This window comes from Pipistrellus kuhlii, unplaced genomic scaffold (assembly GCF_014108245.1).
Source record: "Pipistrellus kuhlii isolate mPipKuh1 unplaced genomic scaffold, mPipKuh1.p scaffold_m20_p_7, whole genome shotgun sequence".
Classification (NCBI taxonomy): domain Eukaryota; kingdom Metazoa; phylum Chordata; class Mammalia; order Chiroptera; family Vespertilionidae; genus Pipistrellus; species Pipistrellus kuhlii.
The window spans coordinates 59,148,986-59,221,074 of record NW_023425573.1 but is presented as its reverse complement, the minus strand read 5'-3'; the positions used below and the strand labels follow the sequence as shown (position 1 = coordinate 59,221,074).

Below are 72,089 nucleotides of genomic sequence, written 5' to 3'. Positions count from 1 at the left end.
CTTTTCTGTTCTGCTCAGTTCCTTGAACAAAGATACATTGGAGGAGAGATGTGGACGAATGGGAGAGATGACAGAAAGGGGTCAGGGATGTTAACACTACGTGCAAAGCACATCAGGTATAAATAAGCCTCAGTAACTCCCAGGCCAGTGACATTCCCATGGGGGTCTTAATAAAATTGAAGAGATGCCCTAACTGGTTTGGCTCAGTGGATAGAGTGTCTGCCTGCAGACTGAAAGGTCCAGGTTTGATTCTGGTCAAGGGCATGTACCTTGGTTGTAGGCACATCCCCAATAGGAGGTGTGCAGGAGGCAGCTGATTGATTTTTTCTCTCATCGATGTTTCTAACTCTCTATCCCTCTCTCTTCCTCTCTGTAAAAAAAATCAATAAAATATATACATATATTTTAAATTGAAGAGAAGCTGTCACTTTCCTGGGCACATCCCCAAAATGGGGTAGAGGAGCAGAGTCTTTCAACTGTTCTGAAGCCACAAAAAAAGTTCATTGGAGTTATACCCTCACAATGTGTATTTATTTGGATATTTATTTTTATAACTTTCATAAGTATCTATTCTAATAAAAGCGTAGGTGGCATATTGTCCTCATGTCATCACAAGATGGCCACCACAAGATTGCAGCAAAAGATGGCCAGCAGGGGAGGGAAGTTGGGGGTGACTGGCCCAGCAGGGGAGGGCAGTTGATGGTGACCAGGTCAGCAGGGGATGGCAGTTGGAGGTGATCAGGCCTATAGGGGAGGGCAGTTGGGGTTGATCAGGCCTGCAGATGGTTGGGGTGATTAGACAGGCAGGCAGGCAGATAGGCAGGCAAATGTTTAGGAGCCAGTGGTCCCCGATTGGGATCCCTTTGGAATCAGGCCTAAACTGACAGTCCGACATCCCCCAAGGGTCCAAGGTTGGAGAGGGTGCAGGCTGGGCTAAGGGACATACCCCAGTGCACGAATTTCATGCACCAGGCCTCTAGTACAGTTAATAAAACAGAATAAAAATTAAATAACAAAAGCAGGTGATTTGAACTGCTAATGTTTTCTTCACAGAACCCATTCATTAGTCTGCATCGCTACCCTTACTGTAGACATTAGTAGTTCAGACTGGAAAGTTTTCTTCAAGCGATAGTGTGGCCACCATAGTGTGTAAGAACAAGAATGTCCAAAGAGCAATTTAAACTAGGCTTATTTTGGCTGACACAATAATCCTTTCCCCTGACTCACAATGCCACAATTCTGTAAACAAACAAACAAAAAAAATAGCTATGTGTTTGTAGGTGCTTTGAGATGGTGGGAAGTTAACTGGAAAGAGCTTTGAGAAACCTAAGGCAGGTTTAAAGTATAACTTTAAATATAAATTCAATGAGAATGATTTTAGGCAACACCAAAAATTAGTGGCAGAAATGACTCACAATTATGTGGAGAAATTCTGGGTAGGTTTTAGAATCAATTTTTGTTTCTCTTAAATGTTGTCATTTGTGGGCGTGTGTGCTGCAGGAGCCAGAAATATTGAAGTGATGCTTTTGATGGTGGGAAAACAATAGGAGGAATATTTAACTCAGTTTGGTCTAAAAGAAAGAGCCCAGGCTGAGCTCTTAGGTTCTTTAGACTAGGGACTTTATGTATCATTGAAAGTATAGCACACCAATGTTGTAGCTATCATATTCATAAAACTCCAGTCAGCAAATCAAGAGCTTTCTATAGGTATCTATTTTCAGACTGAATGTCCTATTTGAATAATGTATTGCATAGGTTTACTGCCGGATACATGCATATCTTGAAGTGTGGCCAGGATCAAGACATTCAAATCCTTCTACCCATGTTCTCCCACACAGACCTTGTATGCACTCACCTTCATTTGACAAACTCTGTCATATGTGTTAGGACTCTGTGTATGATACCATTGAGGGATCATTAAATCCTTGAATATAGCCTGAATATTTAGGGCTTCTTCCTTTTAACGGATTCGTTAGCCTTTGACTTGCCTGTCACCACTAAGTTTTATGCTTTTGATATCTTTCTCCATTGCATGATTTCTTGGAGTACATGTATAAAAAAAAGGACATGCTAAATATTGGGTCGGCAGCTAAGTAATTGCGGGTTTCACACATCTATGGCTTCAGTTGAATTTTTAGGTTTGCAGACGTAGTACAAATGTAAAACACATTTTGTTATTTGATAGTTGGCTATTCAGCTGTTAATCAGTAAAAAAAGTTTTTTGATCTGTTTTGTAGTTTTCGTTTGGCGTTCGTTGAAAAATGGAAATCAAAAGGAACATTTTTGTCATATTTTGCTTTTTTATTTCCGCAAAGGGAAAAACGCATCGCAAGCTCATAAAAAGTTATGTGCTGTTTATGGTGACGAAGCCTTAAAAGAACGGCAGTGTCAAAATTGGTTTGCCAAATTTCGTTCTGGTGATTTTTCACTCAAAGATGAAAAACACTCTGATCGTCCAGTTGAAGTTGATGACGCCCTAATCAAAGCAATAATCAATTCGGACTGTCACAGTACAACACATGAGATTGCAGAGAAGCTTCATGTATCACATACATGCATTGAAAAGCACTTAAAACAACTTGGCTATGTTCAAAAACTCGATACATGGGTTCCTCACGAACTGAAAGAATCACAGTTAACGCAACGCATTAGCAGCTGCGATTTGCTAAAGAAACGTAATGAAAATGATCCATTTTTAAAACGACTGATAACTGGCAATGAAAAATGGGTTGTTTACAACAATATCAAGCAGAAAAGATCGTGGAGCAGGCCAGGTGAACCAACTCAAACAACATCAAAAGCTGATATTCATCAAAAGAAGGTTTTGTTATCAGTTTGGTGGGATTACAAAGGAATTGTCTACTTTGAACTCTTACCACCCAACCGAATGATCAATTCTGATGTCTACATTGAACAACTAACGAAATTAAACAATGCAGTTGAAGAAAAGCGGCCCGAATTGACAAATCGAAAAGGTGTTGTATTCCATCATGACAATGCAAGGCCACACACATCTTTGGTCACTCGGCAAAAATTAATGGAGCTTGGTTGGGATGTTTTGCCACATCCACCATATAGTCCTGACCTTGCACCATCTGATTACTTTTTGTTTCGATCTTTACAAAACTCCTTGAATGGTAAAAATTTCAATAATGATGATGATGTCAAATCGTACCTGATTCAGTTTTTTGCTAATAAAAACCAGAAGTTTTTTGAACGTGGGATTATGATGCTGCCTGAAAGATGGCAAAAGGTCATTGATCAAAATGGGCAATACATTACAGAATAAAGTTATTTAGTTCCATGAAAAAATTGTCTTTGATTTTCTTTAAAAATCCGCAATTACTTAGTTGCCGACCCAATAATTGTACCCTACTCATAATTTCATATGAAAACAATGCCCTATCTGATCAATTCATTATGAACCCAGCTTGACTATGTGTGAGCCTCAAAGACTTCTTTTGCCTATCATTAAATTAGAAAAAGGAAGGCCCTAGATTTCATTACTATTATTGGAGGGAAAAAGTGAGATGGTATGTTATTCAATAGACAGGTCAATCTAAAGAAAAATTTTCATTTAGAAGTAACAACTGCAATTCAAGTCTCTCCTCTGATGGCTAAAACCAACTTCTATTAATACAAGTACAGGTTTTGAGGATGGACTATGAGAAGAGGAAAAGGAAGCAAGTGTAGCATATATATTCCTTTTTATAAGTGCACAGGGGGCTGGGAGGGTGTCCCTCAACCCAGCTTGTACCTTCTCCAATCTGGGACCCCTCAGGAAATGTCTGACTGCTGGTTTAGGCCCATTCTTCTCACAATCCGGGACTGCTGGCTTCTAACTGCTCTCCTGCATGCCTGATCACCCCTATCCAATCATTTGCCTGCCTGGTCACCCCTAATCTTGCCTGACTGCCTGATCACCCCTTCTTTGCCCCCCCTGCTGGCCTGATCAATCCTAACTTGCTCCCCTGCCAGCCTCATCACCCCTACCTTGCCCCGCCCCCTGCCCGCCTGATTGACCCTAACTTGCCCCCTGCCAGCCAGATCACTCCTAATTTGCTCCCCTGCTGGCCTGATCGCCCCTAACCACCTGTACCTTGGATCCTGCCCTAAGTCGCAATCTGGCCTCCTTCTGCAGAAGGTGGCCTGGCTGATCAGGGAAAGGCACTGCCCCCATTACCCTACTGCTGCTGCCACTTCTGCCTAAGCCTCAGCCCTTGCAGCCACTGTGGCTTTGTCCATAAATTTGTCCAGAAGACATCCATCCTAATTAGCATATTACCCTTTTATTGATATAGACTAGGGGCCCAGTGCATGAATTCATTTACCTTGAAAGGAACTGTGGGCCACTAGGTTGTAGTGGGCACAGGGGTAGGTCTCAACACATCCCCGCTCCTGCCACTGCTACTTTCGTGCACTGAAGGTGCTGATCTCGTTCGCACTTGCTGATGGTGTGGAGCCATTGAAGCCTGAACCAGCAGTGGTGTAAGGAGGGCTGGCACCTTCGGCAGGTGCAAGTGGAGGCTGCTGCACCAATTGCCCCTTAGAGGCAGGGGGTGGTGGAGAGGAGTTAAAGGGCAATTAGGGTCGGCAGCCACCGTTCACACCCTCTAATGGCACCAAGTGATCGGGACCAGGGCTGGGCAAAGGCAGTGGGTGCAAATGGTGGCTCTAGTGCCAACAGTGTGAGCGGGATAGCACCAGCAGGAAGTGCAGCAGCCAAGCAGGACTGTGGCACATGTTAGCAAAGAATTTCAGTAACCACCAGAGGCTCTCCCCAATGACTGTGACTAGTGCCCCAGCTTGGTCTGGCACCCCCACTCACCTGCTCCACCATCCCACTGCAGCTAATGCCTGCCATGTTCTGCATGGTCAGCACACATCATAGTGACCAGTTGTTTGATTGTTTGATTGTTTGATTGTTCAGTTGTTCCACTGTTTGGTCTATTTGCATATTAGGGTGTTATAGATAGATAGATAGATAGATAGATAGATAGATAATAGAATATAGTTCTCTTTTTTAGTTGTCTGAAAATTATCACTTTCAAAACTCAGTGTGTATCCTCAAGCACTAAATCCTTATATATATGAGGAGAAAAAGTTAAGCCAAATTGAAGATAAAATGTTACTTCTACAATGATCTTAAATTGAGAATCAATCGCGTTAGCATTATTAGACTAAGCATAGAGCTATGTCCTTTACAAAATTCATATCAGAAGAGTATTCAGGAAGCCTTCTAGATTTCTAAAATTTCACATTCAGTGAGGCAAAATATGAAAATGTTTCATCTCGCTTTTCAATTCTGCTCTCTTAGTGATAACTTCCTGGAATACATATTGAAAATGATTCACATATCTTAAGATTTCTGTGATTAATTCACAATGTCTGTCATTGGTATGAAAAAAGCAAGTGGAAGTATGAATTCATGTATTTGACATTCAAGAAGAATAGAAGTAGGAAGTGAAAAGAAAGAAGAATAAGAAAGACTGGTGGATTTTTGTGGCTCATACAGAAAGTAAGATAAGGCTAGATTTCCAAGGAGAGGATAAGGCTTATACTTCAAGATCACATAACAAGAAAGTACCAGATTCTTGACTTTAAAAAAATTTCATATTTGGTATAAAAAGAAATCAAATCTATACACACTTAAAAGGTATTGAAAACAAGCTCAAGCAAGAACAAGCTTGTGGCTCTTTGATGCAGGACAAATTCAGGAAAGAGCTGTTGGAGCCCTATGAGTGAGTTTTCCCAAAGGATTATAAAAGGATGCAGTGCTGAGCCAGTGCACATTCCTTCTCACGGTCTCCTTACCTTTCCCCTGCTTTCTTTCCGATCACTCTTGTTGTTTATGGCTGAACATTTAGGGCTTCTTCCTTTTAACGGATTCTTTAGCCTTTGACTTGCCTGTCACCACTGAGTTTTATGCTTTTGTTATAAGGCAGTGAACTTGCTCCACACACGGTCCAAATTGAAAAAAAAAAAAAAAAAAAAAAAAAAAAAAAAAAAAAAAAAAAAAAAAAAAAAAAAAAAAAAAAAAAAAAACTCTAAAAGCCCCCAAATGATGGCATTGTCCTTTTTAATGTACGCTTAAAGAATAAAACAATCTGTTTCATTCCTCATGTCAGAACAGCTGGAATAAAATTAATAGCGGGGGCTGAGTAGTTCTGAAAAATCTTTGATAGTAGAGAAGTACAAGTGTTCCCCGTCAGCAGTAAGTTGATAATTTCTCTGGTATGAATGATGTAACCAAGTGGATGTATATTGCTGCCCCATTCTTTCTTGTCCCAAGACACCCTTGGAAACATGATGCTACATCTCAATGGGATTTTCTAGTACAAAGATTCTTTTCAAACAACATAATTGTAGATGTACACCAGCCCTACAGAGGTAAGTATACTGAAGATGTGAGAAAAGATTATGGCAGAAATTCAGTCTCCAGGGCACACAAGCAGGAATCTGACAATTTTCACCAATAAGTAAAATTTTTGTAGACTCAAGTTGTCAAAGGAATATATGCTCAATAAAATTCAAGTGCTTGTTTGTTTGGAGTCAAAGAGCCTGACAAAAGAAACAAGAGAATTCTATATAATAAAAAGGTAATTTGCAAATTGTCACCTCAGCCTGGCTTTCAACCAGGGGGCGAAGGTGATCCACTATCTGTCTGGGGCCCCTCCATCTGGCCTGACAGGCCCAAAAGGCCTCCATCAGGCTGGGCCTGCAAGATCCCATCTGTGCACAGATTCATGCACCAGGACTCTAGTATATAATATTTTTGTTTCATAGCTGAAATGGGTATATTTCTATGGTTAATATTGAGAGCCTATAGGTGATGAATGATAATATAAAGAGATAACAATTTTTTACCTAATATCATTTTATCTCCTGAAATTTTGGAGACTATGTAAATAAAACATACAAAAGCAATAGAAACAACAATAATAAAAGAAATTTTCAATCTATGGTTAAACCAAATGAAGTCCAGAAGAAAAAGAGTAGCACACAGTTGGAGATAAAGTAGGCATAAATAGTTAGATATTAAATTTCTGGAAATTAGGTCCTATGCACAGCAATAAAATAAAATAAACCTACCTTTACACATATGAAGATCAACTATGTAGGACACATAATGGACACAGTTTGGATGGCTCTAAGAGGAAAAATAGAACCAATGAGTAGATCACAGAAGGGGTGATACCAGGTCAAGATAAGAAAATTTAAAATACACATATTCAATAGTAATACTAATATCCATCACTAGGAGTTCTCAAATACAGATTGTGATAAGGAAGACCAAAGGACTTCCTGCATTATTTCCAAATTTCTCAGGCTATGATACAGAAGCTATCATGGTACAATTTATATTTAAGGAAGTTTATTCACTTAGGAGCACCTGAAGAATTAAATATAACACTCCTTTCTGTTAAGGAGTAGGGGTTAAGAAAGGGCCTAAACTATGGATCACTGTTCAGAACTATAGGTTTGGGGGGATGCTTATCTTGAGCTAGCATTCATTCCCTCTTTTTTTCTGGATTAAAGTTACCCCTGTTTTCCTAGGAAAGATAATTCTCCACTACTATATATATATATATATATATATATATATATATATATATATTTACTTTTAGTATGCCTTTACAGTTTTTGTTGGAAGCCATAAATGATGAAATGAGATAGTAGGCCTTTAGCATGAGGTTTTATGTTCATCTGACTAAGAGTTCTATGGGAAATCTTAACATGGATTTGCTCAATAAAATCATTGCATCCCTGGCCATGGTGATTGGTTGAACAATAAGTGTATGATTTAGAACCAGCCATTTTGGCTTTAAGAAACCTAATAAGAAGTCTGTGCTAGAGTTGTTGAAATGTCCCAATAAAGGCCTACAGCTTCTGGAATTCATCTTGTCACCACAACAGAATTGCCTGTGTGAAAACTAAGTAATATCAGAGTAAAGCAAAACTGAGAGAGAAAACAGAGTAAAAAAAAGTACAAATTCATTTAATTCTTGAAATCAGTCATGCTTAAAATTAACTCTACCCATAAACTCTTCACTCTTTGAACTCTCCTGCCACACACAAAAAAACAAAAAAACAAAAAACAAAAAATACTTCTTATTTGAGTTGGTTTTATATCACATACACTTAAAGTGTTCTGATTAATACATGGAGGTCCAGTGAGAACAGGTATGAATTCTCTGGATAGACAATGGTCACCAAGAGCCAAAAGAAGAGAAATGGCAAATTTTGGCCTCATAATTTATTCTAGGAGCTGGCCCTGAATGTCAGATGCTATTGACCTTAATCAGATTTTCTGTTCATATTCATCAATTGATTTTTTTTTCCTCTTAAACTCTGCTAAATAATCTGGTTTCTTCATAACCTTTTTAAACCACTAACATTTGATTTCAGTTGTTCTAAACTTCAGGCCATCTTATTTTCTACATGTCCAAGTATACAAGTGTAATTTGGTGCAATAAAAAATATAATAATTAAATTGATTGAAATTTCTCAAGTATTATTGAATTCTACCCTTTCTATTTTTTATGCTTATACTGAGTTATTTATTATTATCATTATTGAATTATGTATTATCTTTGTGTTTTATTTTAATACTGTAGAAAGAGATGGAATTTAGTTATGAATACTTAGAGTGATGCAATATTTATAGAATCATTTTATTTCTATTTTGATAATTTGTTGTTAATTTTTAATATCTTTAAATACCTTGGTCAGGTCTCTGGTACATATTTGTTTGTTTTTTTATTTGCAAAGGAATTTAATATAATTTGATTAGATACAATTTCTAGTATATGCTTAATCTTTAAGCATTTATTTTTATGTTTTGTTTCCAATGGAGTATGCCTTACAAAGACACAATATGGCATGATAAGGAAGGTGGGAAATTATAAAAGTTAAAATTTAGGATGCTAATGTTTTAAGATAGAAAAATGCTTTAGGTTTTTAATTCCTCACTTTTCATTGTTGAGGGGAGGAAAGCCTAGTAACTTTAAGCTCTACTCTTTTGAAATAGTAAAGAAAGGGAATCAATACCCCCTTTTTTCTGATCGCAGTGTTTCTAGATTTTTAAAATAGTAAGACATGCATAGAAAGCAATAGTACAGAATGCTGGTGTTAAAAGACAAGATTGCTGGCAATCAGAATCTAGGGTTTCTGCTCCTCTAGTCTTATCTGACTAGACTTGAGGCAGAAGAACACAATATTCTGGAGTCACTTGTAACTTAAAATTGACAGAGCTAATTATTCTGAAGCTTGAACACTTTTTAGAACAAATAAATGGCTTCAAGGGAAATAGACTGTTGCTTATTTTCCCACTTGTTACATTTCAAAACATTTAAATAAGAGTATATATAGAGAGTGAGCACCATTTTGAACTGCTTGCTGAAGTAAGGATAAGTTTGTTCATCTGAAATTATCTCATTTAGGTGTGTTGTGTTTGTTTGTTTGTTTGTTTGTTTTAAGGATATCTATACACATGCTTCAATGGTTTAGAATCTGATTTACAGAAGGCTTGATTCATGAGTCTCTTATTTTCTTAATTTAATCTTTTTGTCAAATACAAATATAGCAACTAGGACCTGACTTTGTATAAGAATCCACATAACCTAGAAAGCCATGGTTGAGGATTATGCCTACAATAATTTAAACGTGTTTATTTTAAGGAATAATATAGCTTATATAGGTAAAAGCTATAAATGAGCAAGCAAAAATCTTTCCCTTATGGTCTTATCAAGGGTCTTTTCTCTGCTCCCTAATAACAATAGTTTACAAAACCAAAGAACCAACATAAAAGTGAAAGTGTAGTTTAAATAATAGATTTATTTACATTTGTGTAGTTTACAAAGGTCTTATTTAGAATTCAAGGTCTATGGGATTTAGTCCTGGCTCTATCCTCTCTTCTCTGTCAATATGCAGTCTACACCAGCATTTCTCAGACTTGCATGACTATTGGAATCATTGATAGAGCTTGTTAAAATGCAGATTCCTGGGTGGAACCTATTCTAAAAGATGCTAATTCAGCACTTCTGGGATGGGGACCATACATTTGCATTCCAATTGAGGCTGAAGTGCAGATTCTTGAAAAATCACTGGTCTGGACCTGTTTTTCTTGTCTTCATAATGCAGGGATCCAGAAAGGCTTATTGATTATATCCCTAAAAAATAAAAGAAGACAACAGTTTCCACTTTTTAAAGGAAAAAAGATTTTAGTCTAGAGGTTCCATATTTCAAAATATTAGTAAAAGTTTAGTTGGTTCTCTTAAGCACCTTGTGAGAAATAGGGAGTAAGTTTTGCTATATGTGGAAAACTATATGTGGAAAGAGAAGCTTTGACTATTTGCATGTCTAAAGTTATTGAACTGGATATCAGAAGAGTTAGAACAACAACCCATGTACAACCTGTAATTATTCATACAAGGGAGGAGGGAGGTGTCTCTCAGCCCAACCTGCACCCTCTCTAATCTGGGACATCATTCTTACAATCCAGGACTGTTGGCTCCCAACTGCTAGCCTGCCTGCCTGCCTGATTGCCCCTAACCCTAACCACTTCTGCCTGCCTGCCTGCCTGATCACCCCCTAACCACTCTCCTGTCAGCCTGATCAACACCTAACTGCTCCCCTGCTGACTCAATTGCCTCTAATGGTCCTCCCCGACCACCCCTAACTGCCCTCCCCTGCAGGCCTGATCCTTCCCAACTATCATTCCCTGCAGGGCATCTTGTATTCACCTGGGGGCGGCTATCTTTGACCACATGGGGACAGCCATCTTGTGTGTGTGTGTGTGTGTGTGTGTGTGTGTGTGTGTGTGTATATATATATATATATATATATATATATATATATATATATATATTGCACTATAAAATCTCCCTGGAAGCAAAATTGCATAAGATCCAGAGTCCCTCCTGCCACCACTGTGGAACCCATCAATGCATCTCCTGGTGACGGGTCGTTTGGTCATTCCAGCATTCTGACCACTGGCCTTTTATACATTTAACTAGAAGCCTGGTGCATGAAATTCATGGGTTGGAAGGGGTGTCCCTCAGCCCAGCCTGTACCCTCTACAATTTGGGACCCCTCAAGGGATGTCTGACTGCCCTCTCACAATCCAGAACTGCTGGCTCCCAACTGCTCACATGCCTGCCTTCTTGATTGATGTCTAACTGCTCCCCTGCCAGCCTGGGCACCCCTATCTTCCCTCCTATGCAGGCCTGGTCCCCATTAACTGCTTTCTCCTGCAGGCCTTGATCCGCCCCAACTGCCCTTCCCTGCAAGCATGTTTGCTCCCAACTTCCCTCCTCTGCCAGCCTGGTCACTCCTAACTGCCCTCCCCTGCAGGCTTGATCACCCATAACTGCCCTCTTTTGCAGGCCTGGTCCCTCCCAACTTCCCTTCCCTGCTGGCCATCTTGTGGTGTCTATCTTGTGTTCACATGGGGTCAGGATCTTTGACCACATGAGGAAGCCATCTTGTGTGTTAGAGTGATGGTCAATTTGCATATTACTCTTTTATTAGATAGGATACAGGCCTGGTGCATGGATGGGAGTCAGCTGGTTTGTACCCATTTCTGTTGTATTTATTTATCTTCTATAATTGAAACTTGGTAGCCTTAAGCAGAGGCCTGGGCTGGCCAGGGTGTGCAGAAAGCTTGGCTTCCTTCATTGCCAGGGAAACTCAAGCCTCCCTCCTGCTTGCTCTGTTGCCACAGTCATCTTGGTTGGGATTAATTTGCATACTCTCTCTTAATTGGGTGGTGGGCATGGCTGATGGGTATAGTGGAGTGATGGTTAATTTGCATATTACTCTTTTTTTAGATAGGATTTAGATGAGAACCAACTGTGAACATTTTGAATGGTTATAAAAGTTGGTTTTAAAAATTGTATGTCCTGCTGAAACTGGTTTGGCTTTGTGGTAGAGCACCGGTCTGCGGACAGAAAGGTCCCAGGTTTGATTCCAGTCAAGGGCATGTACATTGGTTTCGGACACATCCCCAGTAGGGGGTGTGCAAGAGGCAGCTGGTCGATGTTTCTCTCTCACCGACATTTCTAGCTCTCTATCCCTCTTTCCTCCTCTCTGTAAAAAATCAATAAAATATATTTTTTAAAAATTGTATGGCCTGCCGAGACTGGTTTGGCTCAATGGATAGAGCATCGGCTTGGGGACTGAAGGGACCCGGGTTCGATTCCGGTCAAGGGCATGTACCTTGGTTGCGGGCATATCCCCAGTAGGGGGTGTGCAGGAGGCAGCTGATCGATGACTTTCTCTCATCGATGTTTCTAGCTCTCTGTCTCTCTCCCTTCCTCTCTGTACAAAATCAATAAAATATATGTTAAAAAAAATTGTATGGCTTGTTAATGATATTTTTTCATGAATGGTGATCATTAATAATTTGGCATGTGCTTGCATAATTTTAGGTATAGATGTGATATAAGAAGTTAGAGAACTCCTGGGTATAAGAGGGGAGGTAATGGCTACCCACTGGGACTCTACTGATACCACCTGGGTGCCACATCATTTCAACCCCCATTGAATTTGAACATAGACTAAACAGAGGATTATGGATATGTATTGCTATACTAAACTATCAGTAATGCAGTGGTGCCCAATATTCCCCTTATGGAGTGGTATGAGAAGAATCCAGTGAATATAGAAGATTTATAAGATCCAGTGTTTATGTCATAATAATTCAAAAGTCCAGTTTTAATACAAAATAATTAGTCCTATTAAGGACAAACAAATGTCAACTAAAATGGAACTTGTCAGTCAATACATGCCAACATAATAGACAGATAACTTAGAGTTATTTGACAAAGATTTTAAAGCAGCCATAATAAAAATGCTAAATGACCAATTACATGATAAAAAATATAAATACATTCTCAGCAAAAATTTAGAAAATTTCAGTAAATAAATAAAACACAAAAGAAAGACCAAGTGGAAATTTAGAATTGAAAAATTAAATAAAAAAGCTCAGTGAACAGGCTCAACAGAAAAATGGGGAATAGAGGAAAGAAGTAGTGAAGTTGAATATAGACAATATAATTTTTCTATTCTTAACAGTGGGGAGAAAGAGAATAATTTACAAAAGAGAACAGATACTACAGCACCTCTGATGCTATAGTAAAAGATCTAACATTCATGTCACTAGAGTCAGTTCTGAGAGGGAACTTTACAGCACTAAATGCTTACATGAGAAAAAAGGAAGAGTCTCAATTTCAATTCCTAATTTAGGAATCCAGTATAAGGAGAACATAAGAAGCCTAAAGCAAACAGATGAAAGGAAATAATGAAGATAATATCATAAATCAATAAAATGAAATGGAGAAAAACAATGGGGAAAAGCATTTTTTTGCAAAGATGAATAAAACTTATCAACTGACAAAAAAATAAAAATAAAAAGCAAAAATTTCCAATATCACTAGTAAACAGCATACTACAAAATCTAGAGACACCAAAGAAAATAATGAAATAGTCTGAACAACTCTAATAAATGTGACAACTTATATGAAATAAACCCATTTTATAAAAAGCACAACCAACCACAAATTACAAAATATGCAACAGATCATTTGAGTTGTTCTATAACTACTAAGAAAATTAAATTCATAACTTAAAAACACATGAAAAAGAAATTGGCAAGCCTAAATAATTTTACTGCAAATATCTATAGAATTTAAAAAAAAGAATTAACAGAAATTATATACAGTCTCTTCAAAAAAAAAGAAAAAAGAAAGAAAAAAAGAAGAAAGAAAGAAGGGGATACATTGGAATTCATCTTATGAAACTAATATTATATTAATACACAAATTTGACAAAGGCAGTAAAAAATAAGAAAATTAGCATCAAATGTAATGAAATTAGACACAAAAATCTTAACATAATATTAGCAAGTAGAATTCAACAATAAATAGAGTTATATATCATGACTAATTGGGGTTTATTAGAGTAATGCAAAATTGGTTCAAAGGTTCATTATACACTCCACTATACTTACAGGAATATATATCCTATTTAACAAAAGAGTAATATGCAAATTGATCATTACTCTAACACAAAAGATGGCTACCCCCTCATGTGGTCAATGATGGCTGCCCCATGTGGACACAAGATGACCACCACAGGATGGCCAGCAGAGGAGGGAAGTTGCGGGAGACCAAGTCTGCAGGAGAGGACAGTTACAAGCAAACAGCTGGCAGGGGAGCAGTTAGGCATCAATCAGGCTGGTAGGAGAGTAGTTAAGGGGTTATCAGGCTGGCAGGCAGAAGCAGTTAGGGGCAATCAGGAAGACAGGCAGGTGAACAGTTGGGACCCAGCAGTCCTAGATTGTGAGAGGGATGTCCTATTGCCTGTTTAAGCCTAATCTCACCAGGATCCTACCAGTCCGACATCCCTTGAGGCATTCCAGATTGGAGAGGGTGCAAGCTGGGCTGAGGGACACCCTCTGCCCCATGCATAAGTTTTATGCTCTGGGCCTCTAGTTTTATAATATTTTATATTTCATTGAGAAGTTTTAAAAATTCAATATTGATCACATCTCTGAATATTTTGAATTTGTTCTTATCACAGCTATATTACATAAAGAAAAAAATGATTAAATATTTTTACTAAGCCCAATATGGATACCACCCAGTTCCATTCCAGTTTGCTCCAGTGTATATTTCAAAGAAACCAATTTTTTAATATGAGGGGAAAATTCCATTAGGAAAGGAAAAAATAAATAAATCAGTTTTGTAACTGCTAATAAAATTATCTATAATATATACCAAAATTTGAATGAATATTTCAATGGGGAATTTTATAATGGCTGTATCAAACTGACAATACCTGAACAACTTGATAAAACCACTAAATATTAGCTTAAGTAAAAAACAGTACAACTAGCCAAAACCGGTTTGGCTCAGTGGATAGAGCATCGGCCTGTGGACTGAAAGGTCCCAGGTTTGATTCAGGTCAAGGGCATGTACCTTGGTTGCAGACACATCCCCAGTAGGGGGTGTGCAGGAGGCAGCTGATTGATATTTCTCTCTCATCGAAGTTTTTAGTTCTCTATCCCTCTCTCTTCTTCTCTGTAAAAATCAATAAAATGTATTAAAAAAACACAGTACAACTAGACCATTAGATGGATCCTAATATAGTACAATAAGAAACACACACACCACTAACCATGAACAATTTTTGACTTACAAATAACAACAAAAATATTAATATGTTTATATTTAAAACTCTAACTTTATTCACCAGTTTATAAGAAATCTGAAAAAAAAAGGAAAAGGTTAAATGCCAATATAAGAAAAATAATCAGCCGAAACCTGTTTGGCTCAGTGGTAGAGTGCCGGTCTGCGGACTGAAAGGTCCCAGGTTCGATTCCAGTCAGAGGCATGTACGTTGGTTGCGGGCACATCCCCAGTAGGGGGTGTGCAGGAGGCAGCTGGTCGATGTTTCTCTCTCATCGACGTTTCTAGCTCTCTATCTCTCTCCCTTCCTCTCTGTAAAAAATCAGTAAAATATATTAAAAAAATAATAATAATCAGTCATATAAAGAATAAGAGAAATTCAACATGAAAAATGACCCAGTTTCTTCAACTGAAGAATGGAGCAACTGTTAAAGATTAAGTGAAACTTAAGATCCATTTTAAACAAATGAAAAATGTAAATCTTCTTTTATCATTATTTGAACACACCATCTAAAAAAAAAGCTTAAAGAAAATTAAGTGTGGACTGGGTAATGATGATATTAATAAGTAATTATTTAATCATTTAAATGTTATGTTTAAATGATTTTTATTTTTAGAAATAGATACTGAACTTCTTATAGCTAAAATTACATACTATCTGGAATTTGTTTTAAAGTATTCCAGCTAAATATATCATCAACAACAGCAAAAGTGGGAGAATGGAGATTCATAGGATAATATTGTCTAATATAATAGTAAAATTTGAAGTTGGCAATTGTTGAATTCAGGATGTAAATGATTGGCATATTATCCTTTTTACATCTGCATATATTTGAAAATCTTTAATTAAAAATAATACATATATACATAATTTATGCCATGCAAAATCAAATAGAAATATTAAAAATAATTGTCAGCTTTAACAGAATATTTTAAAACAGCTGAAATGATCTATCTCCACATCAGTATTCAGATTCTGCCTCAAATTGTATCATATACACAAACTGAAAACCCTATTTTTTCTAGTAGTCTTCTACAATAACATTGGTCACCTAGAAGTTAAGACTTTAACATACCTTATTTTTCTCACTATGTCAGCCCTTGGACACTGTGTGTGTGTGTCTCCTTGAAAGGAACCCTACTTCAATCAATTTCTGAGGTTTAGTAATAATACAGTTAAAGGTATTGAGAAGAATATTATTATGGTAAAAATGAGCAAACAAACAAACAAAACGTAAGCCCTAGCCAGTGAGCTCAGTGGTTAGAGCATTGGCCTGTGGACCAAAGGGTTCTGGGTTCCATTCCACTCAAGGGCACTTACCTCCATTGTAATTACAGATCAGTGTTTGCATGATGAACTATATAATTACACTAGAGGCTCAAAGCATGACATTCATGCAAGAGTAGGCCTTCCTCTCCTAGCTTCCAGCACTGGCTTCCCTCTGGCACCCAGGACATGGGCTTCCCTCTGGCCGCTGGGAGGCACCTGGGACTCGGGCTTCCCTTGCAGCCCCAGATAACAAAGGGTCTTGTGATAAGCTATGCAAATTAAGACATATTGTAAAGCACGATAATGAATTGAATGTCAAGATGGAATGGGTGACATGATTTGAGTGCATTTCAGAAAGATATCCCCAACCTCAAACTGAACGGTGGTGGGCTTTAGAATACCAACAAGGTGGTTTTGTAACCTGTGAAGATTCTATTTTAGTAATGTCCTATTGTTTCTGATACAGGCATATCTTGGCAATACTTATAGTTCCAGACCACAACAATAAAGCAAATATTGTGATAATGCAAGTTACAATTTTATGATTTCCCAGTGTATATAAAATTTATCTTTATACATTATTGTAGACTTTTAAGTATCCAATAGAATTATATATATAAAAAAACAATGTACATGCCTTGAATATAAATACTTTATTGCTAAAAAATTCTAACCATCATTAGAGTCTTCAAGAAGTTGCAATATTTTTGCTGGTGAAAGGTTTTGTCCCAGAGTTGACAGGTGAGTGATGGGGTGGAAATAGAATGATAGCTGATAAAAGTTGAGTTGGCTCTGACAATTTCTTAAAATGAAAAAAATGAGCCCAGACAGTGTATCTCAGTGGTTAAGCATCAACCCATGAAACAGGAAATCACGGTTCAATTCCCAGTCAGGCACACGCCTGGGTTGTGGACTCAATCCCCATTAGGGGACATGCAGGAAGCAGCCAGTTGATGATGTTCCTCTCTCATCAATGTTTCTATCTCTCTATCCCTCTCCCCTCCTCTCTCTCTAAAAATCAATAAAATATATTAAAGAAAAGACAACAATGACATTTGCTCCATAGATTGACTGTTCCTTTCATGAACAATTTCTCTGTAGTATGTGACAATATTTTACCCATAATAGAACTTCATTCAAAATTGGAGTCAGTCCATTCAAACACTGCCACTGCTTTATCAACTAAGTTGATATGATATTCTAAATCTTTTGTTATCATTTCAACAGTCTTCTCAGCAACTTCATCATGAGTAGATCCCATCTCAAGAAACCATTCTCTTTGTTCATGCATAAAAAGCAACCATTTATTTATTAAAGTTTCATCATGAGATTGTAGCAATTTAGTCACATCTTCACGCTAATTCTAGTTCTCTTTCTATTTCCACCCCATCTACAGTTACTTCCTCCCTGAAGTCTTGAACTTCTCAAATTCATCCAAGAGGGTTGGAATCAACTTCTTCCATACTCCTGTTCATGTTGATATTTTGACGTCTTGCCATGAATCATGAATATTCTCAATGGCATCTGAACTGGTGAATCCTTTCCAGGAGGTTTTAATTTACTTTGCCCAGATCCATCAGAGGAATCACTATGTGTGGCAGCTATAGCCTTATGAAATGTATTTCTTAAATAGTAAGTCTTGAAATTCAGAATTACTCCTTGATCCATGGGCTGCAGAGTGAATGTTGTATTGGCAGGAATGAAAACAATTTTAATCTCATACATCTTCATCAGAACTCTTGAGTGACAAGGTGCATTGTCAATGAATAGTATTATTTTGAATTTTTTTGTGTTTTGTGTGTGTGTGTGTGTGTTTTTCTTTTTTTTTCCTGAGCAGTAGATCTCAACAAGGGGCTTAAAATAGTCAGTAAACCATGTTGTAAACAGATGTGCTGTCATCCAGGCTTTGTTGTTCCATTTATAGAGCACAGTCAGAGTAGAATTAGCATAATTCTTAAGGGCTTCAGGATTTTCAGAAGAGTCAATGAGTGTTGGCTGTAACTTAAAGTCACCAGGTGCATTAGCCCCTGACAAGAGTCAGCCTTTCCTTTGAAGCTTTGAAGCCAGGCATTGACTTTTCCTATCGAGTTATGCAAGTCCCAGATAGTATCTTCTTCCGGTGTAAGGCTTTTTCATCCACATTGAAAAATCTGTTGTTTAATGTAGCCACCTTCATTCATGATCTCGACTAGACCTACTGGATAACGTGCTGTGCTACTATACCAGTATTCACTGCGTCACCTTGCACTTTGTGTTATAGAGATGGGTTATTTCTTTAAACCTCATGAACCAACCTCTGGTATCTTCAAACATTTCTTCTGCATCTTCCTCACCTCTCTCTGCCTTCATAGAATTATTGTAAAAACAGTTAGGGCCTTGTTTTGGATTAGGCTTTGGCTTAAGGAAATATTGTGGCTAATTTGATCTATTCAGGCCACTAAAAGTTTCTTCTAACCAGCACTAAGGATGTTTCACTTTTTTATTCATGTGTTCATTGGAGTAGCACTTTCAATTTCTTTTAAGACCTTTACCTTTGCATCTACAACTTAGCTAATTGTTATAAGAGGCCTAGCTTTTAGCCTATCTCAGCTTTCAACATGCCTTCCACACTAAGCTTAACCATTTCTAGCTTTTGAATTAAAGTGAGAAACATGTGACTTATCCTTTGATTTGAGTACCTAAAGGCATTATAAGATTATTAACTCACCTAATTTCACTCTTTTTTTTGTTTTGGGATTCGGGAAGCCCAAAGAGGTATAGAGATCAGGAGCAGCCAGTTGGTGGAGCAGTCAGAATACACATGTTTATTAAGTTTTCCATTTTATATGGTTGGGTTTATGGCACCCCCAAAACAATTATGATGTAATATCAATGTTTAATGATTGCAGGTCACCGTAACAAATATAATCATACTGGAAAAGTTTGAAATATTGTGAGAATTACCAAAACTGATACATAGTAAGCAATGCTATTAGAAAATCCATGCCCATAGACTTCCTCAATGCAGGGTTAAAAAATACCACCTATTAAAACACAGCCCCTCAACTTTAAAAAGAAAAATAAATTAAAAATATATTTCAGAGAGAAAGTAGAGAGATAGATAAAAACATCAATGATCAGAGAATCATTGATTGGCTGCTTCCTGCATGCCCTGTATTGGGGATCAGGCCAGCAACCTGGGCATGTGCCCTGACCAGGAGTTGAACCACAACCTACTAGTCCATAGGTAAACATTCAACGACTGAGCCACACTGTCTGGGACATCCCCTCACCTTTTTTTTTATGTTAGGTAACGCATACTAGTAATGCATGGCACATTCAATAAACATTAGTGATCAATAAATATTGGTTGATGAATGAATAAACAAAGAACTGACAAAATACACTTTTAACAGCATAATTTTTAAAATTTGATGCTAGAAATACAGCTTTTTTTTTTTTTTTTTACTGATTTTTCAAACCAAGAGGTTTCAACATGTACCCTCAGATCAAAATTATTAGCATTTTTTTAATGAATAAAGTCATTTTTCCTTGGGTTGAAACATTTGGTTAAATATTTTAAGGATCCCAAAGCTGTTAGAAAAATATTTGCCCTTGAAATTAAGACTTGAAGTATGACTTACCAAACATGATGCAATCATACACTGACATCTTCATTCCTTTCTCAGTGTATGATATTAAGCCTTCTTTTATTTTAATAATAATAATATTGGATCTATGGTATGGAAGGTAAAACCTGAATGTTCTTCATAACTAGGAAATACAAAGTATCATCAACAAAACTGCAATTTCCTCAAAAAGATGAAGCTCAATAGACAGAATATTTTAATGGGCAGATGTTAACTTAAAGTGTGCATTGTTTGGAAAAGGAGTTAATTAATAACTTATTAATTGGATAGAAAATCTGAAACTGTTGTACTTCTAGCAAATACATAATTTTCTTCAAGTATTATTAAAGCATTTTTGTTGTACCTATTAAAGATTCTTGTCTCTAAGTTAATTTCATTATGCTAATAAGCTATCATCGTTACAGAACCTAAGCTTTGATCCATGTTAATTGTCGTGATCTTCAAAGACAAAGTCACCACTTACTTTAAATGAATTTTACATCTTTTTAAAGAATCACACGGAAATTAGGGGAAGTAATTAATTTTTTATTATGTGTCTCAATATTTTTAAGGGAGGAAGTCAATGGTATTGGGTAGAATTCATTTTAACATTTAACTAGGGAAAACAGCATGAGGCCCCCCCAAAAAAAAAAATCCGTTCAGATGCAAAAGATTAAAGAAAATTTGAAACTGGGGCCTAATTTGTCTTGATAAACTTTGGTGTTTAATATGCTTTTTTTGTTCTCAGTGTGAAACTGCAGGGTTTTGATTTGTAAAAACTTTTTGAAGAATTAATTCTTTCTAATTTTTATTCATTTCTTTTCCTTTCTTTTATGGTAAGACAGACAAGTTGACCTTCACATGATAAAACTTTTAAATATCTATGGACTTACAAGGTTAAATCTATTAGTAACCTGATATTAGCTATTGTGCACTAACAGAGTATGTTTCTTATGAAGCAGATTAGAGCTAGCTGTTCCTATACAATAACTAGTCATTTGAACCTTCAGGAGGATAGGCAAATATTTCTATTAAATTATTTGAATTTCTCTTTATAATCAGAGAAGGTTTAGTACGGAAATATTAATTCCTTCATTTTATGAGAGATTTTGTATTGTAGGAAGATAAAATACACTTTAAGAACATATCTGAAGTGGAAGATTACTGGTTCTGTCTTTGTTATAACCAGAATGATGTACAGTTTAGAGTCCTCTTTTAAGGTCCCATTGAACAAACCTGGATCAAAACACAGAAAAGCAAAAGCATCATATGGTATCTTTTCCCTTAAATATTAACAGAGAGAGAATTAAATGCCAAAATAATAATTTTGTCATCATTTATACTGTATCAAGCCACCTGACATTTTTTTGAAAAGATATGTTATGGAAGGGATATTATGGTTACATTTACATTTAAAAAAAACACAGAATTTACTAAGTAATATAAATAGGTGCTTCACAGAAAATAGAAATTTATCAAGTGGGTTTTGAAGAAAATCTAGTGGCTCTAATGTAATGGTTAACAAATAGGAACACGTCAATACAGCAAACAGCTAATGGTAAAATTCCACCTTGCCGTGAAGGATTTTTGAGACCTGCCCGCTGGAGAAGTGATAAAATCATCATAATGATTTTTGGATATCTAAACCAATACGTCTCAATTCTGTGTGTATAAGAGAATTACCTGGTGGTGGCAAAAATGTTATTTCAGCATGGTGCCTAATGTTTATGTTTTTAACAAGTATTGGTGGGTGATTCTAGAGCTGATGATTCATAGACTATAAACTTAGACATTGATAAGAGTAATAAATTCAAATTTTATCTGACTGTAAACTTTATACAATTAAATTCATATAATTTTTTTACTAGTCAAGGTGCCATTAATCTAGATAATACCCATATAAAATAATATAATGGCTTAATAATTTTAGTATTAAAAACATTTTATGTTATGCTAGAATGGCTAAAAGCAATAAAATGAATTAACTCTATTATTTAAGGTATGCCAAAACATATACCTTCAAACTAGCATTACACTCTTTAAAACTATGAACCTATAAAACTTTTATAGTGAGGTTTCTATTTTGTATTGTTTTCTTTGCATAATATAGACTTTTAGTAGATGTTTGTTAAATGGAGAAATTGAATTTTAATCTTTTATTTTGTAAATCAGTGTATGGCCCAATCTAAGTTTATCTGTTTTATTATCAGGCATGGCTATTTTTCAGACATTATAACTATGAACAAAGGACAAAACTTTTCTATTACTGGAATTATTCTAAAAGCTGTGCTAGAGTTTTTGAAGTTATTCAGATGAGTTAACGATACTTCAGTTTTATAATAATACATGAGCATGTGTTCCATGTGCTGTCTCACAAATTTAATAGACAAAGTCACACATTTGCATGTATACAAAGTATAACTTCTCCCAGACCTGCTGAGGTGTCAGGGATGGAGGTTTTACATTATAATTTGAGATAAAATTCCTGTAAATGTAATTTAAGTTTAAAAGACTTACAAAGAAAAATTATTTACATTAAAATATATCTAACTCCTAAATCCTCATGGAACAACCCTTTTTATCTTTTAAGATCTCCCCCAAACACATTAAATCACACTTCAAATGCATTCTTGAAATAATAATCAGTATGTAACATCATTCTTATATTAAAGATGTTGACTTTGGTTCATGGAAAGATTTGGGAATATAATAAAAGTGGCAAAGAACACAAAGCTTATTCCTTTTAGAACTATGTTAGGCTAGAGTTGAGGAGGGAAAATGCATACGACTCATATCCATTCAGTTCTATTATGTTCTTTCTAACTTGTCAGAGGGCACTGAAATATCCTATGTAATAAAGATGGAATATGCAAATTGACCGTCAAGTCATCACAAAGATGGTGGCACCCAGTCCCTTCAGCCCTTTCAGCCCAGCGGGGGGGGGGGGGGGTAGCAGATACACGGTGCAGCCAGACACAAGATGCACCTGCCACTGGAGTACCCCAGTCCTTTCACAGAAAATGGGTTGCTTTTATTTGGTTAAGCTTCTTAGGACAAAAATCATTCAAAATCTTTGAAAAGGGAATTCCAATATTTATAAAAGTTTGGACTAGATCTGTGGTCAGCAAACTGTGGCTTGCGAACCACATGCGGCTCTTTGGCCACTTGAGTGTGGCTCTTCCACAAAACACTACGGCCTGGGCAAGTCTATTTTGAAGAAGTGGTGTTAGAAGAAGTTTAAGTTTAATAAATTTGGCTCTCAAAAGAAATGTCACTCGTTGTACTCTAGACATTTGGCTCTGTTGATTAATGAGTTTGCCAACCACTGAACTAGACAATTCAAGTTTATTTCCACTACAACCTATGATTTTATGATAATAACATTCTGAATTCACATAGTACCAGCTGTATTGTCTGTAAGCAGATATTATCTAAAGAAATGGCCATTATTATTGAAATAACTCATAAAACCACACTGTTTGTATGTCAAAGACATCCTGTGTGATTTTCCTAATGGTTGGAATTAATGCCCCTAAACTGGCAGTCAGACATCCCTTGAGGAATCCCAGATTGGAAAGGGCGTAGGCTGGGCTGAGGGACACACCCTCCACCCCTGCATGAATTTTGTGCACTGGGCCTCTAGTACTAATATAAGGGAGAAGAAAAGTTAAAGTTTTCCACCTTTGTGACTATAAGGAAAGATTGAGGTCTGTGCTGTTTTTCTTGACAAAGCTTAGCATAGAAATTCATAGCTTCACATACCTCTCTCTTATCCCAACCAAAGCCACCAGGACACTAAATTAGTACCTATGATGGTTTAGAACAAAATGTGCCTTCTGCTCATGTCAAATCAAAGAAGAAATATATGGATAATTAAATGATCTGTGTATCATTTTTGTAAATTAAATATTTTAGATTAGACTCCCATGTGATAAAGTTTATGAAGAAACAAACAAGATTAGGAGATGAGGGCTTAGGAAACTAACACTGTTACATAGCTTAATCAAAGATGAAAAGTATTGCATAAAATCTCTGTTGTATGATTTTTTTAAAATTATCAGAGTAACACTGCAATGGCTTCAGAGAAGTTTGTGATCTAAGGTGTAACAGATTCTATGATTAAGGACCATAATCCAGACATTGTCAAATGCTATAAGCATCAAAGAGCAGTACCTCTGAATAACATACTATTTATTTCTAAATATCCCATGGCTTTTTAGTCACAGAGATATATTTGCTAAAGGAAATAATGACTTTGCTTGAATTAGGAGATTATTTAACATTATTTCTTCTACTTCATAACACAGGTTGCAAACTAGCACCAGACATATACAGAGTGGGACAAGAGAAGGTTTACAGTTGTGAGTACACGACTATATATGATTGTTTATTAATTATTATAGTATTTTCCATATAAACAACTATAAACCTATTTTTGCCTCATCCTGAATATTTGTTTGGTTTACATAATATGATAAAATATTTCAAAGTTCATTTCTACATTTTAAAATTATGTGGTTTTATATAAATATCTGTATATCTGGCTATAATTGAAAATACCCACTATCTAAAAATACTGAGCATCTCCTTTTACACAACAAAGATGGAATGGGTCTGAGTTAAAATTTCCTCCTTTGAAGACATGCTCTGTGATTTCCTCTCCACCTTGGTATCTCTCTAGCTACCCCCATTCATGTAAATAATTTGTCCAAGACTAAAAGACACTTGAATTTGCCACAGTTGATAAAAACAAGATCTATTAGAAATAAATGTTTATCTTATATCTATTGCTGGGAGCCCTCTATTAGAAAATCACATGGGATATGTTGAAATGTAAAAAGACATTAAGTATGATATGAGAAATGAAAAGACAGTGGGGGAAAAAAAGAGAGAGAGAGAAAGAGGAGACCAAACTATTATCTTAGGGGAGACAGCCAGGTAGGTTTATGTTTCAATTACCTTTTTCCCTAATTTAGGAAACCTTAGGTGAGTCTGTATTTGGCAAATATTAGATTTAGAGAATTAAAATGTTAGGTTTGGTGCAAATAATCCTTGTTTCTGTCTATAATAACATTCTAACTTTAAAATGTTATAATACTTCTCACTGAAGATTGTTATAAGATGTTTGGGGTTAACTGTGTTAGATGCTTTTCTGTTCTAAAGACCTTTGCTTTTAACTCAATGCTTGCTTATCTTTCTAATTTAAAATAGTCCCACATTCTTCTTTGTAGTAATTTTGGGCTATCTGATAACATATAATGGAAAACATGTTTATGTCTTCCACCGGTTTTTGTTGCATATTTCAAATGCTTAGAACAACAATTTTCAGAAGCTTTCATTAAGGTTAATTTAAAAACTACATTAAATACAAACAGATTTTCTCACAAACAAAATGCAATGTGTACTTAACAGACTTCTGTATGTTATATTTGATAAACTACCTCATATAAATGCAAATTTTGACTTTCTGCCAGAACCAGGTGGTATGGAAAATACTTCTATTAAACAAATAATGCTGGAAGAGCAAACTTCAAGCACTGGTATGTTACATAGAAAAAGAGGATGTTTTTGTTCAGGTTTGATGTATATTTCCAGGTTGACCTTTCCTATACAAAATGAAAGAAACATATTGGAGAATAATATGTGGTTAGCAGTTGTCTTTGGTGCAAAAGGAGACTCAAGAAAATATATGTAGGAAGGAATTTTGCATAGAGAATATGTTAAAATATTTTCTTCTATTTTGCATAGTTATTTGTTAACATCATCTCATCTCCTCCAATAGCTATCTGAATATCTTTCATCTCAATTACTGGGTAAAACTGATCAAGGAGAGCTAAATAAAGCAGGATGATCCCAAATGTTGCCTTACACCCAGCTTTTTTTGAACTCTTAGCCAGACAAAATACAATCAGAACATAAAAGCAAACAGAAGACCTCCCACAGACTGATAACCCCAGCCTAACCATGAGAAAAACATTGGAGGGGAAAGGGACAGTCTACAAATTATCTGATCAGCACTGCTCAAGAGTTGTCAAAACCATTAAAAACAAGGAAATACTGTGACATTCACAGAACAAAGGAGACTAAGGAATCGGGGAGACTAAATGTAATGTAGTATTCTGTATATATTCTTGAAACAGAAAAAGGACATGGAAAAACTAGTGAAATCCAAATAAAGTGTGTTAATAGTGATGCATCAATGTTAGCTCATTAGTTCTGACAAATGCACCACAGTAATGTAATATGTTAACAACATGGGGACCTGGGTATTGGGTATGTGGGAACTCTGTGGTATTTTTACAACTCTGTAAATCTAAAGTTTTATACTCAAATGTTTATTAAAATAAAATAAAAACAAATATAGATAAATAAAGGAAATATTGTTTGGTCTCGATACATTTACATTCTTATGGGGATGCTTCATGTCCACTCAGTAGAATAAGCCCTTGGAATTGCTCTATCTAAAGTAATAACAAATGAAGACAAAAACTGTATGTATATACTTTCTTCCTTAGTTAACCCCATGAAACAATGCCCACAAAAGATGAAGTGTGCCATTTTAAGGAAAGTTGTTGCCTATGTAAAGTGCAAAGAGAAAATCCATGATCTTGACCCCATTGGTTCCAGATTCTAAATATTATTAGGCCTAGCAAACGTCCTCCTCCTTGTGATCATGGGCTGCATTTGTGAACTGTTACAAAAGTGGTATAAAGACCCAAGAGAAATGTTTCATTCAGGAAAGAAGTAGTAATATTTAAGAATTTAAAAACCCTATATCTTTAATAATATGCAATGTGGGAATAATATGAAAAATTGGGAACAACATAACATTTAGACTTGATACAGTAGGTTAAATATCTAAAGTGCTAAACCTAAGAAAATATACATATAAGTGATAAAAGAGAAATAGAAGAAGAGCAGAAGGAGAAAGAATCAAAGAAAGGATGAAAGGATTAAAGGAAGACAGAAAGGAGAAGGATAAGAAGAGGAAAAAGAAAACTTCTTTTTTAAAAGTATATTTTATTGATTTTCTCACAGAGAGGAAAGGAGAAGGATAGAGAATCCAAAACATTGATGAGAGAGAAACATCCACCAGTCACCTCCTGCTTACCCCCTCCTGGGGATGTGCTGGCAACCAAGGTGCATGCCCCTGACTAGAATCAAACCTGGGAGCCTTGAGTCCGCAAGCCTATGCTCCATCCACTGAGCCAAACCAGCCAGGACAAGAAGAAAACTTCTTAATTGGGATCTTTGTTCTAAGCACTGAATTTAGAACTTTACAAACTCTGTGAATTTGACATGACTGTGCTCATTTTATAGATAGACAATAAGATTCAAGGAGAATATATAACTTGTCCAAATACTCATACTTTGTGACTAATACAATAACTTTCATCTCATTAATTTTTCCTGATGACATCTATTATATAAACATCCTTGTCAAATATTCCCAATTGTTAAGTCTCCTAGAGCTTCATTTTATTGATATTCCTTCCTGATTTTCCCTAAGGACTCATTTTCATGGTCTCAGAGATCACACATGATTAAGTTGAGATTCTAATCCAAGTCCAGATAACTCACAAGTCTATCCACTTAAATCGGTAAATTAACATGTTTATTGTGGAGTGTATTTGCCTTTGAGGTGTGTAAATTAAAACACTTGATTTCTAAAAATGATAAAAACTTTCTGACCAAATATCCATTATCAAATGTTTTTTTAAAGAGAATTTAAAATTAAATGATATCTCTGATGAAATATCTATTAACTTGAAAATGTAAATGTTGAGGACCAAGTTAGAAAGAGTGAGAATGATACATGGAGACACTTTGAAAGTCCGTAATGGACAGTTACCAAGGAGGGAACAGTACATTTTGTTGATGTTCTTGTTCTTGTTGGTTTGTTTATTTAATATAAGTCCTTTGGGTTTTATCCCTCTAAAAATAGCTAATGTTTTGAAAAGGTATTTATTTCTCCCACTAGAAATAATAGATGAGGCTCATGGAGACTTCAGAAGATCTCTTTATACCTCTGATCTGATGTGTTCTTTTTGCAAATCTGAGATTAACATTACTTACTCATAAAATAACTTCATAATTCTCTCTAATGACAATATCTGATGGAGCATACAACTCTTAACAGGCAAATGGTTTAAATAAAATTCTATTTAATATCTTAACAAACTTACATTGTCTTCATTTTCAAATCAAAATGGAGCTAAGTTTTTTGTGGGTTTGTTTTTTGTTTTTTGTTTTTTTTTTAGTTTATGAACTTTCAAATAGAGATCTTTTCTCTCCCACCCTCCCATTTCCTAATAAATACTTATCTTTAGGGAGCTAGTAAGTTAGGTAAACCTACAGATAATCAGACCAATCAATATTCTACACCCAGAGGAAGTTAAAATTCAAAATTAGAGATTTTTTTTAAATCAATTATCCATATTAAACATATTTTCTGAATTCTTGAGGGAATTAAAAAAATCAGAAAAGGATTTGATTATATAAAATATGATTTTAGTGGTGAGTTAATAAAATCATGTGTATGCTATGGCATATTTAATATGAGGAAACCTGACAAATGGCATTGGTTTTATAACAAAATCAATATTTGCTTTGCTAAATTGGGTAAATTTATTTCTTTAAATTTTATTTACTATCAAAAGAAGAAAATTCAAAGAATATATAAAATCAGAGACTCCCAAAATTAAGTATGAAGTGAAACATTATCAAAAACTATATTAAGCAGATCCAAGTTAGTTATTATTTAAAACAGATAGTCAAAAATATTCAGCTTTTGAGGTCAGTTCTCATATATTTAAATGTTAGTGACTTCCAATTCAATACAATTATTATTTCCTTATATATTTTCCAGAGAAAATTTCAGATTTTGAGCCAAGTATGGAATTATTTGGTTGGAGGTGACACAGTGCAGATCTAAAGAGTGTTTTATATTTTATATCTTCAAGACCGAGCATTAGATTTCACAGAGCAAGTCATAGATATGCCACATTGTTGAAATTTCTGATCTGGTTGCAATGCGTAGGTTTGAATGAAAAACCCAAGGGCCAACTTCACAAAACAATTACATTTGCTTTGTGTACCCTTGATGCCCAAAAGCACTGAAATTTGCACTTTTAAAAAGGCAAAATAAATTCTCTTTTCACCTTACTAAACTTTAAACTTGCAAATGTTTCTTACCTAACTTTAACTACTCTCCTTGGGGCCTTGCAGGTCTGAAAAGAATGCAGTATAGCCAAGAAAGGTGTTCCCCAATGCAGCATCCTGTCTATCTATCAGCTCAGCTCTAGTTCATTCTGAAACAAAGGCACATACTGAATTCTATCAGGGACATCTATAAAACATTTAACAACACTTTAACAGGTAACTCATGGCATGGCTTTTAACGCACTGTATTTATTTTCAAAAGAAATAATTCAATCACCAATCAGACTCTATTTCTCGTTTTTATTAAGTACCAAATCATACCCCTTTGAAGCTCATTTCTCACCATGTCAGAAAGCATATATGCACATATTATGTATAATATTATATATGTTAAATAGATATCCACATTTCTTCATATTCTAATGGTGTGTTTTGTTTTGTTTTGTTTTTGTATTAGGCCTCTTAATGTCAGAAGTCTACTACAAATACACAATTCAAATTATTAGCTATATAAAAACATAGGTAACTTTACTTGTTAATCAAACATCATTGGGATATAAATTTAAAATTGATACAAAATGGCACTTGTTTCTGTAGCTGAACTCCTTGAATGTCTCTCTGTCTGATTCTTCCCAAAGCCGTTCATACTCATTCACTATAGTGATCTTCCTTTCTATTGCTCTTGACAACACCTATCACCAGGCTTGTCAATTTTTCTCTCATCAACTCTCCCATCTTTATCCTCTTGACTCTCCCTTTAGCTTGAAGTCTCCTCTCCAGGGTCTCATATTCAAGCTTTTAGTTGTATGAGTCCCAAGATGGTTCTTCAGATTGTACCCAGTGCTGTAGTACACTTTTGCCTGGATGAAGGATTCTCCCATCATTGGAATAACTTCACATCAAGGATGGGCCGTAAGTATCCCAATGGTGACATTATCCACACCTATGGTTGCCAAGGCGATTCTGTCTTATGCTTGTTATCCCTGGATTATTACTAACAGCACTCACTGTAATCTCAAAAGTCTTATGTTACCATCATAACTGGTTATTAATAGTAATAATGTGAAAGGAGCAAAGGGGAGGACAGACAGTCACTGGGCAGCTTCACCAGGAAACTGCAACTTTACACTCCCCAGGGAATCACCATTCCCTGCAAATCCCTGGGGGAAGGAAATGGGTGTTTGCACAGTGAAGTTACAATGACCTAGGGGGATGCTTTCCTATCAGTCTAATCAGGGAACAAAGATAATTGGCCAGAAGTGTAGCATCATTGCAAGTGCACACAATCCTGAAGGAAGCATTGGATAAATTCCCAGTTAAATCCTTAATACAAAGAACCCTCTCTCTGTTGTTCCTCTTATTTCACTCCTGCTTCTTTGCACCTGTCATGCTACCTCCGTAGCCATGTGGCCCTAGAAGCTGCATGGCCTGTGGCCATACAAGCCTACATGCAATAGGCTACAGCGAGGAACACAAGCTAACCTGTCCAGGTGCAGGACTGCACAGATATGGGATGGAAAATCTGGGAACTGGCTTTGATGGTAGCCCTGCTGAAGAGAAATGGGACTTTTCCATGTCTGAAGAGAGAGAAATGGGACCTTCAAAACTCAAGGGTCTAAATATACAGAAATAAGGCTTTCTATGATCTTTCAATGTGAAGGCCCCAGGAAATTCTTATTCCAGCAGCACCACAAGAGCTCCACTTCTACCAGAGATAGAGGATACCACACTGATAACACCTATTGGATCACCACATCAATGGCCAATTAGTAAAACAAGTTGAATGGGAATACATTCATTAAACTTGAGGGATGAATTTACTATTTTACACAGAAACTCTCTTTGAATTATGTGCAATGGATATCCCTGTACTCCTGATAAGAATAAATACATTAAAACCAAGCTGTAGTGAAAAGGGTTTTATATTCAAAATCCAGAAATAGTATGCAGAGAAGGCATATAAATGGAGATTCTTCAGTTCAAAATCTTTACTGATCATATGCTAATAATAAGCATTTATAAATTTAAATATGCCAAGTTGTTCTCAGTAACAAGATTTTGATAATTAAATAATAATAAAATACTGAAGTTATATTTATAATGATAGTTTTAGTCTGAGAGACCTCCAATAGCAGCCAATATTGAAAAAGGAAACAATAGACACTGAAGGACAGTGATGTGTCAGGCATTAAAATAGGTTATTATAATTGTGTAACAAGACTATACATGTGGATATGCTAGCAAAAAGTGATCACAAGGCTTCATAGAGGATCATGGTAATGAGAAGTTAATCATTTGGGCTGCATAAAAAATACTTTCTTGGGAAAAGAGAAATAAGACAGGATACTGATAGGATACTGAAACTTCACTTTCTACATGTATAATGGAGAAGTTCAGCAATACCTGAGTTATTAATATTGCTGAAAGCTCACATATTGTCTTTATAGGTGGGAAGGGGAATATCTGCAAGCAGGAATCAGCACTGGCAGAGAGAAAAGACAAATTTTCCAGCAACATGTGAGAAGGTATTTCTGACTACTCCTAAGAAGTGACACATACTGGGAAATGTGAAGGCGGAACCCAGTTTAGCAGATGCTCAGTTGAAAACAGAATGAAAGACGCTAGGGTTGAGAAAGAGTTTGCATATTGAGGATACACAGAGAGTCCCAGGGTAAAAGTATTGTAGAGCCTGAGAAAAAAAGATACTACTAAGAAGGGCTCCTGGTGGCTAACTGGGCTCCAATTAGAACAAACAAACAAGAACAGGAACATCAAGGAGCACAGAGCCTTCTTACAAGCCAGTTTTATACAAGGACCTCTTGCACAAACTTCACTTCAGGGAGAAGCCTGCACTGAACTGCCTGCCTACCTGCCGGTGTTTCTGCCATCTCAGCAGGCCCTTATAAAGGGTTCCTGGAACCCTATTTCAACCAATAAAGCCGGGGCTTTTACCACCCAATCAGAACTACCCAGCTTTGATCAATCAGAGTGTCTCTATTCTACTGGTCAGGACAGTGCCTTTTGGACCAATCAAACTGCAGGGATATGGAGTCCTCATTTGCTTGCGGAGAAACCAATCAGGATCCAGCGGAGAGAGAGTCTGTGTATATAAGTCAGCTCCCCTCTAGCTCTGGGGATGCATCCTCCCTTTCTACTGAACATTGTTTTTTCTTGCTGAGGTGAAACACTGAAGATATCTCCTTGGAGCTCAGTGGAGCAGACCAGGACCGGACAGAGCAGACTGGCACAGAAGAGAGCAGACCAGCGCAGAGTTGTCTTCTGGGGATGGTCTCTAGGGTCACCTTACAGCTGTGCTGTATCACAGTTGAGCTGTTTTGCACTAAAGTTTTCTTTCTCACCAACCCCAAATTGGGAATTCCTGTGGGCATTGAATTGGTGCCATGGACAACTGGATGACAGTGCAGTGTATTTATTTAACGTTAACATGCATTTATTTGTTTTCTGTAATCTTTGTGACAAGAGTTCTTTTCTCTAGTGAGAGGAAATGAGAAATATATTAATCAGTAATGTAGAATAAAACTTACAACAAATTGTCTGAATAGAAGAACAGATGCACTTCACAAATGATATTTATCCTACCCATAAAATAGGTTACTGGAGTAGATAGTGTTCCCAAATGACAGATGAGAAGACTGAGTATAGGAAGATAAATTAAGGTATTTAAGGTTACACAAGCAATTAATGGCAGGATAGCTCTAACTCCAAAGTCCTCTTATTTTAAAGTACAATATTAAGAATGTAGAATAGTACTTTTCAAAATTGTTTGCAGTAATTTTTTGGTTTTGTTTACTTTTTAAATAAATACTCTGAAGCAGGTGCTATGGAATGGGCTTGAGATGTTATGATTATGATGCTTTGACCACGGACTTTGAGTAGCAAGAGTGGAGTGAGGTGGTTAAGACACAAAGTGCCTTTATTCTTCAGTTTCCATGATATCTATGCACTTTTTTGTTACAAGTTATTTACAGACTTTTTTATAGTGTTTTCTTTTGAGATACACTGATTATTATTTAAGGTATTCTAAACTACAATATATGAAATTAACTCCCATCACAATTTGTACTTTCAAAGCAAGTGCAATATTTTTTGGGGGATGAGTGATTGCAGATGCAACATTTTTCAAGTTAATATATTTTCAAAATTAAGCTGGATCATAATGCTAAGTTGACATAGTATTTCTCCATGGTCCATAGTTTTTTCCACATTTACTATCAAATCACCCACAAGCAATATTTTTATAGCTCTAAAGAGAGCATCCCAAAATATTTTTGGCCTGTAGAAATTTAAATTTTAGTGCAACTGTTTCATGTTTTCATAGAGCAAACTTTTAAATCCAAAAATAAGTAAATATAGAGCAATAAAACAAACCAAAAATTAAAGCTCTATAATCAACAGGCTATCACCAGTGTGGTTTAAATTATACTGTTTTCATTATATAGATACTAAATGTGGAGATATTTTTTTCTATATATATTTCACAACTTTTAATGCCATTTCGTTTATTTTTTTTCTTTTGAGATCCTCAGAACACCTATGTTAAGGAAGGTACATTAACCATCAAATATAATGTATCTGAGGAAGTAGGCTGAAACAAAAGGTGCTTTATTTAACTACTTTGAAAAACAAGTACTTCAGATATTAAAACTAATAATTTAAACTACTTTGATGTTTGTTGTAAAATTTCACCCTTAGACTGTAATCTTTTATAGACAGAGTCTAAGTATTTAATACCTCAAATGTGAAATCATGAAAATTATTAATATGATCACTAGTGGAAAAATTAAAATTCATTAATAGCAAAAAAATTTTTATGGAAAAAAAATCCTAAGAATTGTTTTTGCCAGTAAGTCATTTTTTTCTCTAAGTAATCATTATTTCATTTACAATCTTTTTCTATAAAACAGAGTTCTATAATTTGAATATATTAATTTATTAGACAACATAAATATAAACAGATTTTTTTAAATTTCTCTAAAAAGAAAGTTATTAACAAAGTGATTTAAAGTTTTATAGAGAGGCAAAATACCTGAAATAGCCAACATAATAATGAACATAGTTGTAAAATTCACATTATCTAAATTCAAAATTTACTATAAAGCTACAATAGTCAGAAAAGTGTGGTACTGGTAAAAGTATAGATAAATAAATTAATGGGACTGGTTAAATATTACAGAAATAAACCCACACAAATAAATTCAACTGGTATTTGACAAAGAAGCAAAGTCAATTCAATGGAGAAAGGATAGCCTTTTCAACACATGGTGGTGGAACAGCTGAGTATCAATATGCCAAATAATCATAATTATTATCATTATCATTTAGAAACTGATCTTACAGCCTTCAAAAAAATAATTCAAAGTAGATGACACACCTAACTGTAAAACAAACACAAAAACAAACCCGTGAAAGTCCTAAAATATAATATAGGAGAAAATCTAGTGTTTGAAATTGACAATTTCGATTATATGTTAAAAAGAAAACCAATCTATCGATATAAAGGAAGGAATGAAAAATTGGACTTTATTAAAATTAAAGACATGATCAGTAGAACACACTATCAAGAGAATGAGAAGACAGGCCACAAACTAGAAGAAAAAACTTACAAAGTACTATTAATCAAAGTAAAAAAAAAAAAAAAAAAAAAGCTCTTAAAACTTAATAAAAAAATGAACTCAAAAAATGACTAAAAGACATAAACACTTCACCAATGATGGATATAAAGATGGCAAACAAGCATATAAAACCATTCATATTTAAGGTATTACAAATTAAAACAGCAACTGGATACCATTACAAACTTATATGAATGACTAAAATCCAAAATACAACAGGGAATGTTGGAGCAATAAAGTTTTTCATTCATTTCTGGTGGGAATGCAAAATACTACAGCTACTTTAGAATATAGTTTGTCAGGTTCTAAAAAAAAAGACAACTAAGCATATTTATGGCATGTGATATAGCAATCACACTTTTTGGGATTTACACAAATGAAGTGAAATTTACATCCCCATAAAAGCCTGCATACAGATTTTTATAGCCACTTTATTCATAACTAAAGGCCTAGTGCATGAAATTCCTGCACAGAGAGGGGATTCCCCTCGCCCAACCTGCACCCTTTCTAATCCAGGACCCCTCAGGGCAGGCATCTTCAAACTATGGCCCTCGGACCACATGCGGCCCGCAGAGGAGTCTGATCCGGCCCGCCAGGTTTTTTGGGCAGTGAGCGCAGCCGAGGTGTTACAGTAGGAATTAGTAGTTCATATAGTCCGGCCCTCCAGCTCTCTGAGGGACCATGATCTGGCTCCCACTTTAAAAAGTTTGAGGACCCCTGCCTCAGGGGATGTCTGACTGCTGGTTTAGGCCTGATTCCCTAAACTGGCAGTTGTACATCCCTCTCACAATCTGGGACCACTGGCTCATCTGCCTGCCTACTTGATCTCGCCTAACTGCCTCCCTCCCTCTGCCGCCAGCCTAATCACTCATAATCACCTCTGCCTGCTGACCTGGTCACCCCTTATCCCCCCCCCCCCCCCCCCCTCCACCAACCTGGTGGAACCTTACTGCCCCACACCAGCATGGTCGCCCCCAACTACTCCTGCATGCTGGCTGGTCACCCCCAACTGCCCTCATCTGCTAGCCTGATTGCCCCAGATTGCCCTTCCTATTAGTCTGGTTGCCCCTAACTGCCCCTAACTGCCCCCCTTGCCCCACACAGTCTGTTGTTCAGTTGTTTGGTCATCCCTCACTAATCCCTCTGCCGGCCTTGTTACCCCATGCAGCCTGCTGTTTGGTCATCTGACTGGTTGTTTCAGTCTTGACAGCCCCTGGCTTTTTATGTATTAGGATTGCCAAAATTAGGAAGTAACCAAGATGCCCTTCAGGATGTCAGTGAATAAATGGTGGTACATCTAGACAATGGAATATTATTTAATGCTAAAATGAAATGAGCTATCCAGCCATGAAAAGAGTTGGAATAATCTGAAATGTATATTGCTATGGGGAAAAAGGCAGTCTGGAAAGAAAGCATACTGTGTGATTCTAACTATATGCATTCTAGAAAATGCAAAACTATGGAGAAAGTAAAAAGATCAGTGATTGTCAAAGATCCACATGGAGGGAGGAATTGATAGCTGAAGCAGAGGGGATTTTGATGCAGAATAAATATTACATATATACTACAATGGTGGATATATGTCAATATACATTTGTCATTACCCATAAAATGTATAATACAAACAGTGACTCTAATGTAAACTATGGACACTGGTTGATAGTGATGTGTCAATTAATATCACAGGTTATAGAAATTTATGGTGGATGTTTTTATATAAAAATTCACTAGATTTTCTGATCATTTGTGTTGTGAAACTAAAACTATTTTTAAAAATAGATCCTAGTAATAAAAATAAAATAATAATGTGATCAGTTTAATTTTACATTATACATTCATTCAAGGAATATATAATATTCTGGGTTTTGTTTTACTTTTATTATATAGGTGAGTTCTAGCCTTCATCTTCAAAATGCGCACATATTTTTTCCAGACATGTTTAGTGCTAATCTCACACAGACTATTTTCATTATCTGGAAAATTATATATTAAGGAACAATGCTTTGTAATAAATTGTTATTAATTTCATGTCTAACGCATTGCCTGTAGGTTTGATGATGTTTAGTAGAATTGGTCTATTTAAATGACTGAATCTAGGCAGTCAAACATATTTTAGCTTACACCATGGGTTTTTACTATAAAAGGGTTTAATATTAAAATTTCTTATTTAGGTGTTGAAAGTTAAACTGATGTGATAGTTGCTCAAGGTTAAATGTAAAGATAGGCATCCATCTATGCAAATAAACCAATTGGTGTAACAACTGAACAACTGGTCGCTATGATGTGCACTGACCACCAAGGGGCACATGAAGAACATAGCAGGCATCTGCAGCAGGTGGCAGAACATAGAACATTCCAGGCATCAGCCACTGATGGATGGTAGAGCAGGTGATTAAGGGCGCCAAACCAGGGCAGGGAGCTAGTCACTATTATCGTGGCGAGCCTCCGGTGGTTACTGAAAATTCTTTTCTCCCATGCACCACAGTCCCACCAGGCACTCACACCTGCTGCTAATGCCAATTCCACTTATACCCACTGCTGGCACTGGAGCTGCCACTTGCACCCACTGCCAGCACCTGGCGCTGGCCCCAATTGCTGGGCACCATCAGTGGGTGCAAATGATGGCTGCCAGCCACGATCGCCCCTCTGGGCTTCTCCACCTCCCCTTGCTCCTGAAGGTGATTGGGGCTGGAAGCCCGCTGCTGGCACTCGATGATGGTGCTGGCCCTGCTAGCATCTGCTGCTGATGCCAGTCCCAACCTCTCTGTACTGGCCATGGATGTGAGCAGGGCCAGCACCATCAGTGCATGGGAGCAATGGTGGTGGGAGCAGGGCTGCTAGCAGACAGAGAACTGGGGACTGCAGTGGGAGGGGCCTGGCAGGGGCATGGAGGATGGACCAAGACCTACCTCTGTGCCCACCGCCGTCTCGTGGCCCACAGTTCCTTTCAAAGTGGATGAATTCATGCACTGGGCCCCTAGTCAATAATAATTGGCTAAAGATTTTCTAAATAAAATAAGGTGATGAATGCTATGGTAGAGAAAACACCTTGTTCTATTGGAGTTCACATTGAGGACACTTGGGGAATATAGATGAATTCCTGGTCTCAAAGTTTCAGATTTCTTTTTGTGGTTTAGTAATAAATAAAAGTATTATCATTGACTATACAGACATATAAGTCTGCAATAATGTGTATGCATTAGCTCTTTATGAAGAAAATACAGCAACAATTATTTTATTTCTTATATTATTATTCAATTTTAAAATTTGATTTTTTGGTAGATCATCAGTATATTATATGCCTAGATATTTTAGGCAAATACACACACACACACACACATACACACACACAACCAACATGGGAATATATGCAATATGTGCAGAATCATCTTTGATGCTTTGCGCTTTAACCAATTCATTCACCATTTAAAAACAATTAAAAAATTCATTAAGCTGGATTCTGCCCTTGGATACACACAACAAAAACCCCATTGAAGTTGATGTAAATTGTGCATGCATATCCAGGGGCAGAATTTGTCCCCACTGTAGTTAATTCACTCTGATCATGCCTATTAATTCAATATTAATATTTCCGTTCATTTATTCAATTAGTTCTGTGTATTCAAAATTCATTGTATGTAATACGTTGCGATCAGTCAATCATTGCATTTCCAGTCCACTTTCTAACAATCAATATTTCAAGTTAGTAAAGGCAAAATGCACTTAAAAACCAAAAAGAAATAGAAGTCTGTCTGTAGACATATCTCCTACTTTATTTTCTAATTTTTTAGGCCTGACCTTTCCTGGTAGATTCAGTCAGTGTGAGAGATATTAGCAAACTGTGGGACAGAGTTGGCCCTTAGATCAAATGCTGCTTTGTGGAGTAGCCAAGTAGGGCTATCTAATAACAGCCAGATGTGAAAGAGTAAGCTCACGAAATACCCACCACTTAATTAGGTCACACAATACCATTTGGCTCTCAATCAAATTTGGGTTATTTCTGTTCTGAGCAGAGGGATCTCTTCTGTCTTCAAGGAACATAGATCAAAATGAACACAGGATGTTAACATCACAGTATAAACATTGCATGCATGAATAAGTGGAGCTAAACTCAAGAAGTGTAATGATCCCTATGCTCTAAATTCATTTAAGTATAACTTCTTTAGGCGGGAGAATGAAAATTTCACATGATTTCTGTAGTCATTATAGGTATCCACAATATGCAAGATTATTAGCAAATCAGTAGAAGAGATATTTCCTGAAATTAACTGTTCAGATTTAAGTATTCATGAAGCATTCTAAAAAGAATTATGTTTACTACTTTTGTTTGTGACATATTTTTGAGATATAATTGACATATAATAAATAATATATTTAAAATGTACAATTCGGTAACCGACAAATGTATGCATCTGTGAAACCATCATTACAATAAAGATAATGAACATATTTTTCACCCCAAGAAGTTTCCTTATATATTCAAAATTTTTCTTCTAGGTAACTACAGATCTGCTTTCTTTTATTAGAAATTAATTTTATTTTTTTAGATTTTAAATAATAAAAATATGTACTATTTTGTATCTGGCTTTTTTCACTCAATAGAAATATTTTGAGATTCAACTATGTTGTATTGTCTATCTCTTCTATCAGTTTTCTCCCACACATATACTTTGTTTTAATTAAATTTATCAGGTTCACATTGATTAATAATATTATATAAGTTTTGCTGAAACCGGTTTGGCTCAGTGGATAGAGCGTTGGCTTGCAAACTGAAAGGTCCCAGGTTTGAATCGGGTCAAGGGCATGTACCTTGGTTGCGGGCACATTCCCAGTAGGGAGTGTGCAAGAGGCAGCTGATTGATGATTCTCTCTCATTGATGTTTCTAACTCTCTATCCCTCTCTGTCTCTGCAAAAAATCAATAAAACATATATATTTAAAACATTATATAGGTTTTCATTGTGCAATTCTATGATATATCATCTGTATATTGCATTGTGCCCACCCTTAAAGTAAAATCTTTTTCAGTCACCATGTATTTGACTCCCTTTTCTCTTTACTACCCTTCCCTCTAGTAACCACCATATTGTTATCGATGTTTATGAGTATTTTTTAAAATTTTTTCTTGCTAGTTCAGTTGTTGCTTTCAGTTTTGTATACCACATGTGAATGGAATCCTATTATTTTTGCCTTTTTTTTTGTCAGACCTATTTCACTTAGTATGATATCCTCAAGATCCACCCATGTTGTTCTAAATGGTGGTATTTCATCTTTTCTTATGGTAGTATTTTATTGTATATATGTTCTACATATTGTTTACAACCTCCCACCTGTTACAATGGCTATTATCAACAAGACAAGTAATAACAAGGGTTGGAGATATTGAAAAGGAACCTTCATTCACTTCAGTGAGAATATAAACTGGTACAGTCGCTATAGAAAACTGTATGGAGGCTCATTAAAATTTAAGAATAGAGTTACCACATGACCCAGTAACCCTTCTACTAGGTATCCACCTGAAAATATTTGAAAATATTTATTTGCAAAGATATATGTACCCCTATGTTCAGTGCAGCATTATTCATGGTGGTCAAGACATAGAGACAACTGAACTGTCCTTCAATAGATGATTGGATAACGAATATGTATTACACTCTAATTGTTTTAAATTTTACTTACACATATGCTATAAACTTCCCAATATATCTTTTTTTATTTGATTAAATAGTCCATTATATTTTAAAGAGATTTAATACTAAACAACCAATTTGTTTGACCATGTAGTTATCTTTCCCAGTACTCTTTATTTCTTCTTGTAGGTCTATATTTTCATCTATTTTTTAAAAATGTATCTTTATTGTTGAAAGTATTACAGATGTACCCATTTCCCCCCATTGACCTCTTCTAGCCCACACCTACCACCTTCACCACACTATTGTCATGCATATATGCATAAGCTAGTAAATTCTTTGGTTAATCTCTCCCCACTCACTCAACCACCCCTGCCTTCCCTCTGAGATTCCACAGTCTGCTCCTTTTTCTAATATTATCAAGCCAGAATTAATTCATTTAACATTTCTTGTAGCACAGGTCTATTGACAATGAATTCTTGTAGCTTTTGTATGCATACAAAGGATTTGTTAGTTTTAAAGATATTTTTTACTAAATTTAGAATTCTAATTTGACATACCTGTTTATTTAGGACTTTAAATATAGCACTCCTTCTCTTCCTGCTATCATTGATTTTGATAAGACATCTGTCATATCCTTAACTTTGTTTCTCTGTATATATCTTTCCCCTTCACCCATTGGATACTTTTTACCCGCAGTTTTGAGTAGTATGGTTAAAGTGTGATTTAGTATGTTTTTCTGTTTGTTTCTTGTGCTTAGTGATGGTTGAGTTTTTGAATCTATAGGTTATAGTTTTTATAACATCTGGGAATTTTAGTCATGATTTCTCCAAAATATTTTTCTGTTTACTCCCTCTTTCAACAGTGACAAAGACTCTGATTACAGACATATTGGGATATTTGAAATGTTTCTAAAGCACCTTAATATTTTGTCCATTTTTAAAAATAATATATTTCTCTACACATTTCATTTTGTATTTTTATTGCTATGTCTTCAAATTCACAAATTTTTTCTTTTTTCAATATCTTGCATTTAGTTAATCACATCTAATACAGTGTTATCTATCACATTATAATTTTTATCTTTAGGAGTTAAACTTTGGTATGTTTTAAAAACATATTTTCTTACATCTCTTTCCTTAACTTTTATAATACAGTTATAAAAACTTAACATTCTTACCTGCTAGTTCTAACATTTGTGGAAGTTCTCGGTCGATTTTTTTCTTTCTTTAAATCATGGGCCATATTCCCCTGCTTCTTTGCATGCCTCAAAATAGTTGATTAGATGCCAGACATTATGAATTTTATCTTATTGAGTGCCCAGAACTTTTGTGTTCCTATAAATATTCTAGAGCTTTATTTTGAGAACACTGGTAAACTTTATAAAAATATTTTTATTCTATTGGCTTTTTCTTTTAAGATCAATCAGTTAAGACTATGCTCAGTATAGGACTAATTATTCTCCACCATTCAGACAAGAGGGGATAGGCACTATTCCTAGCTGTGAGTAATCACCAGAAGCTGTTACCTCTAACCTTTGGGACAAGCTCTCCCCAGCCTCCTTTCATTTCTCCAATGGTTAGTTCTCAGCTGAATATTACATGGAAAATGTGGTTATCTGGAGTTCTCTCTCTGTGGCTTGCTCCTGTTTAATAATCTGTCATGCAGATTCTAAACCTCTTAGTCCCTCCAAATTCTTATCCTCATCACCTCAACTTGAGAAGTTTGCTGGATTTGTCAAGTTCCCCTTCTCTGAATAATGCTTTGGAAACAATTTCAAGGCAGTAACTTGGAGAAATTGCGTGGTTCACTTCATTTCCCAACATCTTCAGGGATCATGTACTTCAAACTGATGTTTAGTGTCTTGAAAATCATTATTTCATATATTTTTCCATTTTTTGTTTATTTTAATCACAAAGATAAAAATGGTCTTTGTTATTTCTTTTCAGTCAAAGGTGGAAGTCTTGGGTTCACCACTGAATTACTATTTATTGTTTCATGGCCTTCTTATTTATATCTCAAACAATCATAGAAAATAGAAGTTTAGCCGAAATTTGTTTGGCTCAGCAGATAGAGCATCGGCCTATGGACTGAAAGACCTCAGGTTCGATTCTGGTCAAGGGTATGTACCTGGGTAATGGGCACATTCCCAGTAGGGGGTGTGCAAGAAGCAGCTGATCGATGTTTCTCTCTCATCAATGTTTCTAACTCTCTATCCCTCTCTCTACCTCTCTATAAAAAATCAATAAAATATATTTTAAAATAGCAGTTTATAGTCCTTTCTTACTATTACCCATCTGGGTTTTCATATCACGAAGACCTGGGAGAATTAATAATTATTAGGATGACTAACTGTAGATAAATCCCATAATTTATAGTAAAAATGTTTTAGGTTCAGTATAATTTGGCTAAAATAATTGGAGTTTAAATTCAATTACAGATTTTCATGTGACTCTTCTTTTTTTGTCACTGGATAAGTTTCCATGATTCCAACCATCCACAGCATTTAGCAGAACCAAATCTAGTAATTAGCTCACTCATCTTAACCTTCAATTTAGGGACACTATAGTGTATCATCTATAAGATGAATGAATGCTTTCAATTATTATAAAGGCCACTGAAGATCTGTACTGGTCATTTTACCACTTGCTTTTTCTAAAAACAACATATTATAGCTTCACTCTTCTAGATCCAAGAAGATTCGCTTGCTTTCTTCTATCATATTATCTTTAAAGATATAGCTAAGTAAGTAAACAGTACTGATCATTAAAGTATTCTCTTACTCTTCCCACATTCAAGATTACATAAACTTTTCCATTATCCTTAATCCAATGATTTAAACAACTGTTGTGATTTCATAAGTGGAATCATTTGACTACAGGTGGGGATTAATTTGTAAAGGCAAGAAAACAGTTGAAAACAAAGAGCTAGTGTCCAAGTAAATATCTCTTGAGAAATGAGGGAGTACAAGCTACATTGCATGAGAAGAATTGTTACTGAGTATTATGGCTTAAAGAATTCCAGGTGGTCTGTGTGGGTCATAATGCTAATTAGCATTTCATCTTGGAATAATCTTTTGTTCTTCCCAATACATTTTTTTAAAACTAGTGCTTCTCAGGCAAAGTGCTAAAAAGTTTGTTTGTATGGGTTCATTAATTCTGTAGCTATACAATATAAAGCAAAAAATAAAAGCAAATGAAGGATCTGTTGGAGAAGCATTCCTCTGTATAAACTTAGAGGTAAATGAAGCAAGATGATTTTGGAAATGAAGCTGGATAAAGTAGGGTTCAATTAGCTGGATCAATCTTTAATTCCATTTCAGTTTCCTCATGTAGATATAACTCTTGTCTCCACAGGTTAAAACTAGTTTAATTCTAGGCTTTTCTAATTTGTGTGTGGGGAAGTGGTGGTGGTGGTTGGGGGGAGGGTGGGAGGGGAAGAGATACCGTGAAGAACTGGTTGGGGGAGAAAGGAATTAAAGATCTTTTTTCTGGTAGAGAAGGAAATCTATGTTGGTAAATCATGATCAGGAAATAGAGTGGGGATAGGTAGTAAGAAATAATGAGCAAGATAGAATAGGCAGGGCCTCCACAAACTCCTGTTTTTCTTCATCTGTCAAGATATACCTTATAACTCACTACAATAGGATATAGCAAATACTGCTAAAAACTCCAACAGCTTGATCTCTTCTAATGAGCAAGACTAATGAGCAAGTTTTGCTTTCCTATTTATAGCCACCTATGCCATTCTCTATATACCCCTTTCCTTCCTCCCTATTGCCTTAAGAATCAACTACCTGGCACAGCATGACCTTTTTTCCATCTAGTCCCAACTTACCTCTTCATTTGTATCTCAGGTCACATTCTTCCTTAATTTTAAATATATTTTTATTGATTTTTTACAGAGAGGAAGGGAGAGAGATAGAGAGCTAGAAATGTTGATGAGAGAGAAACATAGACCAGCTGCCTCTTACACACCCCCTACCGGGGCTGTGCCTGCAACCAAGGTACATGCCCTTGACCAGAATCGAACCCGGGACCTTTAAGTCTGCAGACAGATGCTCTAACACTGAGCCAAACCGGTTTTGGCAACATTCTTCCTTAATTTTAGTTCCTCAGTTGCACCAAACAATGCCATTCCCCCCCAATGATTATGCAGTTTTATACCTCTTCCCTCTTAACAATCACTTTTATACCCAGACATGTTTTCTCTTCTTCACCATGTTTATTCTTTTTCCTGCTTTAAGACTCATAATGAATGTCTTATTCTCATTAAAGCCATTCTCAACTTGCTTAGGAAGAGTCACACCTTTCCCCATTCACATACCTTTATATTAAGATTTAACACATGTCATTGACTATAACCTCCAAGGAGAGCATTTGTGCCTTCTTCCTGATATCTAACATAATTGGCACACATGGTAGGCCATACACTGTAAGGGTATGAAAGAATTAATTTAAATGAATGAGCAAAAGGATAGCTTCTTTCACACATACACAGCTACCCATCCAGGCTGACAGTGCTCAGTATTTTCTTCTCTTTTCATGTGCATAAACAACATATTGACTTCATCAGTAGGAACTATTCTGGTTCATTTCAAAAGGATTTTGTTGCATTGGATAGTCCATGCCAGCAAAGAATTCTTGATGTGCTTGTGTCTTTGCAGGTTGAGTAAGTAAGAGAGAGTGAGGCAAAAAACAAGTACAGAGGTAGAGATTGCTGATATTCAGGGAGTCACTGACTTAATACTATGAACAGGAAAAAAGTGGCAAAGCAATGGAAACTTTATGTCAGGATACAGGAGAGCCATGAGCCTACTTATTGGCTTGACCCTTAGTCAAGTATTTCCAACAGTAATCTCCTAGTAAAAAACAAACAAACAAAAACACTTCACTTAAAGTTAGATACTATAACTGCAACCACCTGGAATTATAATCCCTCCACTACTCTCCTTCAGTATTTCTTATACCACTTCCTGCTTCTCAAGAATAGAAAAAAGTCCTTTAGAGTGGATTACTGAAAGTTATCTATCAGGTCATATCCATAAATAAGCAACACATACATTTTTAAAAATCACTTTTGTTCTCAACTTAATGGTTATTGAAAAATTTAAAATATATATTTGTATTGATTTCAGAGAGGAAAGAAGAGGGAGAAAGAGATATAAACATCAATGACTAGAGAGAATCGTTGATTGGCTGCCTCCTTTACATACCCCACTGAGGATGGAGCTAGCAACCCAGATATGTGCCTGACCAAGAAGTGAACTGTGACCTCCTAGTTCATAGGTTGGTGCTCAACCATTAAGCCACAAGGGCTGGACAATGATTTCTTAAAAAATAAATGACATCAACTTTCCTTGCTGTGGGTATTAGGATTATCAAAATTGTGTTTTTTCAAATGATATAATTGTGTTTCATATTATGTTTGCTTCTAAGGCTAAAAGAATGGCTAGATATAGTATATATGAAACACACTAGAATCCTAATATATAAAAACCCTGGGCCCACAACGACCAGGAGGCTCCACCAATGGGAAGTCAACCCTGCAGTCAGCGCTGGGCGACCCAGCACTAACCGCTATGGCTGCATGCACAGTGACCCAGCACTGACTGCTGTGGGGTCTGCGAATCAGGCCAGAGAGAGACCTGAGAGAAAAGTAGATTCTTTTCTGTTGATCAGCACTTGCCTCTCTCTTTAGTTCTGGGCCTGGTCAGTAGCTGTGCCTCCATTTCTCTCCAGGCCTCCACCAGGGCTGCTGAGCAGTCCCATCTTTCTGATCAGTCCCTGTTGATAGGCCCAGAGATGCTGACTGGCATAGAAACCAACCAATCAGAAACAAATTGGCTGGCAGAGGAGGGTAGTTGGGAGCGAGATCAGGCTAGCAGAGAAGGGCAGTTAGGGGTGATCAGGCAGGCAGAGGCAGTTAGGGGCAACCAGATTGGCAGGGAAGGGCAGTTGTGGGGGGGTGGGGGAAAACCAGGCCTATAAGGGAAGACAGTTGGAGGTGAGATCAGGCAGGCCTTCAGGGGAGGGCAGTTGGGGGGACCAGGCCTGCAGGAGAGGGCAGTTGGGGGCAACCAGACTGGCAGGAGAGGGAAGTTGAGGGGGACCAGCCAGTAGGGGAGGGCAGTTGTGGACAAGATCAGGCCTGCAGGGGAGGGCAATTGGGGGTGAGATCAGACTGGCAGGGGAGGGCATTTGGAGGCAAGATCAGGCTGCCAGGGAGGGCAGTTGGGGGCAATCGGGCCAGTAGGGGAGCAGTTAGGTGTTAATCAGGCTGGCAGAGGATCTGTTAGGGGTGATCAGACAGGCAGGCAGGCAGGTAAGCAGTTAGGATCCAGCAGTCCCGGATTGTGAGAGGGTTGTCCAACTGCCAGTTTGGGCCTAATCCCACCCAAACCAGCAGTCAGACATCCCCTGAGGGGTTGCCAGTTGGAGAGGATGCAGGATGGGCTGAGGGACACACAACATTAATTTCGTGCACTGGGCCTCTAGTAATAGTATAAGCTTATGGAGTAGTTTAATGAATAAAGGTCACCTTTCTTTGTTTTTTGTGTTTTTTTTAAAATATATTTTATTGATTTTTCACAGAGAGGGAGAGAGATAGAGAGCCAGAAACGTCGATGAGAGAGAAACATCGACCAGTTGCCTCTTGCACACCCCCTACTGGGGATGTGCCCGCAACCAATGTACATGCCCTTGACCGGAATCAAACCTGGGACCCTTCAGTCCGCAAACCGATGGTCTACCACTGAGCCAAATCGGCTTCGGCTAAAGGTCACCTTTCAAATGTTTCCTTCCCTCTGCACTCTAGCTAAAAAAAAAAGTGTGAAATTGCCCTAGCTGGTTTGGCTCAATGAATAGATTGTCAGTCTGTGGACTGAATGGTTCCAAGTTCTGGCTAAGGGCACATGCCTGGGTTGCAGGTTAATTCCCAATGGGGAGGCATGCAGGAGGCAGCTGATTAATGATTCTCTCTCATCATTGATGTTACTATCTCTCTCTTTCTCTCTAAAATTAATAAAATATATATTTTTTACAAGGGTGAAATTAAGGTAAATCATATTATTCAGTAAAACCACTTACACATCTAAGAGTTTAAACCTTCTAACTTCTGTCCTATCTCTTTAAGACATTGCCACCTCTTCTGTGTTCCATTTCAGAAGAGGAAAGATGAAAAACATGCATGAGACAACTGAAATATACTGCAAGATTTTAATATTACTAAAACAAACTTCCATTCTCTGTGTTTAGCCACCAGCTGTAGCTGACACAAATATATAGTTGCTAGTAGCTAGCCCGCCCTGAGATTGAGATTTCTCTTTATATAAAAATGTATTTATGGCCATTTCTTTATCTTCATCGTGACTATAATACATGCTAGTATCTTTCAGTTTATAATTATTTTGCTTCACATCAAAGAACAATTTTAAAAATTAAAGCCCATTCACTGTTGTGTATGATTCACAGCCTATGTTGTGGGTCTTACAAAAGATTTTTCTTTTCTTTTTCAGACTTCCTGCCCTCTTCCTTTTGTCTCCTGCACGGGTGTACTCCTACTTCCCATTGCTTGGTTGTTTTGATATTAGTAATATATATTGGCAATACATACATGTCAGGGAAAGAAACCTCTTCCTGCTCACCAGCCTGATCCATTAGCCAAGGAAATCTCAGTTGTGTCTCAGGCCCTCAGCACAATCTTTTGCAGTTAGATCATTGCGGTGGACTTTCTACAGCGCTTGCTGAATACTAACGACATTCTTGGTACCAAGATGCCTCCATTTGCCCTCCTCCGTGTGGAATCCTATAGTATTGTGGAACTTACAAATAATTAAGTTATCTTTACACCACTGGCCTTCTTCCAGTCACTCTATTTCACAGGATTCATTATGCAAGAAAGCCGAATTGTTCTTCACAAGTGTTACAACTTTTAAAAAAAACAACAACATGCTGTTTAAATTCAGGTTTGGCAACTCTGGCCCAACCCCCCTGAAATTTACAGCACCACACCCACAGCATAATAAAACCTTTAGTGGTCCTTTGTCTTCTCAACTGCCTTCTATTTTTTTCTCAAGGGTGTTTTAAGCTGGAAGATGCAAACAAAAGTTGTCCAGATGTTATTTGTATCAGAGCAGGATTTCAGTCCAGCTATCTGTGGTTGCAAATGTTTATTTTAATGGAGTATTGTGCAATTTTGCTGTGTAGACCTTCATGGCCTTATATGCATGTGCTCAGCAATGCCAGCACATTTTGTTTGTTTGTTTGTTTGTTTTTTAATATATCATTTTAGTTCATTTGAATGTGTACTAGTCACGAGGGGAGCAAAAAATGCAACACCTGTAGGAACACAGAAGATCGCTTGTCCAATGCCCCCATGTTGACAGTGTGCAAACTGCCTGATTATGAAATCATGACCAATGGGCTTTAGGTAAGCAGGAAGAAGGTGTGGTCCAAGCCCTAGCAACAGTCCCAGCCATGAGACACAGTTACAGGGTTACGGGGCTGCAGTAAACATACCCAGGGTGTCGAAAAATAGGCCAGCTGCCTGCCCCGTGCAGTTTGATGGAATGAAAGAGGAGCTTAGCTATGTCACCTTAGTGTGAGCTGCAAGTTTATTTTAGCTATTATAACAAGCATGGGGCTGGGCTGATTATTCATTTTTAGAATTCTAATAAAATCTTAACTGATGTTTCCTTGATACTGAAGTAAATTGTTTACCCTGTATCTAAAAACACATGTTGTGCCCGATGCCTCAATTGGGAATAGGGGATTTCTAGTTCTTAAAATAAAATTTGGAACTGAATTACATCGTATGGAAATGGATTTCATTTTTCAGGAAGTTAAATTTTAGACCTACTGATTTTCTCTTGAGAATTAATTTAAAATTGAAAGAAGCTTCTAGTACACATGCAAAGGACACATTCACTGCTATTAAAAAAATACACACATGTAGGTTTTTTTTAATTTTATTGAATTTATTGGGGTGACTTTGGTTAATAAAAGTAAACAGGTATCAGGTGTATAATTCTATAATACCTCATCTGTATATCATATAGTGTGTTCACCACCCAAAGTCAAGTCTCTTTGTCACCATTCATCCCCCTTTACCCTCTTCTGCACCCACACAACCCCATTTTCCTCTGGTAATCACCATACTATTTATCTGTCTTTGCAAGAAACCAAACCAAGCCAAAACAAAAAAGCAGCCAACCAACCAAACAAACAAACAAACAAACACCTCACACACACTTTAAATTTAAACTCAGTTAGAAAGGACTCCTGAGAGGAAGATTATATTAGGACACTTAACAACATGGACTGATATAACTCACCCTAGAGGTTTCACAGGCAGTTTTAATTGACTCCCTTAGTGAAAGATAAATATTTACTTGAAAATAAGAGCTAAAGACAGTCAGTCTTTCATAAATCAGCTTTGAGGTAAATTAAATGTTTGTATAGTTTCATAGCTACAAGTAGTTCTAATAAGATTCGTTGGTCCAGAAATTAAAGTACATGATGAGGAAAAGAGTTTTTCAACACTTTGAAAAGAAATAGATTTTGGGTCATTTCATGTAATAGCATCTATGTCAGTCAATATTGTAATAATTACATTATCCTATGTTTGCCTAATAGTTTATAATTTAAAAAATGCCTTGGACATTGATTCCTGGTGTCATAGCTTTGAATATCTTACATGCCATGCTTTTGTCATTCCTCAGAGTCTGAAATGTCCCCATTAACTGACTTGTTCTCCATCAATGTTGACAGTGCTATTTCTATGAGATTCTGCTCTATGTACTCAAATGGCTTACTTCTCATATGGATCAAAAGGTAGCAGAGAAGCAATCCATAATGAAAACATGTATTGATCTGCATCCCAAAGTATAGGTTGTATGTGAAATACCCTTAATCCCTCCACTTTCTTTACTGAAATAATGAGTCACTGAATGTGGCACTTTCCCCCCCCCCCCTAACAACAAGAGTACTAAAAGAGGAGAAATGCATGCTGTTGCTTCCCTTCTTTTTGTCCAGGAGGCTCTATCACTCCAGTAAAAGCTCTGATAACTAGAATGCTTGGTGGCTTAGTTTGGGTTTTCCCAGAAGCAGACCCTGAGATAAGGATGTGAGAGCAAGCAGTTTATTTGGAAAGTGCAAGGAACATTAGCTGAGAGTGCAGGGCAGAGATCCAGGGAGGAGAAGTCACCTGGTGAATCAGTGCTTTATTAAGCCAGCTATCACAGTGCGGGGCTGGAGCTTAATCTTAGAGAGGACCTGTAGAATGCAGGGCAGACACACACCCTGAAGGATCCCGACCTAGTGGTGAGTGAACAGGAATATAGTATACCACTTCCTTAAAGTCATTGGGTAAGAGAGTTATTAGATAGAGGTGTGGATGGGGGAGGAGTGGAGGCTGCCTTAGCCCTGTGTCAATTCTTGGACCCTGGAATATTGTGACTGCATAAGTAGCCTTCCTAGGTCCAGGAACAAAGTCCCCAAGCAAAATGGTGGCAGGAGGAAGTCAGAGAGCTCACAAGGCAAAATCTGCAGAATAAAGATTGGGGCACTGAAAGCATCTTCCTATAGTTGGGAAACATATATTCTATGATTTGGACATTCTCATTAACTAAAGATTTAATAAAAATGTGTACTTTGATAAATATTACTATAAATATTATTTTAAAAAATGTTCCCAAATGAATTGCCTGCTGGATATGTATATGTTACTTAGAAAGTACCTTGACATTAACTCTCAGTGTTATAGCTTTGAATATTTTGCAGTGCCATGCTTTTGTCATAGGTGTGTATGATATATGATATATGATATATATGACCTTGGTTAATAAAAATATATAGGTTTCACATGTAAAATTCTATCTTATGTATCTGTCCCTAATATTGGAGGATCCCATGACTCTGCCTTAGACTCTTCCCTTTATAGCTACTTGCATCACTTTACCTGATCTTAATAGTATATGTGTGTGTGTGTGTGTCTAAAAGTTCATGTGATCCTAAGCATATTTTCTCAAGGAAAAATATCACCCAAGGTGTACATGGTGTAGGAAACAAAGATGATTTTGCACTAACTTCAAAAGAGATTTTCTGATTGAAAATCAAAAGAATAAACATGTATTGTGCTTTGCCATGTTCTATTCAAAAGTACTAGTAGACTATTACAAGAAAAGATAAAGTTCCCAATTAATTGAAGGCTGTGTAAAATTAATTACTGTTAGTCAAGAGTTCATTGTGGTTACCAAAAGGAAAGCAGAGCTGTTAATTTAGGAACTCATTAATCTTTTTAGTCAACACATTTTGATAAAGTATTTACCATGTGCCAGGGAATTATAAAGTAAATAACATGAAAGTAGCCCAGGTAGTGGCCAAGGTCTTTAGACTAGTTAAGACTTGATTCTGAACTTCTCTGCTGCTTTCGAGATAGATTTCAAGCATGTTACCTTAGTTCCCTGAGTCTCAATTTCCTCAACTATAAAATAAGAGTAAAGTATTTAGGGGCTTTGTTGAGCTTATGCTTGACAAGCACTTAAGAGTATGCCTGGAACACATTAAGCACTTCTTAGGTGTCATTTTTATAATGTTGCTGATGGAAATGCAAAGGTTGCTGCCACCAAAGTCCTAGCAATCTGCTAACCAGTGCAGATAGATACACTGTGATGCATGGCAAGATATCACACATGTTTTCTGATTACAGAGGCATTAGAAAAATATCTTTCAAGGAGGTAGGACAAATAGGTGGTTCGGAGGACAAAAATATTTCTGCTAGGTGATGTTAAGGGTCAGACTGAGAGGGTGAATATAAATCAAAGCATGCAATTCTATGTGCACCTTGTGTGCTGTAACATTTGACTACCAAGTGCCCTGAGATAGAGCTCACATATCTGTCTCTATTGGAGGGCGCCATGAATCTTTCTTGGACTCTTTCCTTTCTAGCTACCTGCATCCCTTTACCTGATCATCATAATTTTAATACCATCATTTCACTGAGGAACTCCAAATTGTGATTGAAGAACACTAAATTCAGGTTTTCAGGTAGGCTCTTTTCCACAAATTTAGTTGTGTATTAACAAATGTCCAATTGGAACTTGTTTCATCCGGATTATAAACCCAAATTCTTACATGTTCCAGAATGCCCTCCATGATCTCACTTCTGTCTTCTTTAACCTCACTTTCTTACTTATTTCCTTCTTATTATGGCAATTCAGTCATATTGGGTTCAACATGTATGGCTTCACCTTCCCAGCATGGGCCTTTATTTTGCCTGTTTCCTCTGCCAACATTACAGCCCCAGGCATATTCTGAATAACATTCTTATCTTCTTTAGTCTTTGCTTAAAGTTCACCTTTCTGATCCTGGCCAGGTAGCTCTCAGTTGTTTAGCATGCCATCCCAATATGCCACGGTTGTGGGTTTAATCCCCAGTCAGGGCACATATAAAAATCAACCAAATGAATGCATCAATAAGTAGAACAATAAATCTCTCTCTCTCTCTCTCTCTCTCTCTCTCTCTCTCTCTCTCTCTCTCTCTCTCTCTCTCTCTTTCCCTCTCTCTCTCTCTCTGTTTTAAATTCATCTTTCTCTATACTGATAACCATATTTATAAATTCTGTGATCTGCACTCCTCCACTTCTGCTTACATCCTTTTCAAAATGATTCCACACTACTTTGTGCATAAACATTTACTGCCCTATAACTCGATTTATTACTTAGTAATTTTATGTTAATCTCTTCTTATCACCATTAGAATTTAGCTCCATGAGGACATCTGTTTTTGTATGTTCTGTTCAGATGTTTATTAAAGAATGTTTAGCAAATGTAGATGCTCAAGAAAATTAATATCCCTTTTTTTTAAATGTGTTCTTATTACAGTAATAGAAACAACCCCTTCAATTTATAATGTGCAGAATTCCTTATAATTTAAAGGATTTTGAGTATAATTTTCATAATGTTTAATGATTCTTTCCATTGGAAAGTGGAACATGATCCTATCTAATAAAAGAGTAATATACAAATTGACTATCACTCAAACACACAAGATGGTTGCCCTCATGTGGTCAAAGATAGCCACCCCATGTGGACACAGATGGCCACCACAAGATGGCCACCACAAGATGGCCACCACAAGATGGCCACCACAAGATGGCCAGCAAAGGAGGGCATTCAGGGGAGGGCAGTTAGGGATCAACAGGCCTGCAGGGGAGAGGAGTTGGGAGGGACCAGGCCTTCAAGGGAGAACATTTTTTTGGGGGGTGTGACCAGGCCTGCAGGGGAGGGAAGTTGGGAGGAACCAGGCCAGCAGGGGAGAGCAGTTAGGGGCAACCAGGCTGGCAGGGGAGGGCAGTTAGGGATGATCAGGCTGGTAGGGGAGTGGTTAAGGGTGATCAGGCAGAAGCAGTTAGGGGCAATCAGGCAAGCAGGCAGGCAGGCAAGCAGTTAGGAGCTAGCAGTTTTAGATTGTGAGAGGGATATCCAACTGTTCGTCTAGTATAGGGGTGTCGAACTCAATCAGAGAAGGGGCCAAAATCTAAAATCCAGCCTAAATCACGGGCCGAATGGTTTACTGAACAGTCATAAACTGTCATTGTGATGGAAATGCAGCGGAGTGCAGTGATGACAGCGCGGTGCGGGCCACATTGCAAGGCCTGGTGGGACGGATTTGGCCCGCGGGCCTTGTGTTTGACACATGTGGTCTAGTAGGATCGGGCCTAAATGAGCAGTCGGACATGCCTGGAGGGGTCCCAGATTGGAGAGGGGGTCTTCTGGGCTGAGGGACACCCCCTATGCATGAATTTCATGCACTGGGAATCTAATATGAAATAAGTAATTTTTATTTAATTTATACTTTCACTCTGAAAAATTATTACTGCTGAATCCATATTAGAGAAAATAAACTAATAACGTATCAAATAACTAGTATGGCAAGCTTTATAAGTATTATTTCATTCAAATTCACAATAACACTACAAGTGGTATCTTATCTACTTTAATGGTTTGAAAACTGAACATCTGAGAAATTAAGTAATTTTCCAAGGTTCACACAGTAATTGGGTGATCTGGAATTGGAACCTAGGATCTGCTGACTCTATAGCTCTTTATTGATCTGCCACCTTAATTTGATAAATCAAAATTTAATATGTAGATATGAGACAAAGTTAAAAAGCACAAACATTTCTGAACCTAACAAGTGAAGGATAAATTATTTTTAAATATATATATATATATATATATATATATATATATATATATATATATATATTATTGGTTTTAGAGAGGAAGGGAGAGGAAGAGAGAGATTTAGAAACATCAATGATAGGAGAGAATCATTGATTGATTGTATTCTGCACACACCCTACTGGGGATTGAGCCCACAACCCGGACATGTGCCCTGACCAAGAATTGAACCTGGGACCCTTCATTCTGCAGGCTGACATTCTATCCACCAAGCTAAACCATCTAGGGTAATAAGTGCTTTTTAAAAAAAATGCACATCTTTGTCCAAACAACTTTATCGTATTCATAACACTTTTCTTGCATTCAGACTTCTCCACATGGAACAGTTCCAGAGAATACTTCAGAGAAGGCGTCATTACAGGTAACAGGATGCTGAGAATTAAGCATCCTTTCAGAAAAAAAAAAAAAAAGCCTATTAATAAGTTAGGTTTTCTAATTATTTAAGATGAGTGAACAGTGACAACTGTAGTGTACAGATATACCAGTTGGTGTGTTTTTATTTTTTTCCAAAAAGTGATTTTAAGTAGCATCTCAAGATGTCAAATGACTAAAAGTGATATTTGAAATATTTTAATTTTGGTATAGATACTTTTTAAAAGTTTGTTCAAAATGTTGGCTTGATTTTTTACTAGAACACTTTCTTCTTCTATCCTAGTTTTTAGCAAAATATTAGCTTTTTTGGTGATACCTTTTCCATCATGTTGAAGCTAACAGCCCTATTGTTTTCGTTGTTGTCGTCATTGTTTGTTTGTTTGCTTATTTGTTTTTTGGAAGTTTCTTTCATCACTCCTTTATAGATGTCAAACTGCATTATGACACAGAAGCATCTGTTTAACATTTTCTCAGCTGATTTTATTTTATATCTTCTAAACTCAGATTACAAATTTATGTAATTTTCTTTACTCTCTTCTTGAGAAGTCTGATTCTTCTTTTCTAATGCAATACATAATTCTGATGAAAAGGAACATTTTAAGTTTATTTAAGACAAAGAGTATTTTGTGTTTCTTCAATTCTTCAGTTTCCATTCTCCTAGCAGCCAACAGCAATGAGAGCCAACCCCATAATCCCTTTATGCATAGACATAGAAACATGAACCCTCAAAGAGAGCACCTTTGTCAGTAGAAGAAGGCATCTTGTCCATTTCTCTCATTATATAGCTTAGAAAAAAGAGGCCCAGAAAATGTAAAATTCCTTAAGGACATGCCACTAGAAAGTGACTGAGCCAGGATCAGTTTGCAGTACTACCAATTCTTAATTCTGAAAATTTTCTATTTTTTATTACTTAGGTTTGCCTTTTGCTTTTTTGTGTAAATTCTTTATAGTTGAGAGTATTCCATATGTCTCCTTTTTCCCCATTGACATCTCCCTGCCAGTTCATGGCCCCAGCACAGGCTCTCATCCCTCCACTGTTTGTATCCATTGGTTATGCTTATATGTATGCATGCAAGTCCTTTTGTTGAACTCTTACACCCTCCCTCCCCTGCCTTCCTACTGAGGTTTGATGGTCTGTTCAATGCTTCTGTGTCTCTGGATCTACAATATTTTTGTTCATCAGTTTATGTTGTTCATTATATTCCACAAGTGAGTGAGATAATGTATTTATTTTTCTCCTACTGGCTTATTTTGCTTAGCTTAATGCTCTCCAGGTCCACCCATGCTGTTGCAAATGGTAAGGGTCCTTTCTTTTTCTTTTTCTTCTTCTTTTTTTTTTTTTTTTTAATATAGTAGTGTAGTATTCCACTGTGTAGATGTACCACAGTTTTCTAATCATCTGCTGATGGGCACTTAGGCTGTTCCCAAATCTTAGCTATGGTAAATTATGCTGCTATGATCATAGGGGTGCATATATTCTTCCTGCTTGGTGTTTCTGGTTTCTTGGGATATATTCCTAAAAGTGGGGTTACTGAGTCAAATGGAAGGTTTTCTTATTTATTTATTTTTTTGAAATATGGAATTGATACTACAAAGATGACTTTTCACTACAGAAATATAGAGGCATCAACATTATTACTAAGGGCTTATTTTAAAAAAATAAATGATTGATTTCAGAGATGAAGAGAGAGGGAGAGAAACACCAATGATGCAAGAGAATCATTGATCCACTGCCCCTTGCACACCCTATACTGGGGATAAAGCCCATAAAATGGAGCATGTGCTCTGACTGGGAATAGAACCTGGACCTCCTGGTTCAGATGCCAAGGCTTAATCACTGAGCCAAGTGGGAAGGCAGTGCACTAAGGGCTTATTTTAATTTATAATGTTTCCCCAAATGAGCATGTTAGCACAAATCCACTTGGGGTGGCACAAATATTTGCCTCTGAAATGTCAGGCTTTTTTGAGAAAGTTAAAATCTAAACAGCGAAATCCATTTGTTATTTTTCAAATAAAATTCAATGTAACAATTTCTGTGGATTTTATTTGTTTTTTGTTTTTTTCTGTGTGTGAAGATCACAAAACCATGGTTAGGTTGGTTGGCTTTCTGTCTTAAACCACCCTCCACAAAAGAGGTAAAAAAATCAAATCAGATAGCAAGATTTCCAGTTTTGCTCATCCTAAGTTTATCTTCTACAAATGAGCATGTATAAAACATTTCACCTACTGTGCTAGTGGCCACGGTTTAATGCAGTTCCACTGAATGATCCTGTTAACCTAGCCTTCAATTTACTGGGGTCTGAATGCTGAATTACAGCTTACGTACATAGTTTAACTGCTGGTACAAGGACTTCTTTTGAATTTTTAATCATCTGAATTAAAGATGGCTAGAGAAGCTTTTTTAGACTTCTCTTAGGAGGGATCTAAGCTAAAGAAAAGTAGAAAGAAGCCCAGGGGAATTGAAACAGAGAGGTACTATGCAGGTGACACCAGCTGCACACAGCTCACCAGATTGTAAAAGCTACTATAAAGCATTTCTTAAAAGTTGCATCTTCAGTAACCATAGCATTATCAAATACTACACTACCGTCAAATATATAACATATATTTGGTAGTACACCTGGATATATTCTTACAAAATCATGTCAGGAAATTGGTGTTTTGGGGTGTAGGACCATGCTTTGTTATTTAGCATTTCAAGTTCATATACTTGAATATCATAAAGTATGACAGATATTCCTGTTAGAATCCTTTGTAAAAATACAGGAATATGGATATTAAACTAAAAAGAAAACCATGAAATGAGGACAGTGACCAATATGAATCAAGGGTCTTCCTCAGACACAATCCTGTGAATTCTCTAAGGGGTTAATTTTCTAGAGCACATAATGCAATGTTATCTGGTTGTTTTGGTAAGTGTAGCTAAGCTTTCTTTTCATTAATACAAGGATATATGCTTTTCTTTTGCATTATTCCACCTCATCTTTTTAAAAATAAATAAGGTTATCTATGAGAAGCTAGAGTCATGTATTAATTATTGCAAAAAATGGTAAAAGTGGTGTATTTCATTTCTTGGGAATAGTGTGATTCTTCCTTCCATCCAACTGAGAATCTGTACATGGCCTATTTAATTTCCATTCCGATTTTGTCTTCAACAAGACTATAGAGAAGAGAAATTTATCTTTCTTTGTGTTTAGGTATAGATCCTATCTTTTTTATGATTTGATATGAACAGGACAAAGTTAAGTAAGTGAAGAGGAATAAATAAAGATGGTTCAGTTCACTGAAAGGGCTCAGGACTGGCCATAGACCAAGGAAATGCATTGAGACAATGGATTCAATAACAGCTATGGGTCATTATGAAGAGGCAATAAGGCAAGAAATAACAGAGGAGAACAGATTTTGGATAGCTGTTGAACACTTTTCTTACTTGTGATGAAATGGTTGCTTAAAGTAGTTGGCTGGCTGCATTTAATTATTTTTATTTCAATTTTACTTTTCTTTTAATATGGTTACTTCATAGACACATTTATTTTCCAACATCAGCTCTTTAGTAGTATAATATAGAATGCCTCATTAGCAATGGAAAATGGATTGAAGTTCGTAGCAGGAATGTTCTGAATAATGTTTTTAGATGTGGAAGAACTTAGCTAGTGAGAGTATAGAACCTCACTCTTTTCCCTAGAGAACTTTCAAACAAGTAAAAGCCTTTTTCTTTAATCCACATATTTCCAATAAGCTCTATCCTCATTTACTGGTGCTGCTTTCACTTCACATGGCCCCCCTTCACTCCCTTGTTCTTCATATGCTGCCTTTGATTAGAGACACAGTTGGAAGCTGCTCATTGTCTTCACTAGCAGAGGGGTGTTGACAAGGAACCTGGAAGGCAGGAGACCTTGTAGTTTAATTGAGACAATGGTAGTTGAAGCAACTACCACCTTTTAGTTTTATGTAAATACTTGCTGATTGGCTATTATTGGAATTGACTGCCCGAGGGCCATGCCATGGGTGTATCCCAAAACCTAAACAAAAGGGATCTCTAGGCCTGAGCAAAGCAGAGTCCTTCCTCTTGAGCTGGGATCCAACCTGGCCCCCAATATATTTTCTTATCTAGTCTTATCTTTCTTATCTTTCATTTATGTGTGGCCTCCTCTAGAACCCCAACCCTGAGCCTGAACACTGAACCACATGGGACATTGTGGGGGACACTCACAAGACACCACACGAGAAAGCAGAAACAAGCCTTGGAGGGAAGGAGAGTGTGAGTGTTGCCCTAGCAAGTGCACTAATATCTTATTTTATTCATATTATCCCTCTAGTATTATCGTTTTTCATTTAGAGGTAGGGTTGTGCAGTAGTTTTCAAAGTGTGGTCTCTGGACAAACAGCATCAGCACCACCAGGGAATGTGTACCATTGTAAACTTTTGGGTCAACTCAGGGAGAAATCTTCGGGGTTCAAGGGAAAGTTGAACTTCTGTGTATTCTGACATGGAATGTTCTATCATGATTGGAATGACTGAGAGAGTCGATAAAATAAAATTAAAACAAACAAAAAAACATAGTGAAATCACCACCAATGAAACAACTACAAAAGCATATAGAATTGAATACTTGGCAATGACCACTGCCCAATATCACACACAATGTGCATATTGGATGTCTGTTTACACTTATTTATGACAAAAAATGATCATTCTAGTTGGCTCAAACAAAAGTTAACCTATTGGTTGAACAAATATTTGTTGAATGCCTGGTGTGGGCCCTACACTGTGCAAGGCACAGAGGACATACTATAAGGATACCAGTCATAAGTCCACTACATCAAATCCTCTGCAGAGCCGAAACTGGTTTGGCTTAATGGATAGAGCCAGTTGGTTTGCAGACTGAAGGATCCCAAGTTTGATTTCAGTTGGGGGCATGTACCTTGGTTGCCAGTACATCCCTGGTAGGGTTGTGCAGGAGGCAGCTGGTCGATGTTTCTCTCTCATCAATGCTTCTAGCTCTCTATCCATCTCTCTTCCTCTCTGTGAAAAATCAATAAAATATATTTTTAAAAAATCCTCTGCAGAAATGAGAAAAGTATTTGGAAAGCTGAATCAGGCACTTTTTTTTTTCTTTTTCTTTTTTGGCTACTTATGCTACTAAACAAAAAACATTTTTATATTTCCAAAAGTTTATACCCTGCAGGTGGAAAGCCTTCCCTACAAGACAGAATGGTTCCATCCCCCCAGATGAAATTTCCTAAGCCTCACAGTTTGTGCACAGAGGAAGCTATCTTTGGGGCATTCTAAAGAAAGGCACACTGAGGCTCCAGAAGCACAGCAGCTGAGAAGGGTGCCTGCGCCTCTCACTCAGACCTGAAGGTGAAACTGAAGCATGGGCCGCAGCTGGGAGAATGGAGAGCAGAGCGCTGGCAATGGGCAAAATGGCTATTCATTTCCTCTCTTGTGATCTTTCATCTTTCATTTTTGTGAATCTCAATACATAGTTGAGACTTTTCCCAGATTTACAATCAACTCTGATTATCTTCCTCCTCTCTCCATGGACTTTTCTCTTTTTAGTTTCTTGGAAGCTGTTAGAGGAAGAAGATTAAAAACTCTCTGGCATGGAACATTCTTGCCTTTAAAAAAAAAATTTTTTTTTTTTTGGTTGCTCAATATTTGTGTAAGAGTTGAAACAAAGGATAAAATAAGGCTGAGGGATAAGGAGGGACAAACTTTTCTTTCTCTTCAATGGTGTTTTTCATCTTTGACCTCACATAAAAACTGTGCACTGCACCCAATAATAATATTTAGAGAATATAAAACTGGTAGTGATTCTTTTGGTGACAAGATTATTATACAGTTGACCCTTGAACAACACAGGTTTGAACAGCATGAGTCTACCTATATCCATATTTTTTTCAATAAATATCTGTATTGCTTTCATCCACAGTTACGAGTTTGCAGATGTAGAGGGCCACATATATGCATTGATTTATGCCACTTTATATAGGAGACTTTAATCACCTGCCAATTCTGTTATCAATTGGGAGTCCTCAAATCAATCTCCTACATATCCAAAGACATTTTTGTATATGGAGGGGTAGAGATAGGAGCACCTAATCCCGGAGTTTTTCAACTGTCAACTGTATAGTATTTATCCCTTCTTATTTCCACCTGGTTTGGTACCTTTTTTATTTAACTTGAGATTTGGTGTGTATGGATAATTTATTTTGAGTGTACATCCTAGCCATAGTTCGATTGCTATAAACTGGTCATAACATTTGTTTACCTGAAGTTATCTGAGCATGAACACTTTTTAAAAAATATATATTTTATTTAATTTTTTACAGATAGTTAGAAACATTGATGAGAGAGAAACATTGATCAGCTGCCTCTTGCATTCCCCACACTGGGAATGTGCCTGTAACCAAGGTACATGACCTTAACCAGAATCGAACCTGGAACCCTTCAGTCTGCAGGCCGATGCTCTACCCACTGAGCCAAACCAGTTAGGGCATGAGCATGGACTCTTAAATACTCTATAAGTATTATAAATCCATGTATAATGAGATTCACATGTAGTTGAGAACATAGTGAGAGCAGAACCCTGAGAGACACAGTGTAGGCTACAGCTCAAAACCTCCATATTCTTTAAGGTCAGTGTCTTCATCCTGAACAGTGATTTCTGGTGGTTTGCAGCAAGACTTACTCAGTTAAGAGCTTTATCAAAAAAAGTGCATATACACATATGTAATACCTTAATCAATAAAGAAGAAAAGAAAAAAGTGCTTATAGGTTAAAATTTATGTGACAGATTTGCAAAAACAAAAGTGTTACGTCATGAACGAGAGTGATTATGTCAAATGGTAGATTCAGAATCTGCCCTTACTACTCCCCTCACCCCTGCCGCCACAACAGATACTAAAATATATTGAAAAATCTTAAAAGTCTAGAATATTGACTGGCTCTACTATGGTTATGTTTGATAGTAATACTTGTAAGACCCTACCCATTGATTCACAAACCAAATGCACAAAGACAGGACTGAGGATGATATGACTAAGCAGCAGCATGTGTGAAAGAGACATGCATTTAGTTGACAATAAACTCAGTAGGAGTCAACAGCAATGTGGCTGCCAAAAAGGCTGATGGGCCTTGAGGCTGTATTAATAGAAGCCTTGAGCTATAATAAGGGAAATAATGGGGCAACTCCATTTGAAGCTGCATACACAACACCTGGAGGGTGAAGTCAGCCCTGTGGGTCCCATGTGGGCCTGTTTGCAAGGAACAGTGATAAGGCAGCAAAGGCAGTAGGAATTACAGCATGTAAGAAACACTTATGGGAAATGAGGTTTACCTTTAGAAAAGTCTTAATAAATCATGGTGCCAAGATTAACAGACTTGTTGAAGAAAGATGAAAATTTCTCTACATAATTAAAAAGAAGAGCAAGAACCACTCTATAGAAGTCAAGCTGAAACCATAATGTAGGCATTCCAGTCAAAGAAATCTGGCATGGACTGTGGGTGTATAGGTCTTCTCAATAAGTTTGAATGAGAATGCTTCTCATCTTCACCTGTTTCCATGTTCATATCATGAGGAAATTTCTCTCTTATAGATTTAATTTGAGCATTAGAAATAAAGTATTTTAAATTCCTAGCACAGTACTTTTCATCATATATGCTCAGAATCTAGAACAGCAATGACAAAAGTCAGATGTATCTAGAGTTTCATGTGCAATGCTGAGAAGAAATGAATGAAATTATGCTGATTGGAAAGGGTGGTAAGATTGATGAATTAAACAAAACACAGAAAGTTGAAAGTAGATATGTGATCAATCAAATGAGCTATAAGGTTTCTTTCGGTTCAGAACATTATGATAAAGATATTATAACAAAGCTGTATATACAGAAAAATACATTAAAATAAAACTAAAACAAAGCATAGTTGACCTACAATGAAACCTATGTATTTTTGGTCTTGGATATTTCATAAATATTTAGAAAGAATATATTTTATTTAAAAAATAAAAATTTCTTGAAAGGACCACTTCAGAAGATAGTATTATAAAAGTCTTAATTAGTAGGGAACTAATATGTTAATATTATCATAAATGTTATAGGTTGTTGTGATTTTTTTTTAATCCTTTAATAGGTGATATATTTCATAGTTCAAAATCAACCCTTGTCTCCTGGGTTGAGGTCCTGCTGACAATATTATGTACATCATTTTCTACCATGTAGCCCTAAGTCAGTTGACCTGTAATAAGACTTACACATTCAGTATATACTTGCTTTGTTTATAACTAAGAAGAATCTCAAAATGTTATCTGGGTTCAAATATGATTAAGGATAGTCTTTTATATTATATTCAAAATTTATTTAGCCTGTTATAAAAGTCCCAGTCTCCATGCTGCAATTCTGATATTGCTCCAAAACAGTCTTGCCAACCAAACCCCCCAGTTGCTCAGGAATGATTCAGAGTCTGCAAATGACCTTCCTCAATACAGAAGGCAAGTCATTCAATAGACACTGAAAATCCTCAAACCAACCCTTAATAATATGCTGTTCACTTTTTATGGTTCTCTAAAATACTAACGTGTATGCTGTGGAGCTAGAGAAAGAAGATACCTACCAGCCAAAACCGGGTTGGCTCTGTGGATAGAGCATCAGCCTGCAATCTGAAGTGTCCCAGGTTTGATTCTGGTCAAGGGCATATACCTTGGTTGTGGGCACATTCCCAGTAGAAGATGTGCAAGAGGCAGCTGATCGATGACTCTCTCTCATTGTTGTTTCTAACTCTCTATCTCTCTTCTTCTCTGTAAAAAATCAATAAAAATATATTGAAGAAGAATAAGAAGAATAAGAATAAGAATAAGAATAAGAAGAAGAAGAAGAAGAAGAAGAAGAAGAAGAAGAAGAAGAAGAAGAAGAAGAAGAAGAAGAAGAGGAAGAAGAAGAAGAAACCTACCAGAAAGGTCTTCTGGTGACTAACTAGGATCAAATAATAATAATAATAATAATAATAATAATAATAATAAATACAACACACACACACACACACCTAACAGCCATTTTCACACAGGAGCCTCTTTCTGCACTTCAGCGAGAAGCCTGCACTGAACTACCTGCCTCTACACTGAACTGTCTGCCTGCTGTTTCTGCCATCTGAGCCAGCCCTTATAAAAGAGTTCCTGAAATCCTATTTCAGTCAATAGGACTGAAGATTTCCCCATCTAACCGAGCCTTCCCAGCTCTTACCAATCATACTGGCTCCATTCTGACCAATCAGGGCAGTGCCTTTCAACCAATCAAACTCTAAAAGGTCTTCATTTGCATGAGTATGGGCCAATCAGGAAACAGGGATGGGAGCTTCTGTCTGTAAAAGGGCAGTTCCCATCTGGCTCAGGGAGCACACTTTCCATTTCTACCAAAAATTGAAGATGGCACTCCCTAGTTAAAGCTGAAACACATCTAATCTTATTTGGCTGGGGCAAGTGAAGCAGAGCATAAATGAGATGTCTAGCCCCAGAGTGGTATGACCCCTGGGCTGCTTCATAGCCATACTGTTTGCACAACCTAGCTGATTCACAATTAAGCTATTTTGCAGTGAGTAAAAATTTTTTTTTGATCACATCGCACATTGAGCATTTCTATTGGCATTGAATTGGCACCATCAGTTGACATTACTGATGAGGACACATTCTATATTTCTTCAGGAGTATATCTTAACAGTTCCTTATAGTAGGATACAAACTATTTAATAAATAAATGGACACTTTCTATATTACTGATTCTCCACCATAGTTACCTATAAGAATCACCTGGGAAGCCTTTAAAACCGGTAATTTCTGAGCCTGCCTCAGAACTAGGTAAAACTGAAATTCTGTTTAATGAAGTTTTTAATGCAATTTTTATAGAAAGGTAAGATTTAAAATAGCTGTATTAAATGATTATGTTTGTATTATTGAAACCTGTTATCTTGAATATTTTATTGACCACTTTTTCTTCATATATTTGATAAAGGGTGCTAAAGTTTAGTATTTCAAAAATCATAGCCTTTACATTTACACCTTAGCATTTTTGAACAAATTAAATTTTTTCTAGCAGTTATGTTAAATAAATAATTTAAGTATTCTATTTAGAGATTATGAGACTTAGGTATTCTTTTTGGTTGAATATTCAGTTGTTGTATTCTTGGGAATTTTAACTAATAAGAAGGTAGGCCTTAAGATTATTTGTACTTCAAGTTTAAATTAAATATGTGGAAGTTAGTTGTTTCTATATAAAATTATTCATGAAAGAAAGCTTTTTTCGAAATCACACAATTAAGTTCATAGAACAGAATTTTCCCATAGAGAACTTACAACTGACCAATATAGTTTTTTAAAAGAAACCATATTATGAAAACTTTTAGTTTGGGCATGCTCTTTCCAATTTACACAAACCCTTCATTTCTTATTACTTACCCTCAGTATTATTCATCCATGCAAATACAATTTAATTTAGATTTTATAGACATTTGAGAATGCAACATTTCTACATGTTTTATTATTATTATTATTATTATTATTATTATTATTATTATTTGTAGTACCTGGACTAGAAATGTCATTAACACCTGGGAACTTTTTTAAAATGCAAATTTTCAGTAATCTATGGTTTTACAAATCCCTTAAGATGATTTTAACACACTCTACAGTTTAAAAATGTAAGAACAAATACCAATTTAAAAAGGCATTGCCTAGTAATATCTCTCAGTTCAGGCATGCCTTTCAACAACAAAAATATTTTTAAAAAGTAAAACAGATTTCTATGCTCCATCCCAGATACACATATGTTATTGATGGAGAGAGATCCTCATCCCCACCTGTTGCTTCTGGGAGTGGGCTTCTTACAATAATATCCCAAGAAAACAGAATTTTCTGAGGCTTGCATGGGAGAACAAGTGATATCATTTGTTTGGAATTAAATTCATGAGTTTTTAAGTTCCTATTTCCCTTTCTTGGACCAAGAAAGAAGTGTAGATGTGTCTTCAATAGGGCTAAAATAAAAGACATAGTGATCTATTTCAATTGCTATTATTGTGTTTATGCAAACAATTAGGCCAAATTCAAACTAGACTTAATGTAATCTCTTTAAAAATGGGGTTAACTATAGGAAGAAAAATTGTATTTCATCAGAAGATCACAGTGCCCAATGGTGAATATTGGACTCCAGTGAAGTTAAGTGTCTTCAAAGTTTTGTTCTTAAGGTTATCTCCATGTATGTTTGATGGCATCACCAAGGTGTTCTATTGTAACTGCAGGAAAATCTATCAGATTGTCACTGCTTGATTTCATCCCAGCAAAATACTTGCATCTGGAAGTCTTCTCAACTGTTTTATGATTTGTTATGTGCGCTAACTTTTATGTTTTGCATTTCTTCCTTCTGTTTTCATAGAATGTATATCTATATCCTATTTACCTGATTACTTATTCACACAATATAAGCCTGATTTTAGAAGCCATCTGCATCACTGTCTCCTGAAATGAGACTCAATAGTTTGGACTTATGGTCAAGTCATTGAAATATGGATGTTCTATCAACTTCAGTTGAAAGTGCTTTTCCTTTTCTGCCTAAATGGTTCAGTCAGGAAAGGCCCATGGTTTCTCATGGGAGAATCTTAGAATATTTCCCTTAGCCTAATTTGAGTAAAGTATGATGGACAGAAGGGCTTCAAACAGGTCTGACACACCTGCTGCCAAGGAGGCTACTCCGTCAATTTAATTTGAGACCCCAGAAAGTTTTCCTTTTATCACACAGGTTTTTACCTCTCACCTGACCTTTAGTTGCTATATGTCTCCTCACCTTTGAATTGTGTCTTCTAACCTTCTTGTCAGGTTTGTTATTTTTAGAATACAACAAGAATGCCAGCTTGTCCAATGTGCCATCCCCTGGAAATTGTCTATGGCATCTCCCAGGGTCATCTGACTGACCTAGACTTTTCAAATTCCTCTTCCCTGAATGAAGACTCCTTTTTCCTTTGCTCCCTCTTCCTCTTCAGATAGGGGAGAACCTCTGAGCCTTGGGATAGGCAAGCCTACCCCAAGAAGATAGAGACCTTCGTCCATTTACTCTTTTGTAAGATTATAAAGAGGTTAATTCTCTCTTAAGGTGGGACTGAGACTGATACTGTGATTAGATAGTTATTAATAATAGAAAAAGTAGCAAAGGAGAGATCAGACATTATAGGCATGTTATTTGGGCAGCTCCATCAGGAAGCTGCAATTCCATACTCCCTGGGAAACCAACCCATCCCCTGCAGATCACTGGGTGAAGGGGCTTAACAAAAAGAAGATAGCTAGCTGCATATGCAGTGAAGTGGATGACATAGGAAAATTACTTGCCTGTCAGTCAAATCTGGCAACAGAGATCATTGTCAAGAGAAGGGGTGGAGCCAAGGCAAGTTTGCAAAAATTTGGGAACACTTATTCCTTAAATAAAACGATTTGCTCTCTTGGCTTTTAGCTCTTGGTTCTCTTGCACTACCCATATGACCCACAGACAAGGGGCTCCATATGGAATGGACTAATGGACTGCAGCTGGGAATACAAAGTAAGCTAACTTAATGCTGAATTCAACTGCCCCAACATGGAATGGAAATTCTGAACCCTGGCCTTGAATTTAGCTCTGCTAAAACTCCAGCTATACTTCTTCTTTGGTCCAACAAAGGGAAATGGGACCTTGGAAACTTAGGGATTTAATTTCATGCAAATAAAAATCACTTGCTCTCCCATGCAAGTCTCAGAAATGTCCTTTTCTTGGGATATCTCAAGAAGCCCACTCCAACTAGCAACTGGTGGAGATGAGGATGTCTCTCTATCAATAAAGCCAGGATTTGTAGGATCAGGTACCATATGGTCAGGGTTTTTCATTAGTCTTTCTCGCTCTGCTCCCCAGAGCAACTATTTTTAAGCCAAACTAACAGGGTCCAAAGATTGGTGTTTAGGCACTCTTGGTCTACATGACTTCACCTCTGCAAAGCTAGCCAGTCACCTTTCATGTTAGGACAACGAAGGAAGCATTAAACATGAGGGGTTAAGCTGGAGCTTTAGTGCTTTCATCACTAGGAGAATTGATTCCCATCTCCTTTTCTTATTTTTATGTAAACCATAGGTTCTGTTCCTGCCTTTTGCTAACTTTCAATCTTGGTGACAAGGCTTGTACTGGTGAATGATGTTCCTGGATCTATCCGCGTAGAAACCAATTAACATGTCACTCACTTGGGATCCCTTAGGATATGACACTATGGGATTGCTCAGGAGTATGGTACTATAAAGACACCCACCCCTTTTTCTGATTTCTATTTTGATTATATGCTTGCACAAGAAATAGGCTTAGCATTATAATTACTACTTTTACTTTTACACTAAATAGTTAATAATAAATTTGATTATTTAGTTTGGTGATGGATTTCTTCTATTATAACTTAATGCCAGGCAACCTTTCTATTTATGGCTCTGAAGATTATCCTAAAAGTAAGCTTTTTTACTTCCTTTCCATATAGTGTCAAGCTACTCATCCAATTGGACCAAATTAAGCCACACCTCTTGTGGGAAGTCTATCTATAATCCAGAGAAGGCTGTGAAGGTATTAGTCCTTATACCAGAGTCAGTTGTCATTTAACTGATTATTTGTTCACTCCTGAAATAGTGAAAGTGGTGCCTTTATTAAGAAAAAACACAACACACAACCATAGAGGCATATCTTAGAAATATTATATATTTGGATCCAAGCCACCACAATCAAGGGAGTATTGCAGTAAAGCAAGTTGTAATTATTTTGCTGGTGGAAGGTCTTGCATTTAACATATACTAGTAAATAATACAACATCTGTGAAGTGCAAGAATGGTTTGCCAATATAAGAAACACTGAAAAGATTATCATAAAGCCATTTATAAGCACATTATCAATGTATATGTTCCTCAAAGAATGAAGTCAATACAGCTATTATTTGTCTAATAATAATGCCCTTTTATCCATTCACCATTGAGTATGAAGTTAGTTATGGGCTTGTCATACATGTCACACCTGTTAGAAAGGCAAAAATACAAGAGATAAAAAAACACTGGCATGGATGTGAAGAAAAGGGATCTTTTTTGGACTGTTGGTTGAAATGTAAATTGGTAGAGCTGCTATGAAAAACAGTATGAAGGATCCTAAAATAAAAAATAAAAATAAAAAAAAGAATACCTCATGATTTAGGAAGTTTAATCCTGGGACTATAACGAAAGGTAATGAAAACACTCACTTAAAAGAATATCTGTACCCTCATGTCTATAGCAGCATTTACAATACTTTATGATATTCAGCCATCAGAATAAGAAAATACACCCTAACTGGTTTGGCTCAATAGGTAGAGTGTTGGCCTGGGGACTGAAGGATCCCAGGTTTGATTCTGGTCAAGGGCATGTACCTTGGTTGCAGGCACATCCCCAATAGGGGGTGTGCAGGAGGCAGCTGATCAATGTTTCTCTCTCATTGATGTTTCTAACTATCCCTCTCCCTTCCTCTCTATAAAAAAATCAATGAAATATACTTTTTAAAAACAAGGAAATACTATCATTTGCAACATGGAAAGATTTTGAAGGGATTATGCTAAGTGAAATAGATAAGATAGAGAAAGACAAATACTGTATGATATCAATTATATGTGGAATCTAAAAACAAACAAACAAAGAGAAAACTACAGATCAGACTTGTGGTTAAGAGAGGTGAGGGAGGAGTAATTGAAGGAAGACAGCCAAAAGCTGGAAACTTCCAATTATAAACAAGTACTATGGATGTAATGTATAACATGATTGACTACAGCTAACACTTCTCTATGATATATAGAACAGTTATTAGGAGAGTAAATCCTAAAAGTTATCACAAGGAGAACATTTTTTCCCTTTCTTCTTCTTCTTCTTTTTTTCAATTTTTAAAAAAACTTTTATTGTATCTACTAGAGGCCCAGAGCACAAATTCGTGCAACTTGAAGCTGCAGTGGGTATAGGGATGGGTCTTGGCCCATCCTCTATGCCACCACTTGACCCCTTCCACCACGGCCCCCTGTCCCCTTTCTGCCCACAGCCCACTCCCACCGCCACCACTCCCAGGGACTGATGGTGCTGGCCCCACTTGCACCCACTGCTGGTGCAGAGCAATTGGGGCCAGTGCCAATAGGGAGTACAAGCAGGGCTGGCCCTTTCAGTGGGTGTGAGGAGTGACTGCTGCCCTGATCACCCCTCAGGAGCAGGAGAGGTGGAGAAGCCCTCAGGGAAGGTCGGGGCCAGCAGCCACCGCTTACACCCACTGATGGCACCAAGTAATCAGGACTGGTTAGTAAGTGAGAGGCCAGCACTGGCAGTAAGTGAGAGCTGTGGCTCTGGTGCCAGCAGCAGGTGTGAGCAGGGCTGGCGCTGGCAGCAGGTGAGAACACCTGGGGGTACTGTGGCATGCAGGAGCAAAAATTTTTCAGTAATCACCAGAGGCTCACCCCAATGACAGTGACCAGCATCCACCTTGGTCTGTCACCGACGCTCACCTGCTCCACCATCCCGCCATGGCCAATCCCTGCCATGTTTCACATTCTGCCTCCTGCTGTTGATGCCCTCCATATTCCATGTGTGCCCCCTGGTGGTCAGCACAGATCATAATGACTAGTTAGTTGTTCTGCCATTTGGCCTATTTGCATATTAGGATTTTATATAAATAGATATAAGAAGATGGTTGTCAGCTGAATCTATGTGGTAATCATTTTGCAATGTATGTTAATCAATCATTATGCTGTAAGCTTTAAATGCATGTCAATTATTTCTAAAGAAGACTGGATGAAAATAATAATGCCCAATTAATCAAATGCAAATAAGTCAGACATTTACACCATAGTTTTTATATTCAAGCAAAATTGGTTTTCCCAATGAAATACAATATTTTATTTAATACTTAACAGGTAATAGGTTCACTATTTAAACATACTGCAAGAAGGTTTTTCTCTTCTCCCATTTTTCAGCTCTTCAAGATATTCCTGTGCAATGAGTAAAACATAAAACACAGCAGTTATTGGTGAAAGCAAAAGATCAGAGACCTAATTCAAACAAGATAATTCAAATATTTATATCATTTAAGTAATGCAAAGTATCAATTTACTAGAGGGCGAGTGCACAAAATTCATGCATAGGGGGGCAGGGTCCCTGAACTCGGTCTGCACCCTCTCACAATCTGGGACCCCTCAGGGAATGTCTGATTGGATCAGGCCTAAACCAGCAGTCGAACATCCCTCTCACAATCCGGGATGGCTGGCTCCTAACCATTTACCTGCATGCCTTGGTCACCCCTAAGCACTCTGCCTGCCTGCCTCATCACCCCTAACCACTCTCCTGCATGCCTGATAGTCCTTAACAACTCTGCCTGCCTGATTGCCCCTAACTGCTTGCCTGCCTGCATGATCGCCACTAACCACCTTTGCCTCGGCCCCCACTACTGTGGCTTCAGGACCTCTGGAATGATATCTGGAAGATCATTTGGCTGTCCAGTCTAATTAGTATATTATGCGTTTATTATTATAGATTAGATCATGGATTTACTTACATAAAATATGACTATGGTAAAAATATATAATTATTTAATATTATACATATGTACTAGTACATGTACTTACATAAGCTATAGAAGATAGGGAAATTGTTGATAGTTGGTTCTGTTGACTAATGAGTTTGACAACCACTAGCCTATATTTTTCAATGTGTCTAGTATTTCAATATTCCATGAAGAGATCTAATCCAGATTGTTGCTTTTCAAATCAACACATTGGACACTGATTGCCACAAAGGATCAGCAGTGTTAGCAGCTAAATTCCATTGTACTTACAGCTGATATAAATCGAAATTAGGCCTGTTGAAATTTAGGATTCATGGAATAGTGTTTTTCCAATACATATACTACTATCTGGAATTCAAATAGAACCCATTCTT

General features: G+C 36.8%; 1 long non-coding RNA gene across 1 annotated transcript; it reads left to right on the top strand.

Moving 5' to 3' along the window:
- The first annotated feature begins 18,280 nt into the window (after nucleotides 1-18,280).
- On the top strand, nucleotides 18,281-39,628 carry LOC118709865. The gene is made up of 3 exons (XR_004985171.2): nucleotides 18,281-18,441; nucleotides 23,026-23,032; nucleotides 39,618-39,628. It is a non-coding gene; the product is annotated as an uncharacterized LOC118709865 (long non-coding RNA).
- The last annotated feature ends 32,461 nt before the right edge of the window (nucleotides 39,629-72,089 follow it).